A 60,965-nucleotide genomic window follows, 5' to 3' on the forward strand; every position below is an offset into this window, starting at 1 on the left:
TTCTTATTTTCATTCTTCTTCTTCTTCTTTTCATTCTTCTTCTTTTCATTCTTCTTCTTTTCATTCTTCTTTTCATTCTTCTTCTTCTTCTTTTCATTCTTCTTCTTCTTCTTTTCATTCTTCTTTTCATTCTTCTTCTTCTTCTTTTCATTCTTCTTCTTCTTTTCATTCTTCTTTTCATTCTTCTCATTCTTCTTTTAATTCTTCTTTTCATTCTTCTTCTCATTTTTCTTTTCATTCTTCTTCTTCTTCTTTTCATTCTTCTTCTTCTTTTCATTCTTCTTCTTCTTCTTTTCATTCTTCTTTTCATTCTTCTTCTTCTTTTCATTCTTCTTCTTTTCATTCTTCTTTTCATTCTTCTTCTTCTTCTTTTCATTCTTCTTCTTCTTTTCATTCTTCTTCTTCTTTTCATTCTTCTTTTCATTCTTCTTCTTCTTCTTCTTCTTTTCATTCTTCTTTTCATTCTTCTTCTACTTCTTTTCATTCTTCTTCTTCTTCTTTTCATTCTTCTTTTCATTCTTCTTCTTTTCATTCTTCTTCTTCTTTTTTTCATTCTTCTTTTCATTCTTCTTCTTCTTCTTTTCATTCTTCTTTTCATTCTTCTTCTTCTTCTTTTCATTCTTCTTCTTCTTCTTTTCATTCTTCTTTTCATTCTTTTCATTCTTCTTTTCATTCTTCTTCTTCTTCTTTTCATTCTTCTTCTTCTTTTCATTCTTCTTCTTCTTCTTTTCATTCTTCTTTTCATTCTTCTCGTTCTTCTTTTAATTCTTCTTTTCATTCTTCTTCTCATTCTTCTTTTCATTCTTCTTCTTCTTCTTTTCATTCTTCTTCTTCTTTTCATTCTTCTTCTTCTTCTTTTCATTCTTCTTTTCATTCTTCTTCTTCTTCTTCTTTTCATTCTTCTTTTTCTTCTTTTCATTCTTCTTTTCATTCTTCTTCTTCTTCTTTTCATTCTTCTTCCTCTTCTTTTCATTCTTCTCATTCTTCTTTTAATTCTTCTTTTCATTCTTCTTCTCATTCTTCTTTTCATTCTTCTTCTTCTTTTCATTCTTCTTCTTCTTCTTTTCATTCTTCTTCTTCTTTTCATTCTTCTTCTTCTTCTTTTCATTCTTCTTTTCATTCTTCTTCTTCTTTTTTTCATTCTTCTTCTTCTTCTTTTCATTCTTCTTTTCATTCTTCTCATTCTTCTTTTAATTCTTCTTTTCATTCTTCTTCTCATTCTTCTTTTCATTCTTCTTCTTTTCTTTTCATTCTTCTTCTTCTTCTTTTCATTCTTCTTCTTCTTTTCATTCTTCTTCTTTTCATTCTTCTTTTCATTCTTCTTCTTCTTCTTTTCATTCTTCTTTTCATTCTTCTTTTCATTCTTCTTCTTCTTCTTCTTTTCATTCTTCTTTTCATTCTTCTTCTTCTTCTTTTCATTCTTCTTTTCATTCTTCTTCTTCTTCTTCTTTTCATTCTTCTTCTTCTTTTCATTATTCTTTTCATTCTTCTTCTTCTTCTTTTCATTCTTCTTCTTTTCATTCTTCTTTTCATTCTTCTTCTTTTCATTCTTCTTCTTCTTCTTTTCATTCTTCTTTTCATTCTTCTTCTTCTTCTTTTCATTCTTCTTCTTCTTCTTTTCATTCTTCTCATTCTTCTTTTCATTCTTCTTTTCATTCTTCTTCTCATTCTTCTTTTCATTCTTCTTCTTCTTCTTTTCATTCTTCTTCTTTTCATTCTTCTTCTTCTTCTTTTCATTCTTCTTCTTCTTTTTTTCATTCTTCGTTTCATTCTTCTTCTTCTTCTTTTCATTCTTCTTCTTTTCATTCTTCTTTTCATTCTTCTTCTTCTTCTTTTCATTCTTCTTCTTCTTCTTTTCATTCTTCTTTTCATTCTTCTTCTTCTTCTTTTCATTCTTCTTCTTCTTCTTTTCATTCTTCTTTTCATTCTTCTCATTCTTCTTTTCATTCTTCTTTTCATTCTTCTTCTCATTCTTCTTTTCATTCTTCTTCTTCTTCTTTTCATTCTTCTTTTCATTCTTCTCATTCTTCTTTTCATTCTTCTTTTCATTCTTCTTTTCATTCTTCTTCTCATTCTTCTTTTCATTCTTCTTCTTTTCATTCTTCTTCTTCTTCTTCTTCTTTTCATTCTTCTTCTTCTTCTTTTCATTCTTCTTCATCTTCTTCTTCTTCTTCTTCGTCGTGCCCCGTGACTGCCCAAATGAGTGAAGTGTGCGGTGATTCTAAGATCGACGGCACTCATCTGCATGTCATACTGACTGACAGTATTATTTCTCTTCCCCAGCAGACTCCAAGGGCATTTAAATTAAAGGTACAGTGTTCTGCACTAATATAAAGGCTCTCTGAAGCCTAGAAACACTTTTAATAAGTTAAATTCGCGGCAAATAAATTTGCATCAAATCGAATTTCTCCCGCAAATTCGGCGAATCAGCCGAATCGAATTTTTGAATAATTCGCTCATCTCTAGATATTAGGAATGTTACAATTCGCAACCCTACATATCTGGTAACAGCAGACGTAGCAGAATTGTATAGTAACATGAAACACGCCGATGGCTATGCCGCGGTTGAATTCTATTTGGACACAGCTGACGACATTCCCGCGACACAAAAGCACTTTGTTCTCGATTTACTCGACTTTGCTATGAGCCACAATTATTTTTGGTTCGACAATAAGTATTATCTGCAAATGACCGGAGTCGCTATGGGTGCAAAGTTTGCACCGAGTCTAGCCAACTTATTTATGGCAAGGTGGGAGGAGGATTTAATTTATTCTCGAGACTGGCCCCAATTAATTTTTCACCGTCGATATATTGACGATATCTTGTTATTATGGGAGGGCGATGAGTTTACACTAAATAATTTATTTACCACCCTCAATTATAACTCATTAAACATCAAATTATCTTTCCAACATGATTACTTTTCTATTAACTTTTTAGATCTTGCTCTTTTTAATAATGGTGAGATAATTTCCACAAAAAGCTATTTTAAACCCACGGGCAGAAACAGTTTTATTCCTAAAGACAGTTGCCACCTACCCAGATAGTTTGACAACATACCTAGGGGACAGTTTTTACGCATACACAGAAATTGTGCAAATCGGGAAGACTTTATTATACAATCTAATATTCTCAAAAATAGATTCATTGAGAAGGGATACGATGCCACCTTGTTGGAAAGCGATATCAATAAGGTTAGCAAAATGGATAGGAATGACCTTCTCACTACCAAACCTAAAGTCCAAACCGAAAGATTTTGTCCTTTCGTCATCAATTTCTCGACACAGTACAAGGACATAGCTAAAATCATTAGAACGAATTGGATCATTCTCAAAAATGACCCGGTTCTAGGGAACTCTCTACCCAATTTTCCAGAAATCGCCTATCGCAAAGCACCAACACTTAGGAACAAACTGGCACCCAATATAATTTGCCCTCCCAAGCCACCGACCTTTTTCTTTAACCTCCCTGGTGGTATGATCATGTCAGGAATTTTGTGCTGAAAGCGGTACCATTTTTTTGCATGGAAATATGTAGTTTTTAATTGTAGGCTGTAATTTTTAGGAATAACTCACTGAAATCTATCCGAAAAAGAGTCTATTAAACATTCCGGGTATGATAAAACTTGAAACACAAAATCATAAATTATAATTTAATAAATAATCATAAAAAATAATAATATAATAATAATAAATTTAATTCAATAATATAATCAAACCAAAAACACTGAAATTTGAAATACAGAGGCAAATTCGCACATCGCTGAGCAAAGTCGCAAAATCGTTTTCAGTGTCTGATGACGAATTTCCCCACAAATCATTATCACTCAATTCTGCAAGTGGTTCTGATTTACTATCGCTGTTCTAAAACCGCTTTTGACGTAAAGGGACGCTTTTTGGCCGCCATGGACTTTTCTAAGTTTCCAGGCAGAAAGAACAGTCAAAATGCAGGCAGGGCGCTGGACAAAGCAGTGGGGACACAATGTATGTGAAATGCAGTGAAAAAGCAATGACAGCAAAAATGTCATTTTTTTAAAATTTCAAATTTCCCGCCGGTTCCGCCGCCCGAACGTTCCGACGTCACGGGGACCGGAACACGGAAGTCAGATGCCGGCATCCGCCGGAGGAGATGGACGGGGACGCTGCAGGGGACACATCGTGGGAGCGAAGGACAAGGTAAGTGCTGCAGGGACCCCCAGAGAACGCTGCATAGTAAGCCCGAGTGTAGCTCGGGGTTACCGCTCTTGGTATAGAAATTCTACCCCGAGCTACACTCGGGAATACCGCCAAGGAGGTTAATCACAAAGGCTTTTATCCCTGTAATAGGTGCATGTTACGTGTCCACAATGGCATACATAAAAATCCCGTAAAATCTTTTAGATCAAACACCACAGGTGAAATCTTTGACATCCAAACTACCATCACATGCAACTCAACACATGTTGTCTATCTCCTTGAGTGCTCCTGTGGTAGGCAATATGTAGGTAGAAAAAAAACGGAGACTAAGGGACAGATTACGCGAACATTTGAAGAATATCAAAGGTTTTAAGGAACATTCCTTATCAATGCACTTTAGACAATACCATGATAGAAACCCCCACTGTCTAAAATTTACAGGGATTGATGTAATCAAAAAACAATGGAGAGGCACACATAGGAAGAGAGCTGTATCCATGCTTGAAACAAAATGGTTTTATCTGTTACAAACGCTCTCGCCTCATGGCCTTAATATCGATTTAGACATTAACTGTTTCATCGATACTAGCTAAAAAAATTCTTCCTCCTCTCCTCCATCATGCCATTGGTTTTCACATTTAATTTTAACACACTTGTTCACATTGCCTGTTTTTATATTATATTTTACGTATGAAGATATTTGTCTCTAACAGTTTGAATTTTACCTAGAGATTATGATATTATTTGATACTATCCATCATTTACATTACCTTAGTATCTATTTATCCATTTATGGATTTACTTAGGATGTTTTTTGCTTGTTTTATAATTTTAGTAAGGGATATGGAATATTATGCCACATATGTTTTTAATTTTAATTTTCCTTATATATTTATCTTATTATTCCATTGGTTTACATTATGACGTTTACAATTGCATATATTATCAAGGTTCCCCCCTTGTTATCATTTTATTGTATCTTTTAGACATTTTTACGTCTAATCATTTTTAAAGTATAAAACATATTTACTTGGTTTTATATAGTGGCAAAGGATGTGTCCCTAATGCATATTAAAACGGAGTGTTGGTTTTAAGCCACCTATTTTACATCTGACCATTAGGAGGCAGTATAGTCACAGCCTCCACCATGCCTTCATATTAAGATTACCACAGTTTAATATTTCTTCACCAAGTTCCCAAAATCAAAGGATGCTTTTGAGCTACAGGCCTTATGGTTATATATTGTTAAATTATTATTATTATTATTATACAGTATTTATAAAGTGCCAATAGTTCGCTCAGCGCTGTACATTACAAAGGGGGACAGAACATGTGACAGAACAATACCAATACAATGCAAAACATGAGGGGATCGAGGGCCCTGCTCTTTCGAGCTTACAATCTAGGAGGGGGGGGATGGTGGCACAGGAGGAGATAGCTGTGGGGGATGGAGTGGTAGGAAGAGTGGAGGAGGTCGGCAAGTTAGCAGGGGGTGGGGTAGGCTTCCCTGAAGAGATGGGTTTTCAGGGTGCGCCTAAAGGAGAGGAGAGTAGGTGATAATCTGATGAGTTGAGGCAGGGAGTTCCAGAGGATTGGTGACACCCTGGAGAAGTCCTGGAGGCGGGCATGGGAGGAGGAGACCAGGGAACTAGAGAGAAGGAGGTCTTGTGAGGAGCGGAGTGTGCGTGTTGGGTGGTACTTGGATATTAGGTCAGTGATGTAGTTCAGGGCAGTATGGTGGACAGCTTTGTACGTCAGTGTTAGGATTTTGAATTTGATCCGTTGCGCAATCGGAAGCCAGTGGAGGGGGGTGGCGGAAACGGAGCGGTTGGAAAGGTGAATGAGTCTGGCAGCCGTATTCAGGATGGACTGAAGCGGGGATAGCCAGCGGCGAGGCAGGCCAGTGAGGAGGGAGTTGCAGTAGTCGAGTCGTGATATGATGAGGGAGTGGATGAGCTGTTTAGTGGTTTCTGGGGTTAGGAACGTGCGGATTTTGGCGATGTTGTGGAGGTGGAGTCTGCATGAGTTTGTTAAAGATTGGACTTGGGGCTGGAAGGATAGGTTGGAGTCCAAAATGACACCAAGTATTCTGGCCTGCGGGGCGGGTTTGATGGTGGCGTTGTTGGACATGATGGAGAAGTCAATGGGGGGTGGTGTCCGGGCTGGAGGGAAGACAAGAAACTCGGTTTTGGAGAGGTTCAGTTTAAGGAAGTGGAGCGACATCCAGTCTGATATGTCTAAATAAGTCTAAATAAGTTCCATTTGTTTAAATGGCATATATCGCTCCTCTTCTACACACGGGACATATCCTTCTGTACAGCACATGAATTTAATCCACAGTAAAATGGCCGACGCCGCGGCTTACAGCGCATGCACGACCTCGGATCGTGCTCTAGGCATCACAGCCAGCAATATGGCCGCCGCCATCACATAGTGCGCATGCGCGGGAAGCCCGGGGTGACGCGGGACCGCCGAACTGCGCATGCGCGCCTTATCGCCTTAGTATATATAAAGACCCACATTATACAGGGTTCTCTCCCTTTGAAAATGTGTTATTACACGAAACGCGTTAGGAAGATACCTATTATCATGGATCGTTAACCACATGACGTACTGTTATCCATTGATGTAAGTGCTGATCTCCTTTTACTTGAATTTTAAATGTTACTCAATTTTTGATTATTAAACTACTACACTATTGGAGTTTCTCTCTTCTGGGCTCAATTTTCTGGCACTCTGAGCCCCCTTCCCCTAAAGGTGCTTTATATATTGGATCCATACTTGAATGTTTGATCCCCCCGATGGCTGAAACCCGCACTGCAGGATGCAGATAACCTGATGTGTTCACACACTGCTGGAGAGAGGTAACCTGCCCTGGATGGATGACATCTGGTGACGCACCCCCACCTGACGACTTCATCCGCATGCAGAGTTCCTACCCCCAGAGCACCTAGGAGTAGGTCTTATATACTCCAACGCACAATAATCTGTGCTATCTGGTTAGTGCTCTGTACGCTCATTCTTTACAGCCACGGGAGTCACGAAGGATAATAGTTATTTATTGTCACGTTGCACCTTATGAACTATACCTAAGACTGTACTTCTGTTGTGGCTTTATATATTTGCTCATTATTTGCATGATATAGCGCCGCATTCGTACTGTTTCTATTGGCATATTTTGGAGGATTTGAGGTTTTTCCTCTTTCATGCTGGCTGCTTTCTCTGTCTATACTACCCAGCGCTCATATGTTATTATTTGTATTATTCCAGTATAGATATCCAGCATATTTTCCCCATTGAGATCTGATGTGTTTTCAAAGTCTTCCTTTCATTTTTTTGAGCAGTGTATATACATCTTTCTTACTCGGGTTAACATAGGTACTGGGGAGGGGGGGCATTTTAAATCCCTTGGTGTCAGCGCCTCCTAGCCCTTTAAAGGGTTTGTGGTGCCAGGAGGAGGTTAGGATCATGTGACCGCCGTGATTGATTATCACGGCGGTCACATGATCAGAAATCTCCTGATCGCAAGTAGCAATCGGGACCATTCTGTGAGGCACCGGTAAATTTGCTGGATGCACACATGGTGCTCACTCTCGGAGCATCTTTTGTTTACATTGGGTACACAAATATATGTCCCCTCAACACCAAGGCCCAGCCACCAAGAGGCCACATATTTGCGAGTTAAGATAAGTTAGGTTTAGGCTGAAATTCTACTCTAACAGTTCCTTGGGTGGGATTTACTAAAACTGGAGAGTGCAAAATCTGGTGCAACTCTGCATAGAAACCAATCAGCTTCCAGGTTTTTCAAAGCTTAATGGAACAAGCTGAAGTTAGAAGCTGATTGGCTCCCATGCACAGCTGCTCCAGATTCAGAGTGCTGAAGATTTAGTAAATCTCCCCCATAGTGATTTAGAAAATAGGATATAAAACAAGAGAGGGCCTACCCTTTTATTGGCAACACAGGACACCACAATGCATAGGAATGCAATATTGTGCATCGCCATGTGCTGCAGTGCAGGTCCTTTGCCTTAGCGTGTTAGAGCGCCATTCTGGAAAAACATGTGTAACCCAAAAGTGTGAAACTGAAAAGAACTCTTGTGACTTTTGTGCCTAAAGATTGTAAATATTGGGGGTTAATTGCTGACCAGTAGATGATATGTTATAATTGTATATTTATAATACAGTACATCCAGTTTCCCTGCATTTTACTGCAAGCCAGTGTGAGTTCAGTGTAGCACCCTATAGTGTACATTGTTGTTTAGAGTAGTTTGAGGCATGTTAGAAGCCTGGGATTAGTTAGAGGGTTACTTCAGGTCAGGTCTAAAGGGCTCTGCAGGTGAGTCCTCTGGTATCTCCCCCTGCTCGAAACTTGGAGACGTTTCTAGAATCCAGTAGGCAGAGGTGAGGAGGGGCCTATCTGCATATTTATGAGAGTCTGATCAATCCCAGGCAGGAGGCCTTGTAGTGTGGCAGACCACCCCATAAATATGAGAGAGCCATGCTTGCAGGAGAGTTGGGTGGAAGATGTATTGCTGAGAGGTGTTGCTGTGTAGCCTGGGAGGGAGCCCTATAGAAGGGGATTCTGCTTCCAGGCTGGAGGCTGAAGGAGAGGTTAAAGAGGGAGCTCCACTGCACTGCAGTCCACTGGGGAAGAACAGCCTCCATAGCCTGGAGAGGAACCATCCCAGCTACAGAGGCCTGAAAGCAATTCTATCCACAGCTGCAGGACAAGGACAATGTGAGCACATCTACACCCCCAGGGCCTAGAAGGGAGAAGTCTGCTGGATGCAAGTTCTTGACAAGTCTTGGCAGTCTAATGGTTAGTCAGTCCCTTGTTCTTGGATTGGATACTTAGCCAGATGAGCTGGGATGAAAGATTGGCTCTTAAGGGACTCAGGGAGACACCCAACCTAGTAATAAAACCTAGAGCTAAAGAGGGAAATGTGTTGTTGCTATCAGAAACAGCATATGAACTGGAAATTAAGCAACAATTAGGCGATACCACAACCTATGTTAAACTATCTAGCAACCCTTTTCTATCATTGGTCATGTCCCTTAATGAAAAACTGTCCTGGGCACATGGTGTGGGCTTGATAACCAAGAAGGATCCTGCAATATACATCATTCCCAAGGTACATAAACATGTAAATAATCCCCCTGGAAGGCCCATTATATCGGCCATTAAGGGCACCCTGGAGCGCATAGGAAGGATGTCTTAATCGATGGTGATAATCCTACCATCATATGTTCAGGACACTAGGGACGTTCTCATCAAATTAAACCATGTGGAAGTTCAAGTAGGTACTATACTTGTGGGTATTGATGTTGAGTCGCTTTATACTTCCATTCCCCATCAATGTGGACTGGGAGCAACGATTCGTTTCCTAGAGTCCAATTATCCCGAAATGGGAGCTCAAAATGAATTTATCTTGGAACTACTTGAATTTGCTCTCATCCACAACTGCTTTCAATTTTTAGGAACCAGTTATTGCCAGATAAGGGGGACCTCCATGGGAACCCCCATGGGCTCCTGCATACAGTTGCAAGAAAAAGTATGTGAACCCCTTGGGATTACGTGGAGTTTTGCATGAATTGGGCATAAAATGTGCTCTGAACGTCATCTAAGTCACAACAATAGAAGAACACAGTCTGCTGAACATAATACTACACAAACATTAGATGTTGCCATGGTTTAATTGCACATAACATGTAAACATTCACAGTGCAGGGAGGAAAAAGTATGTGAGACCCTAGCTTAATGGCTTCTCCCAGAGCTAATTGGAGCCAGGAGTGAGCCAACCTTGACTCCAATCAGTGTGATGATATTGGATGTGTTGCTGACAGCTGTCCTGCCCTTAAAAAACACACACCAGTTTTGGGTTTACTGGTTTCAAGAAGCACTGTCTGATGTGAACCATGCCTCGCAGAAAAGAGCTCTCAGAAGACCTACGATCAAGAATTGTTGACTTGCATGAAGCTGGAAAGGGTTACAAAAGTCTCTCCAAAAGCCTTGATGTTCATGTGTCCACAGTAAGACAGACTGTCTACAAATGGAGAAAGGTTAGCACTGTTGCTACTCTCCCTAGGCGTGGTCATCCTGTAAAAATGACTGCAAGAGCACAGCGCAGAATGCTGCATGAGGTAAAGAAGAATTCCAGAGTGTCAGCTAAAGACCTACAGAAATCTCTGTCACATGCTAACATTTTTGTTGACACATCTACAATAAGGAAAACATTAAACAAGAATGGAGTACATGGGAGGACACCACGGAGGAAGCCATTGCTGTCCAAAAAGAATATTGCAGCACGTTTGAAGTTTGCAGAAGAGCACCTGGATGTTCCACAGCACTACTGGCAAAATATACTGTGGACAGATGAAACCAAGATTGAGTTGTTTGGGAAGAACACACAACACTATGTATGGAGAAAAAAGGCACAGCACACCAACATCAAAACCTCATCCCCACTGTAAAACATGGCGGAGGAAGCATCATGGTTTGGGGCTGCTTTGCTGCCTCAGGGCCTGGACGGATTGTTGTCATTGATGGGAAAATGAATTCCAGAGTTTATCAAGACATTTTGCAGGAAAACGTACGACCATCTGTCCGCCAACTGAAGCTCCGCAGAGGATGGGTGATGCAACAGGACAATGACCCAAAGCATACAAGTAATTCAACAAAACAATGGCTGCAACAGCACAGAATACGCCTTATGGAGTGGCCCAGTCAGAGTCCTGACCTCAACCCGATTGAAATGCTGTGGCATGACCTTAAGAGAGCGATTCACACCAGACATCCCAAGAATATTGCTACACTGAAACAGTTTTGTGAAGAGGAGTGGTCCAAAATTACTCCAGATCATTGTGCAGGTCTGATCTGCAACTACAGGAAACGTTTGGTTGAGGTAATTGCTGCCAAAGGAGGGTCAACCAGTTATTAAGTCCAAAGGTTCACATACTTTTTCCTCCCTGCACTGTGAATGTTTACATGTTATGTGCAATTAAACCATGGCAACATCTAATGTTTGTGTAGTATTATGTTCAGCAGACTGTGTTCTTCTATTGTTGTGACTTAGATGACATTCAGAGCACATTTTATACCCAATTCATGCAAAACTCCACGTAATCCCAAGGGGTTCACATACTTTTTCTTGCAACTGTATGTGTGCCTTCATCTTGGGTGGTGTGAAGCAGAGGTCATCTACTGTTCACCGATGTACCTCGGCCACACTAGTCAAAAGGCCTGAAAGCAGTCAGCAACCCACCAAGCTGACAGGACAGAACAGTGTGAGTACTTCTACACCCCCTGGGCCAGATAAATGGAGAGGGCAGTCAGGTGAAAGACCCAACTAGTTCTCATCCAGGACTACTTCATTGTTAGATCTTGGATTTTCTTGCCCAGGGATACCCTCAGTGCAGCCAGGTGAAGAGGAAGGATTCATCTGGTGTCTGAGAAATGCTCCTTTAAAGAGACAGTGCTATTATTTGGACCCACATATTTGTACAGTGTACACGTTGCCAAGAAGTTATCCTCAAGTTTACAGTTCCTCGGGCATCCCATATACACCTGGACCCCATCCAAGTTGTTACCCCCATAATAAAAACAACTAAAAACCAGCTCAAGGGCTGTTTACTGACTCTGAATGTTCAAGTGGAAAAATGCATGTTGCCTGGCCATGCAGAGCTTAGTGGGACCCAAGACAAATTCAGTGGCCCCTGAGGGGGTAGCGCTATACTACTACAAAACATTTTTCTTTGTTTTTGCCTTTGTGTGATTTGCCCGCACATCATGTCTGGTAAAATCATAGTCACCAGACTATGACTCTAATCAGATAAATGAAATGAAAAGCGAACAATAAATAAAAACGAGCATGACATTTCCAGAACATAATAGAATATACTGATCAGGGCTGCCAACTATATATATATATATAGTTGTGTTCAAAATAATAGCAGTCAGACATCACTAACTGGATCAATCACTGTTTTTGGTGGAAATGATACTTCTACATGGCAAATAATTTCCTAGCAGGTGTAGTAGAGTAATAGAAATCCAACAGACCCAACAGTCATGACATGCATGCTGCTGATTCTGTGTCATTGAATCACTCATTGAAAGGGGCGTGTTCAAAATAATAGCAGTGTGGAGTTCTATTAGTGAGGTCATTCATTCTTTGAAAAACAGGTGGCAATTATTGCCCTTATTTAAGGAAGGAAGGCAGCAAATGTTGTACATGCTGGTTACAGTGCATTTCTCTCTGAAATTCTGAGGAAAATGGGTCGTTCCAGACATTGTTCAGAAGAACAGCGTACCTTGATTAAAAAGTTGATTGGAGGGGAAAACATATAAAGAAGTGCAGAAAATGATCGGATGCTCAGCTAAAATGATGGCAAATGCTTTAAAATGGCAACCAAAACCTGAAAGACGTGGAAGAAAGTGAAAAACTACCATTGGAATGGATAGAAGAATAGCCAAAATGGCTCGGACTCAGCCAACAATCAGCTCCAGGAAGATGAAAGAAGGTGTGATGTTCCCTGTGAGGACTGTTACAATTAGAAGACGCCTATGTGAAGCCAAGCTATCTGCAAGAAGTCCCCGCAAAGTCCCGCTGTTGGGAAAAAGACGTGTGCTGAAGAGGTTACAATCTGCCAAAGAGCACATTGACTGGCCTAAAGAGAAATGGGGCAACATTTTGTGGACGGATGAAAGTAAGATTGTTCTTTTTGGGTCTAGTGGGCGGAGACAGTTTGTCAGACGACCCCCAAACACTGAATTCAAGCCACAGTACACTGTGAAGACAGTGAAGCATGGTGGTGCAAGCATCATGATATGGGGATGTTTCTCATACTACGGTGTTGGGCCTATTTATCGCATACCAGGGATCATGGATCAGTTTGAATACATCAGAATACTTGAAGAGGTCATGCTGCCTTATGCTGAAGAGGAAATGTCCTTGAAATGGGTGTTCCAACAAGACAACGACCCCAAACACACCAGTAAACGTGCAACATCTTGGTTCCAGACCAACAAGATGGACGTTATGGAGTGGCCAGCCCAATCCCCGGATCTTCATCCAATAGAAAACGTGTGGGGTGACATCAAAAATGCCATTTCTGAGGCAAAACCAAGAAATAGAGAAGAACTGTGGAATGTGGTCCAATCATCCTGGGCTGGAATACCTGATCGCAGGGGCCAGAAGTTGGGTGACTCCATGCAACACAGATGTACAGCAGTTCTCAGAAACAGTGCGACTACAACCAAATATTCATGAAGTCATTCAAAGGAAAGCAAAATCTTCAAACATTTCTCAGTTTATATAGTGAATCTTTGAGTTTGTAAAGAAGAATACAAACACTGCCATTTTTTTGAACCGTCTAATATTCACTTTTCTTAAATTTTTTTAGAGGAACAACACAAATTTGATATATTTTTCATCATTTTTTGATTTGGAATAAAATGTGTCGTGTTCCCAATGCATTTGTGTGGATGGAAATAAAAGCTATTAGAAGGATTTTGAGCTTTATTCACTTTTTTCAACACACTGATATTATTTTGAACACAACTAAATATAGATACAGTGTATATATATATATATATATATATATGTATAAGTTCTGGAGCAACTGCACTTTCAGAGTCTGACTGCACTTTGCAAAGTGCACAGCCTATTTGTCTTTAATAAATCAACCCCACAGAGCGGGGCTTGACCTCACCCTCCTGCTCCCTGCTCACTGGCTGTGATTGGCAGCAGCGGGAGCCAATGGCTGCATCTGAGTCAATGAGGAGGGAGAGAGCTGAGAGAGCTCTTGTGCACATTGCTGGATCGAGATAAAGCTCAGGTAAGTATAAGAAGGGGGGTGTGGCTTGACCACAGCCAAGATGGCGGCTTAACACTGGAGCTATGGCACATGGTAGAGAGCAATAGCGGCTCACAGCTTACAGGGGCTTGGTTCACTCACCCCAACTTGGTGGTTTGTCTTCCTACATCCATGTAACATGCCCAGAAAGCGAAAAGATTGTCACAATCCCCAGAAACCTACGGCATACTTCTCCCAGCTACAGCTGTGGCATGGCCAAGATGGCGTCGACTCACATTCCTCTTCTCCTCCAGCAACTCCTCGTTCCGTACACAGGGATCAGAATGGCTTCTATGGTGACAACGTAGAGTCGGCCACAATATATCAAGCCTCTACCCCATCGGTCAGAAGTCCTGAAAAATCCAGGATTAGGATGGACGATTCAAACTTGCAGCAATATGAGGTGAGCTCAAACCCTGGTACACAGAAGTCTATTTGTCAGGAACAATCGCGACGCATGGGTCTACACATGCGTAGGTGTTTGCCGAGACGTATAGGTGGCGGGGCACTAGGACCCAGGCGCACCCGTCATCTGGACAGTACTAGGCAGGCACTGGGACCCAGGCTACGCCTGTCAGGTGCAGGGCGGGCTATTTAAACTAGCCCTGCACAGACACTTGTTGCCGAATGGTCTTTGTATCCTGTTACCTGTGTGTGAGTACTTCTGATCTGGATTGTTTGACCTTGTTGCCTTCTCCCGTCCTGACCCCTTGGCTTGCCTGACTCTGCTCCTGGATGTTCCTGTTTAGATCTGACCTCCTGGTATTGACCCTGCGTGTGACCCGACTATCCTTTGCCTACCGTTTTGTACCTTACCGATCCGCTTGTTACCGACCCAGCCTGCATGACTCTGATTTAGCTCATCCATCCACCCACCCCGCAGGGATCACTAGGCTCCCTTACATCAGACTCCTAGCTCTCTGGAGCCCCTGTCAGACTCCTCTACCCCTGTTGGAGATACCTGGTAGTTGCGACCTGGTACCGGAGCGCTCCAAGTCCATCCCCACCATCAGGGGCCCTGGTGAACAAGTGCTCCGGTGCTTAGACTCCGCACTCTGGGGAGGCTCTACCAGGGGACTGATAGAGGTGCTGTCAGGCAGTCCGTTACACCATTACATAATTTCCCACATCAAATCAACCTATTGTAGACACCACTCTAAAAGTTAATTTCTCTCAGAAGCACTTTACTTAGTGATATGATGCCTTGTATGCGGAAATTTAACAAAGAGCTTATAGCTGTGGGAGACAGAGTTAACCACATTGAAAATAAAATGGGGGAATACGCCTCCACAATCAACAAATTAATTGATGCAAATGAGTCTAATGAAGAAGAACAGGTGTGGTTGAAGGCAAAACTTGCAGACCTAGAGGACAGGTCTAGGAGGAACAATGTTAAAATCAGAGGGATCCCAGAAACAGTAGTACTGGCATTACTCCATTCCTATGCTACTACTATGTTTTCATCTCTAATGCCAGACTTGTTCCCTTTGGAGCTTACAATAGATAGCATATGTCATATTCCCAAACCTCCACACATCTCAGAACATGTACCCAGGGACTTATTACTCCACATCCACTTTTTTCACATAAAGGAGCAACTAATGTTTTTAACAGAAGAGGAACACCGCTCCACCACTTATACTGATCTTCAATGTTACACAGATCTATCACAGCATACACTACTACTGCATAAAGGCTTGAATAATATCACAAAGGCCCTCTGGAACCACAACATTGGGTACAAGTGGGGCTATCCTACGAAGCTTGTCATCACCAACAATAGTACCACCCACGTCATCACGTCGCGTAACAAAGGTTTGCAACTGCTGAAAACCTGGAATATTATTCCCAATGAAGCACCAAAAACACTGCCTCTCAGTAGCCCTAACAAAATAATACCAGATTGGAAGCGTGCACTAGGATTTTTTTAAAACCCCCAGTTTATACAAGAGTTTCTTATTTTCTATTGTTTTTTAGTTATTAGTGTTCTTGTTGTTCCGTGGACCAGGATATCGGACTGTACTGCCAGCTCCCCTCGCTGTACAAGATATGTACTCAGATACCATTACAAGGCCTTTATATATACCCAACTCCGCAACAATGACTGCCTGTTCCCAGAGGTCTCCATGCTTAACTCAGGGGAGTGTTAATGACAGGAAATTCAAAATTTACCAACATGCCAATCACCATTTTATCTGTTAATGCGCATGGCCTGAATCATCCCACCAAAAAGAGCTTCATTGTGGAATGAGGCGGACCAATCGCAGTGTGATATCTTGTGTGTTCAGGAAACACACTTTCATCAAGAGTCGGCACCTAGATGCACCCATACAAATTTTCAACATTATTATACTGCAAACATGCCTGCGAAGAAGAGAGGAGTGATGATCGCGATAAGGGATTCTGTCTCATTCCAGCTACACAAGGAACTGAAAGATCCAGCAGGGCATTTTCTGACCCTAATATGCAATATAAATAATGCTAGATTCACACTAGTAGCTATTTACGCACCAAATTCATTTTTTGAATGGCTTGATGAGGAAAATTAAGAAAATACAGCAAGGATCCATCCTTCTCTGTGGTGACTTTAATATGGTTCCAGATCCACATGTAGATTCCAGAATGACTTCTTCTGTTAGAACACCATCTCTGTTGCCTTTTATGTGTTCTCATGAGCTATATGATGCATGGCGATGTGTAAATGCGAATGAATGAGATTATACCTTTTTGTCTAATAGACATTGTACATACTCTAGAATTGATTTATTCTTGACAGACAGGTGGCTCCTGCCGAAAATCACTCAAGCTAAAATGAATGATATCACATGGTCGGACCAATCATCAGTACTTCTCACAGTGGCTGATGCATATTCACAAACATCGACCACGGTGTGGTGTGCTAACACATATCTTACACACAATCCTGCTACTCAAAAATTTCTTGAGAGCCACCTGGCTGACTAATTTGAAATTAATTCACCTTCCACAGATAACCCGTTTATCCTTTGGAATGCTCACAAAGCGTACATCTGAGGCATTTTCATATAACTGGGTACGAATGGAAAGAAACAAAGACAGCGCAGGTTGGATGATCTATTCTCAGATATACGCTCCATAGAGGATCAAAACAAAGTATCACCTTCTCAACAATTAACTGTTAAACTATCTCAAGTAAGGCATAATTTGCGGCTGGTACTTTTGTACATTTATGAAAAGCAGGCCAAAAGAGTTAAAATGCAATTCTACTCCTCCGGTAATAAAGCGGGTAGGGTACTAGCTCGTATGATACAATGAGAATACCATTTCTAATCAATCCTAAATCTCATAACAAAGTCTATGATCCTCAATATATTGCGGACCTATTTAGTGAGTTATTTATATAATTTGGGCCAAGATGCTCAAAGTCATCAGCCCTCCCTACTCGGTATAGAGAATTTTTTGACCAACATACAGATGCTGAAACTTTCTAGCTCACAACTTCAAAATTTGAATACTCCATTTTCCTTATCTGAAGTTCTCCAAACTATAGAAACTACACCCAGCAACAAATCTCCAGGTCCGGATGGACTAATTGGGGAATAGTATAAGAAATGTAAAAATACTTTATCTCCATATCTTATAAGGGTCTATGGTGAGGCAGCATTGAAGACATACTTCCCACCAGAGATGTTGGAGCTATGATAGTGACGTTACCTAAACCAGGAAAACCACCTGAAACTCCCCTTAATTTTAGGCCAATATCTCTCTTAAATAACGATATAAAAATATACACCAAATGTTGGTGTTATGACTGGTGGATATTCTGCCCGCCTTGATTCACCAAGATTGGTCAGGTTTCACCAAGAGAAGGCAGACTTCTGATGCTACTTGGAGAGTGATTAATTTAATTAATTTGGCTTGGAAGCATCGGACGCCCTCTCTGCTACTGGTGTTAGATGCAGAGAAGGCGTTTGACAGGGTGAATTGGTTATTTTTTCAAAGAGTACTTAATAAATTTGGATTTCAAGGACACATGCTTTTGGCAATTTTGGCCTTGTATCCCCTCCCATCAGCCAGGGTGTTCACGTCTGGTATGTTGTCTAAACCCTTCCAAATAACAAATGGCACTCGCCAGGGATACCCCTTATCTCCACTGATGTCTAACCTAATGATGGAGCCATTGGCCTCTGGTATTAGACAACACTCCAATATAACACCCCGATTTAACACCCCAATATAACACCCCGATTTAACACCCCAATATAACACCCCGATATAACACCCCAATACAACACCCCAATATAACACCCCGATATATAACACCCCGATATATAACACCCTGATATATAACACCCTGATATGACACCCCGATATAACACCCTGATATAACACCCCGATATAACACCCTGATATAACACCCCGATATAACACCCTGATATAACACCCCGATATAACAGGTTTACAATATAAAAGCAGTAAACATGTTATCAGCTTATTTGCATTACTTCTCCAATATGTATTATAAATTATCATATTATAAAGTTAATGAAGCTAAATCTCATATGCTTGACCTAGGAGTAACTCCGAAACATAAAGATAAATTACAGTCTGACGTCCCCTATACAGTTGCAAGAAAAAGTATGTGAACCCCTTGGGATTACGTGGAGTATGAGCATGAATTGGGCATAAAATGTGCTCTGAACGTCATCTAAGTCACAACAATAGAAGAACACAGTCTGCTGAACATAATACTACACAAACATTAGATGTTGCCATGGTTTAATTGCACATAACATGTAAACATTCACAGTGTAGGGAGGAAAAAGTATGTGAGGCCCTAGCTTAATGACTTCTCCCAGAGCTAATTGGAGCCAGGAGTGAGCCAACCTTGACTCCAATCAGTGTGATGATATTGGGTGTATTGTTGACAGCTGTCCTGCCCTTAAAAAACACACACCTGTTCTGGGTTTACTGGTTTCGAGAAGCACTGTCTGATGTGAACCGTGCCTCGCAGAAAAGAGCTCTCAGAAGACCTACGTCCAAGAATTGTCGACTTGAATGAAGCTGGAAAGGGTTACAAAAGTATCTCCAAAAGCCTTGATGTTCATGTGTCCATGGTAAGACAGACTGTCTACAAATGGAGAAAGTTTAGCACTGTTGCTACTCTCCCTAGGCGTGGTCGTCCTGTAAAAACGACTGCAAGAGCACAGCGCAGAATGCTGCATGAGGTAAAGAATAATCCCAGAGTGTCAGCTAAAGACCTACAGAAATCTCTGGCACATGCTAACATTTTTGTTGACACATCTACAATAAGGAAAACACGAAACAAGAATGGAGTACATGGGAGGACACCACGGAGGAAGCCATTGCTGTCCAAAAAGAATATTGCAGCACGTTTGAAGTTTGCAAAAGAGCACCTGGATGTTCCACAGCACTACTGGCAAAATATACTGTGGACAGATGAAACCAAGATTGAGTTGTTTGGGAAGAACACACAACACTATGTGTGGAGAAAAAAAGGCCCAGCACACCAACATCAAACCTCATCCCCACTGTAAAACATGGCGGAGGGAGCATCATGGTTTGGGGCTGCTTTGCTGCCTCAGGGCCTGGACGGATTGTTGTCATTGATAGGAAAATGAATTCCAGAGTTTATCAAGACATTTTGCAGGAAAACGTACGACCATCTGTCCGCCAACTGAAACTCCGCAGAGGATGGGTGATGCAACAGGACAATGACCCAAAGCATACAAGTAATTCAACAAAACAATGGCTGCAACAGCACAGAATACGCCTTCTGGAGTGGCCCAGTCAGAGTCCTGACCTCAACCCGATTGAAATGCTGTGGCATGACCTTAAGAGAGCGATTCACACCGGACATCCCAAGAATATTGCTACACTGAAACAGTTTTGTGAAGAGGAGTGGTCCAAAATTACTCCAGATCGTTGTGCAGGTCTGATCTGCAACTACAGGAAATGTTTGGTTGAGGTTATTGCTGCCAAAGGAGGGTCAACCAGTTAAGTCCAAAGGTTCACATACTTTTTCCTCCCTGCACTGTGAATGTTTACATGTTATGTGCAATTAAACCATGGCAACATCTAATGTTTGTGTAGTATTATGTTCAGCAGACTGTGTTCTTCTATTGTTGTGACTTAATTGACGTTCAGAGCACATTTTATGCCCAATTCATGCAAAACTCCACGTAATCCCAAGGGGTTCACATACTTTTTCTTGCAACTGTATATGGCAGGATTCAGGTATAACATATTTGGGAATTACACTTACCAATCGTCCCCAGAAACTATTTAAAGCTAACTATCTTTCTTTGGAAACTAGATTAAATAAAAGTCTTTTATCTTGAACTAAGCACACATTTTCATGGTCCGGAAGATTAACGGCGTTTAAAATGCAGATATTACCCCAAATTTTGTATGTATTTCGCTCTGTACCCATACCAGCTAATAAGAAATTATTTCATACTCTACAGTCTATCCTACACAGATTCCTCTGGGAAGGGAAAAAAGCAAGATGTACATTTACTAAACTGATTAAAATGAGATCCGCAGGAGGAATGGGACTAGCAGTCATCTCTGACTACCATATAGCTGCAATTTTGGCTCAGTTGTGGTATTGGTTCCCATACACACCTACCTCTTTATGGAAGGAGCTTCAACAAACACAAATTTCATGTGAGAATTTATACGTGTAATTATTAGCTTATCCCTACCTTAAAAATGAACCAAAAAATCTCTAACCAACAATCTTAGTGACTTTGAGAGCTTGGAAAACACTTACCCTCTCTATTAACAATCCACTTTCATCTCCTAGAATACATTTGCCTGTTCCAGTATCCATATTCACTAAAGTACACATTATCCACGACTATGCGCTAATCTGTGGGAGATAACTCATAAAATCATCTTAAGGTGGTATTTTACTCCGCACAGGCTACCTAAATTTCATTCTACACAATGTCCTTTATGCTGGAGAGAATGTCAACATACTGGAACTTTATACCATATTCTTTGGTCATGTAGTAAATCGGATAGCTTCTGGCCCTCAGTGTTTGATATCCTCAACCGAATTATTGGCTTGCCTATCCCACCCTCTCCATCATTAGCCATATTGAACCTAGGGATGGAGGATATTCCTCCTTCCTATAGACAATTCACAACACATTTATTCTTGGCTGCAAAACTGACACTCCTACGCATATGGAGATCCTCAATCTCCCCAAGTATAACTGAAACTGTACAGACACTTCATACTCACCTTACATATCAAAACATGCTTGCAGTTAATACCGGTAAATATTCCATCTTTAATACACTTTGGCAGATTTGGAATTAGTGGTACTCCTCTTATAGGAAATCACAAATGTAAAATATATTCTAGCATGTCTTGTATCATAGCTGGGGTGGCTGGGTGGGGGTCCAGTTTCTTGGTCATTGTGTCACGGAGCATTTCCATTATGTTATTTATATGTTTCATAATCTATCTTCGTGACAACTGTGACTTAAATAAATAATTATATCTGAAAGTACAGGATAAAGCATGCTCATAACATGCCAATATTTTTCTGAAAATGTTTCATGACCTCAAGATGATGTCTCAGTTGATTACTGTCACACCTTATTTGATTTTGATTTTGTTTCTGTTTATTTGAAATACACAATAAAGAATTATTGAAATGAAGAAATGAGTTGTAGTGTCCACTTGTCGGTGAGGAAAAAGTCTATCCTGGAGTATGAGAGTTGGGAGGGTGAGAAGTATGAGTAGTCCCTTTTGGAGCCGTGTTGGCATCTCCAGATATCATATAGGTCATTCTTTTGGAGAAATTGTTCAAGGCTACTTTTTGAGACACCTTTTCCAGAAGAGGTGTCCATTTGTATATTGTTTACTATGTTGAAGTCTCCCCCGATTAGTAGTTGACCTTGTTTCATTGATGATATTTTGGTAATGAGTTGTTTGTAGAATCGTAGTTGGTTTGAATTAGGGCCATATACATTTACCAATGTGAAGAGGTTATTTTCTATCAGTCCCACTAGAATGTGGAAGCGGCCGGAAGGGTCAGCATATTCTGAATGGAGTTGAAAGTGGAGTGAGTCTTTGTTTTTTTGTGGTGGGAAGCTAAGAATCGTGTTGTGAAAGTTTTGAGGTGGAAGGACGGTGTCTTAGATAAAGCAAAGTGGGTCTCCAGTACAAAGATGATGTCAGTATAAAGGGCGGCTAGTTCCTTGTTTAGGAAAGACCTTTTTAAAGGAGAGTTAAGTCCTCTGACATTCAGTGAGGCTATGTTAATCATCTTGTGATGGTGGTCTGGTTAGATGGGTCTGAGATGAATTATATCTGCACAAAGTAGTTGAGCAGGTTGGTGTAAGATTTACAGATGTTTGAACAGTGCTGCGTGAAGCTTGTGGTGGTATTGTGAACCGGTGTTGAGATTCTATGTGCGGAAAGTTGGTACTCGTATGCTGGTCTTGTGAAGCTATTTGTCAAGGAAGTTTAGGGTGGTGACGGAGTATTGAAGACTGGATAAGGGTAGTAAGAAGAACAAGAAAAACTGCAGGTTAAAAAAACTTGCCAACGGTGCAAGAAACATGGGTGGTCTGGAGTGACTACTGACATAGTGGGGCGTGAGGAAATATTCGAGAACAAGTAGTTGTCATTTAGAAATGTCCACAAAGAAGTAAACAGAGCTGTAGTTAGAGATAGGCCTAATCTCTACAGCAGCGGATTGGGATGAATTGCTTGGGACTCCGACTTGCTTGAAGATAGCGTTCAGGTCCAGTCACCCTCCATTTGGTGGGGCTGGTTACGGTCAATCCTACGGTCTTCGACTGGGACTATATTCCATTCATTGAGGAGATTTATGCTGTCATCTATATTTTTGATAGCGAATGATCTGCCTTGGTGTCTGACTATGAGTTTGGTTAGAAAGCCCCATTGGTAACTTATACCGTTGTTTCTGAGAGCTTTGATGATCGAGATTAATTTCTTCCTGTTAAGGAGGGTTTCTTTGGAGAGGTCCGCATATAGTTTAATTCCTTTATGAGATGCAAGGAGGGCTGCGGGGTTTCTGGCAGCCGCCATTATTTTTTATTTAATTTGGTAATATGGTAGAAGTGAACCCAGATTAGTACGTCTCTTGGGGTGGATGCTGGTAAAAATGAGGGTTTTGGTATTCTATGTGCTCTGTCAACTGCAATTTCAATCATGTTGATTGAAGGGATTAGATGCTTGATCAATTGTTGGTAGAAGGGCGTCGTTGGTGATTGATTCAGAGATTCTGTGTATTTTTATGTTGTTTCTTCTGGAGCGGTCTTCTAAGTCCGCTATTTTATTTTTCATTTGGAGGATTTCAGATTCATGATCTGTGTGTGTGTCAACTACTGTGTTATAGACTGTGAACATTGCAGCCATTTTGTTTTCAATGTGGTGTATACGTTTGGAGTGATCCGTTATGGCGTTTGAGATAGGAGATATTATATTTGAAATGTCGCTATGTAAGGTTTGCCTTAATGAGAACAACATATTTTTCATCGCCAGTTCTGACAAGGGTTGATCTGAAGCTGGAAATTCCTCAATTGCGGATTGTAATTGTAATGTAGGAATAGGAATGGCATCTGAGGAATTAGGATCTGGAATTACAGGGCCTTCTATTCTTGGTCTAGATTTGGCAGGACTTCTGTATGTGGGGGATAGAGGAGGAGAGGACTCAGCTGGATCTCCATCATACAGGGAAACCAGGAGCCTGGGGTCCGGAGTATAGCTGTGTGTGGCTGGATCAGTAATGGAGCCTCTGTGCTGTGAGGTGCTGGCATCATTTTGGCTCCTTGTATACAGGGCCAGGTAAACGTCTGTGAGCCGCTGAGGGTGACCAGAGGACTTTCTTCTTCTGGGCATGATGTTGGAGGGTGTCGGGGAGTTATACCTCTTAGCGATTTATGTTGGAGTCCTCTGGTCGCTCCTAAAACTCGCTGCTGTAGCAGTGAGGCAGTGGAGCTGTGCTAGCAAGCAGCCATCTTAGGTGCCGGATGCCCATGAGCCCCATAACATGCTTTAAAACTGCGCATGCCCCATGCAGTGGCAACAAACTGCATACATTTTTAATATCCATAGGCAACACTTTAAAAGCCTTTACAAGCTACCATTTTAAATTTACAGAGGAGGTCTAGTGCCAGAATTACTGCCCTTGATCTGACGTTCGCGGCAATACCTCACATGCATGGTGCAACCGCTGTTTACATACTGGCACAGGGTCAACGCTCGCACATACAGGTGCAAGCGTGCGCGGGGGGGCGAGGGTGCTTTTTTTTAAAGTTATTTTGATTTTTTTTTTACTATTTTTACACTGTACCTTTCATTTTTTTGATCACTTTTAATGCTATCACAGGGAATGCAAATATCCCCTATACCTTCAATGGGTATTGTCATATATTCTTTTTTTAGGATTCTGGGGTCTATCAGACTCTGGATATCTCCTTTGTCCTTACATTATCTAATCTCACCAATAACGGTGTAATCAGATGCTTTCCCAATTTACAAATGGCGCTGTTTAAATTGTAAAATTGAAGTGATGAAATGCTGGTAGCTTTCTTAGACTATAGAGATGATTGGCACCATTCCGGTCTCCAATCAGCTCTATGGTCAGCTGGCAGAAACACCGGCTGCATTCTCAGGTTCCCCTGATGGCACGGGACTGCCCGAAAAGGCTGTGGAAGGCAACGGGAGAGGGGGGGCATCATCTCTCACTGCTTGTAAAAGCAATCCTGTAGCTAATTAGCCACTAGGATTGCTTTTACATGAAATCCAATCGATGGCTGAAAAAAACAATACCAGGATGATGCTTGCAGCCTTAGGCATCATCCTGGTATAAGCAAGTCCAGTGATGTACCAGTATGTCGCTGGTCCTTGTTGGGTATATATACTATGTTCTTTTTTTTTTGCATGCAGCCTGTGGGCTGAATGAAAAAAAGAGAAGAAATCTCTGCCAGAAAAAGTGTGTAGTATGCCCTCCATTAGAATATACCGCCCTGCATCCACCCACTTCTAATAGTGGGCATTAGGTCACATGGTGCCACATGTGCCAATTCCAAGATTGTACAAATGTCTAAATAGTGGCACACTTGAAAAAAAATTGTCCACGTATAAGTGGTACCCCATATGGAAAAAGGATGATACCAAGTCCCAAACTATCTTGCCACTACTCCCCATGTAGTCTGGGCATCCGGGGGGGCTCTTTTCCCTTGTGAATCCAAAACTTATAGTATAGCCTGATGTCCTCTCACAGGTCTTATACATCTTGGCCCCATATCTGGCACGCTTGCTGGGGAGAAATTGTTTGAATGAAAGGCGACCAGAAAAATTAGTGAGGGGCTCATCAACGCAGATGTTTTGCTGGGGAGTATAGACATCTGCAAATTTTTGGTTAAGGTGATTTGCGAGGGGCTGAATTTTGTGGAGCCGGTCAAATTCAGGGTCACCCCGAGGATGACAGAGTGTATTGTTGTTAAAATGCATAAAACATATTATATACTCTCATATCTATGCCTGGCCATGGCAGCAGAGCAGACGGGCATGTGATGAATCGGGTCTGTGGACCAATACAAATGCAATTTATTTTTTTATGCACATGTCGAGGGTTAGGCCCCCCAAAAGTTTAATTCGGAAACCGTAATGGGTTTCCATGCGAATGGTCTGGCAAGGTTTGAATTTGGGTTGGCGGTGATAAATTGTTGTGCATATAAATTGCTTTGATCCACAATCAATGCATACAGATCTTCCGTGAAAAGCAGCTCCAAAAATCAAAGGGAGGAGGTAAATATGCTGTTTCCACCTGAATTCTAGGTTGGGCAGTGAATGGGGGAAGTACGGGTGCTGCAGAATTTGTGGGCTGCCAATCAGGATTTGCAAGCACATCCAGAAGGATAATAGGGGCTCTGCGGGCCTGTGTGCAAATTCTTGGTGGTTGCAGGACAATACTTGTGCTCGCCACCGCACCAGTTTGTACTGCACTTGTGGGAGTCACCAAGCCACCAAGTGATACTGCAGTGCTGGTATGCGAAATACCAGGATGTACTAGGCCGCTGGTGCTCGCAAGTTCACCAAAGGTAGCGTGGCACTAGTACTGGCACTCTGCTGCATATGAGAATCATCAAAATTTACCGGCAAATGCAAGCAGAGATCAGGCTACATTCTGCCAACACTGCGGTTTTGTGTGCAATGTATCAAGAAGTGACAGTGACCTACTGACACTGCATTTGCTGGGAGAGAAGAGGGGGGGTAAGCGTAGGGGCTAAACGCAGGTGTTGGCAGGTGCCGGGGCTGATCCCGCTAATGCTGCGTTTTTGGGGACACTATACTAATGTGAACGCTGGTATAGTGCTGATCTGATCAAAGATATTGATCTTGATCTGTTCAGACACTTTACTAGCAATGGAGTTTTATTGTGTATGAGAGTGTTCCTGGCAATCAAGGGGTTAAATGTGATGACTGATGTACTGACAGGCAATCTGACGCCATCTTGGAGGAGCGTGAAAACCATGGGAGCGCAAATCACATATATATACATGATTTTGAGAACCCGTGCCGCCCTGTAGCAGTATTTCTGCAATAGGGTGGTCAGGAAGCCGTTTCAGAAGCGGTTGTGTTAAGGAGTTGTGTTACTTTAACTGACAATTGCGCGGTCATGCAACGCTGTACCCAAATTAAATTTATGTCCTTTTTTCCCCATGAATTGGGCTTTCTTTTGGTGGTATTTGATCACCTGTGCATTTTTTATTTTATGCGGTATAAAAAAAAAGCCCGACAATTTTGAGAAAAAAACATTTTGGACTTTTTGCTATAAAACATGTCCAGTAAAAAAATTGAAAAAATCTAATTTCATAATAAATTTTCGGTCAAAATGTATTCTGCTCCGTGTCTTTACTAAAAAAATCCCAATACGTATAAATTAATTGGTTTATGTGAAAGTTAAAGCGTCTACAAATGGCGGTATAGATTCTGGATTTTGTTTTTTAAATACTAATAATAGTGGCGATCAGCGACTTATGAAGGGACTGCAGTGGATATTTTGACACTGGGGGGGAACTGACTTGGGATCACTGACATCCCCAGTGACATCAATACAGTGATCAGTGCTAAAGAAAAGCACTGACACTGTACTAATGGGACTGGGGAGGAAGGGGTTAACAATGAGAGGCAATCAAAGGGTTAATTGTGTGATGGGAGTGTTGGAGTGTTTTACTAGGGGGGGGGTGTGCTCAGCCATCCCGAGCAGTGTGCCAAACTGACAGGGAGGAGAGCTGCATTGTAAACAATGCAGTTGTCCTCCCTGTCGGTGTTTGTAGCAATCACTGGGCTCCGGCGGGCAATAACCCGTCGGGACCCGGTGATTGACTCCCGGGGCTGCAATCAGCTCGCGTGCGCCCTCTACCCGGAAATGCAGGATCACGTTTATATACGTGATCCTGCGCACAGGGGCCGCCTTGTCACATTATATGTACTGGGGGCAGTCCCCTATTGGTTAAATAGGAATCAAAATGAAATGAAACAAAACTAATTTTTTTATTCTGCACCTGAAAGGTCTTTTTATATACATGGAGAAATCCTGGTGGGACATCCTGGACCATGTACACTTACCTGTGGGGAAGTCTTATGAAACTTGAATAATAAACCGATTTTTCTACATCTGCCAAGAGAATGGATTTGTTGAATTGAGAGTAGCAATGTGGGGAATCCTACCTAAAGAGTACCCAGATAAATCTAGGAGAAGAGGCCGACATGAGTATCTGTTTAATCAAACCCTATGGTGAAAAAGCATTGTTTGACCCACTTACTGTAATTATAGGGGTCAGTACATTCTGGGGATCCTTTATTTTTTTCCCAAAGCCCACAGAGCACACTGGTGGAATATTTTCTGAGAGTTGAAGACTTTGGTGAATATAAAGGATAATTTGTTGATCACAGACTTCACTATTGAGATCTTTGAATGTCATCATATCATATATGTTATATTCATCTAAGTATTACACTACATTGTATGTGAAGGGAATTGGATATAATCACTTTGATATTTGAGAGGTTTCACTAACTAGTGCTGATATTTTTGTGTTCACTTTGTGAATACCAGGGTGTGTATTCCTTTTGGCTGCTGGCTAATAGGTTAGACCTGTTAGAGGATATGTGCTTTTTATAGCGCATTTCTCATATATATGACAATTTATAAAAATGTATATAAAGTTACTGTAAACTTCCGTATTTATTTTAATGCAAAATGTTCAGTTTTGGTATTCAGTCCCTTTAGAGACCATTGTGTCTAAAGGGTTTTCTTTTCAAAGAATGGGTGCAGGTACCCCCCACTTCTGAGTCACTTCTTGTTTTCACCCCCCCTACCCACCTCCAAGCACCGTCCCTTGGTTCTACCCCCCTACCCACCTCCAAGCACAGTCCCTTGGTTCTACCCCTCTACCCACCTCCAAGCACCATCACTTGGTTCTCCCCCCTACTCACCTCTAAGCACCATCCCCTGATTCTACCCCCTATCCACCTCCATGCACTGTCCCTTGATCCACCCCAGTAACAATAGAACCCAGCCAAGGACAATGAATCTCCTAGCAGCCAGCAACAATAGACCCTCCAGAAGCCATCAACAACAGATCCCTGCCAACAGCAATTGACCCCACCAGCCACATAAGACCCCCCCCCAGCAACAAAAGATACCCCACCAGCAAAATTAAACCAGAAACAATAGCCTCCCTCACACAATAATAGATTCCCCCCAGCAACAATAGCCCCTCCAGCACACCCCACCATCCCTTGTCATTACATACTTTCAGTGGGGGAGGCACTTGAACTATGTTCCCCCTTGTTCCCACTGAAAAAAATGCTCTGGTGTCCAACTCTTATAGCCACTTGAATTCTTGTTTTGACTTTCTATGCACATAATTACCACCTCTCCAGCCTGGTCTTATGACCTTAATCCCTCAGAACTTGCCTACTGATATTATGTTTGTAGCACCCTCCTAGTTAGCTAGGAAGAGCTAGAGTTTAATTTCTTGTTAGAGGCTGAGTAGTGGCCTGGTGTGATAGTTAGCAGGGTCAAATTTGGGTCAGGGCTGAGAGGCTCTGCAGAGCAGCTCACTTATACCTCTGACTGATCTAGAGACTTGGAGGAGTCTCTAGAGCTCTGTGGACAGGGGTGAGGAGAAGACAGTCTGCACTCTCAAGGGATCCTGGCCAATACTAAACAGGAGTCTTGGCATGGGGTCAGAACAGCACTTAAGAGTGTCTGAGTCTGTTGAGCAGCAGGAAAGTTTGAGGGAAGATGGAGTGAGAAGGATGAGGTGCAGAAGCCTGGGAGGGGGCCCAGTTGGGAAAGGGCTCACCTCCAGGAAGTGGTGCCGGAGAGGAGGAAAGCTCAGACCTCATCAGCCCCCAGAGAGAAGTCCACCTGTGCAGCAGGGAAGTAGCTGGCCCAGTGGAAGGCCTGGAAGCAGCTATCAACCCACCAGCTCATAGACATAGGTGAGTAATCCTACACCCCCCAGGCCAGTTGAGGGGAAAGAAGCACTCTGGTGGGAAACTGGATTAGCTCCTTGCCCAGGACTGTTTCACATCAAAGTGGCAGGCACAGGATCCCATGTCCAGGGATTCCTTCAGACAGATGGATAGAGGAGGTTTATGTGGGGTCTGGGGTGGTACACCAGGAGACACTGGAGAGCTCTCCAAGAAGAGGATTGTTTGTCTAAAAGACTTGTACATAGTTCCAGGAAGTTGTCCTCAATTGCAGTTCCATTAGCCATCCCATACACCACTTATCTCATCCACGTTAAATTCCCTTAATAGACCCTAACCCCCCCCCCCCCAAGCTCAAGGACTGTTTACTGTCTCTGGAATTGAAGTCTGTGGAAGATGCATGCTGTGTTAGCAACAAACAATCAGATTTCAGTCTGTTGAATCCTATATATTGTTGTTTCGGCAGATACCATTGCTTTTGGCAGTCACATGACAAACCAAACAGACAGAATATACAAACAAATAGACAGTGCTTTCTTTATTTAGTACAGACTTAGACATGAAAGAATCTCCTTGGACCAATTGGATAGGGGTTTCAACAACGTAGTCTGGAAGAAGTTCCTCCATGTAGATCTCTCCAGAGGGATATGACTTCCCAGTTGCAGGACTGTTAGGCTTGTACCTGAAAGACTAAACAGTCTACCCTCTGGACACACGTTAGGAGGTCGCCTCTTAGGGGCAGGTTAGGTATCCACAAGCCATATTAATATAGCACTCCACACCATTGCATTTTCTGAAAAGAAAGCTCTTTATGCAGCAAACCCAGGGACACGTTCTTCTTGATGCTTACAGTACTACATAGCATTTCAAGGCAAGAAAGCAGAACTTGTCTCCTTTTCATCAGCTTACTGCATCTCTCCTTTGACAGCACACAATGTGCACATATGTAAAGGCCCACTCCCGAGACCCACAGCCTAGGTTCCCAGGCCAACCCTGAACTTCAGTGGGCTCCAGGATGTGTGGTGGAGGACAATAAATACATAAGTCCCCGAGTACCATCCGGGATGTCAAAACCTGCCCCAGTCATCCAGCTCCTGTCTGTCTGGCTGCTATATTTTACCATTGTTCCCGACTCAGAAGGATGTATGTGTTGTATCAGACACACTTAGTATGCTCTAACCCAGAGGGCTAAATGACATTGACTCTGAGTACAGGTAGTCCACGAGTTACGAACATTCTACTTATGTACAACTCATACTTACGAATGGAGGCAGCGTGACATACCTTACAACTGATTCTACTCCACACTGGTCCTGGAAACTGGTAGGCGACCATCTTGCTGCTCCCCACATGCTGCCACCTACTGTCCGTTGAACCTGTCAGCAATCCCACATCACTGCATGGCCAGAAGCATCCGGAACTCGTGTAACTGGTGAGATACGGTTTATTATAACAATCCCGACTACGTCTGTTCTCCCTCGGGCTGGAAGAACTTGTGCATTGTAGGCACTGTGTGTGGCCATTACTCCGTGCCCACTACAATTGGGAGTATGCCCTAGTTTCCACCTGTAACTTACTGTACTGTATATAGTTGGTTAGTAAAACATTTTATGTACTTTATGTTGCTTGTTCCTGAATGTAAAAACACTCACACTTGGGATGCCGGCACCGGGAAGCGAGGACAGCCAGTAAGGACTGCTCCAGTGAGGACATTGCTGGATCGAGGGACAGATGAGTGGCTGTTTTTTACAGTTTTTAGTTTGACTGGAGCTCCGCCTTAAGCTTTGACATTAAAACCTGGAAGCTGATTGGTTTATATGCAGAGCTGCACCAGATCTCGCACTCTCCAGTTTTAGTAAATCACCCCCAATGTTCACTTTGAGAGGATTTTTTACTTAGCTTAGTGAGTGAGGTGACGTTATACTAACTTCCATCATTCAGGTATTTATAAATGTTACATCTCACACCAATGGCTTGCAATTTCTCTGGGACTCCAAAAGATGTGGTCCAAATTTTCATGCAATGTACAATAGTGTATTGACTAATTCTGTGAACGTGAAAAAATAAAAAAAGTGGTTTATTGGCACACAGTAAGGTAAAAATCAAAACCTATGATTAAAAAAAAAATAATAATAAAAAATGGAGAGTTCCTTGTAAAAAAAAAATCATTCTCCATTCTGGAGTGTTTTTTTCATTGCCTGTGACAAGAGAAATAGCTGATGTTTAAACTGACTAGGAGTTTGCTGGACAGCAAGTCTGATAGAACAAAGTCCTTGGTTTGCGTTATTATTATTGTTGTTGTTTCTGTTGTGATATTATTTTTACTAATATTATTTTTGTTGGTAAAATATTGTTGTTAAATATATTGCGAATAATAATAATCATTATTTTTTTCTTTTGCTGTTATTGTTATTAATTTTGTTGTTACAAATATTACTGTAAATTATATTTTAAATAATAATTTTATTATTATTATTTTTTTGTTGTTGTTGTTGTTACTATTATTAGTAATATTTTCATGGTGGATTTTGGTAGTCAGCTTACTGTGTGTCAATATGCCTTTTTCTTTAGTTCCCATGTTCACAGAATTATGTGCACGGTGACGGATTATTATTTGTAATTGTACGCACAGATTTGGGTAGACAAAGGAAAATGTGTACTTCCCATAAAAGTAATGACTAATTTCATCTATACCCCTAACAGCAGACAGCATACATTTGGATACCCGCCCTATATTATGGGATCCAATGCTTTATATTATACGTTTTTAACAAAAGGAAATAGCTGTAGGCAGCGGTCAGGATGAGAGGTCATTTAATGAACAGTTATTTATAATTACAGAGATTCTACAACCTTTCACATATCACAGGAAGTGAGTTTGGCTCATGGCTGATAAAAAGGTGGATCAACAGCAGACAGTAAGATATTGTAGTAGCACCATAAACCATGGCCGGATCTAGGGGGGTGCTGGGGTGGGTGATACCCCCCAGATATCAGTTGTGCCCACCCAGGCAAGCTGTGGATGATGTCCATCAGATGAAGCTGTGTGCAGCGGTTGGCTGCATCTATCAAGTCCAGTGTCTGTGCCGGAGCCCAACCAGCACACTCCCCTCCCCTTCTCTGCATGGACGGGATAGGAGAGATCAATGTGCACTTCCTCCTCCTCCCACTCCTCTCCTTGTGACTGCCCCACCCCTCTCCTCATGTATGCCCCACCCCTCTCCTTGTGTCTGTCCCACCCCTGTCCTTGTATCTACCCCGCCCCTTTCCTCATGGATGCCCCGCCCACACTGCAATTCTCAACCAGTGCTGTACTTGAGAAGATGTGTGGGCGGGAAACTTGAAGCTCTATAGCTGGCAACTACATGGTGGCTGCAAGACTGAAGACTGCCTGAGCCACCTGAAAAGCCTGGGGTGAGAGAGCTGAGCCCATCTCCCTCCCTTCTCTCCCCCATCTTTCTCCCTCCCCCCTCCTTCTCTCCCCCATCTTTCTCCCTCCCCCTCCTTCTCTTTCCCATCTTTCTCCCTCCTCTGACTCTGATGTAAGAAGGGGATTATACCAGAATCTGATGTAAGGGGACACTCTGCCAGACTCTGATGTAAGAATGGACTATACCAGAATCTGATGTAAGGGGACACTATGCCAGACTCTGGTGTAAGAAGGGGACTATACCAGAATCCGATGTAAGGGGGCACTCTGCAAGACTCTGATGTAAGAAGGGGACTATACCAGAATCTGATGTAAGGGGACACTATGCCAGACTCTGATGTAAGAAGGGGACTATACCAGAATCCGATGTAAGGGGGCACTCTGCAAGACTCTGATGTAAGAAGGGGACTATACCAGAATCTGATGTAAGGGGACACTATGCCAGACTCTGGTGTAAGAAGGGGACTATACCAGAATCTGATGTAAGGGGGCACTCTGCAAGACTCTGATGTAAGAAGGGGACTATACCAGAATCTGATGTAAGGGGACACTATGCCAGACTCTGGTGTAAGAAGGGGACTATACCAGAATCTGATGTAAGGGGGCACTCTGCAAGACTCTGATGTAAGAAGGGGACTATACCAGAATCTGATGTAAGGGGACACTCTGCAAGACTCTGGTGTAAAGTGGTGGCACTCTGGGGACACTGAGTGACACTCAGTAAGGCCGTCTATACATCAGTCATTTTTTGTTCAACATCGGGGCTCCCACGTGGATGCGGAAATCACTCCCGCTGAGGTATTGTGTTCTGACATCGGAGATACTTATCACTTAGTACTGATCAGTGCTGCCGGCTATAACTGGCGGTGCTGATCGGGTGGAAATGTTCCTAGAAGCTGGTTGTACAGAAGTCCATCGGTACCCCACCCTCCAAACTGCTGATTCCTGCCCTCTGCTCTGCTAACCCCGTCCTCTGACCTGTACACTCCGCTATTCATTCCTGTTTGTGTACACTGCCCTGCAGACCTCATACCCTCTGCCCCCCTGACATTTATTACTGCACCTCCATATCATACTGGCTAGATCCGGCCCTGCCATAAACAGAATGTTTAGAGGAGATGAGGAAAGGCTCCCATATTTTTAGGGAAGAAATGGAAGCGTTATGGCAGCATTACTGAAGATTACTTCCACTGGAAACCCTTAAAGTCCTTCCCTCTGACCGTTACCCAATCCAAATTAATTTTTTTTTCTTTTAAGGCTTTCAAATCAGATCACTTGCTTGAGTCTCCCACCCACCGCTGGGCTTCGCCAGCAATCCAGCATTTCCATTCACGCCGGCCGCAGCCCGGCTTGCTGTCTTTTGAGCCCCCCTTGCTGGACAGCCAATAGGAAGCATCATCATCACCCAGTGAGAGACCACCTGAATGAGGACCCTCCCACTATTTTTCAGTCTTGATGACAACAGACTCAGTGCTCAGTACATCACATGACCATGGATTTAGGTGAGTAAAAGGGATATTTAGATTAGCTGGGTTTTTTTTTATTTTTTTTATTAATGTAGCAATTACTCAGAGGAGGATGGGATGTGTTTGTGAAATCAGTGGTCATATGATGGAATACCTAGGCTTTTTGTGTAAGTGTAGCGCCCCCTTAGGTAGGTTTGTAGTATGTATATAGTTTAGTTTAGTATAGCGTGGTCTCCTGCTTAACCCCTCCCCCTCCAGAGTATCCCCTCCCCTTCCTGACCAGGCCATTTTTGGCGTTATGGCGCTGCATTACTTTAACTAAATTTATGTCCTTTTTTCCTACAATTGAGCTTTCTTTCAGTGGTATTTGATCACCTGTGTATTTTTTTTTGCGCTATAAAAAAAAGGCCGACAATTTTGAGAAACATTTTTTTTTACTTTTTGCTATTAAACATGTTCAGTAAAAAAATTTTAAAAAATCAAATTCTGTCATAAATTCATGCTAAAATGTATTCTGTGACATGTCTTTGCTTAAAAAAATTCCAATACGTGGAAATTAATTGGTCTATGTGAATGTTTTAGCGTTTTCAAATAGCGGTATGGATATTGGGATTTTCTTTTTTTTTTACTAGTAATGGTGGCGATCAGCGACTTCCCCAGTGACACCAATACAGTGATCACTACTAAAAAAAGCACTGACAGTGTGCTAATGGCACTGGGCATGCAGGGGTTAATGTGAGGGGCGATCAAAGGGTTAACTGTGTGTAGGGAGTGTTTTACTATGGGGGCGGGGTGCTTTGCTCCATGTTTGTACAGTTGGCTACACAGATTCACTAAGGAAAGCCCACAGATAAGCTGTCCTCAATTGTCATAGTTTGATTCGGAGAATCCTATTATATCCCTTCCCTTTCCCAGTTCCAAAAATGAAATAAAGACAACAGAGAAGCTAGAACCCCCAGACTGATGATTGGAGTAATGAGTGAACGTTGTGTGCACCTGGTATAAGAAATGTGGTGTGCTTGGCTGTGGGAGAAGATCTAGGGGAAGGCTGGACAAGATACAAGCAGCCCCTGCGGGGGGAGCTCTACATAAGAAGCACTGGTGGGAACTAGTAGTAACTTTTATTATGTATTTAGCTGTTTCTGGAAGACAGTTAGCAAAGCTTTATGTCAGCATTGGGGAAGGTCCAATTTGATAACTTTGATCACCTCCTACTTTTCTTTTTTTTTTTTTTCTGCAGTGGTCTTCATACACGAGAACCATAAAAGTGTGTTTTAGTTATCATACGGAAACCTTTTAAACAATCTTTTATCTGCCAGAGCTTTCAGCCTCTCATATTCCTGTTTTTTAGCTTCTGCTTTTGTCTCGGTAACTATAAATTCATATACAAATTTCAGAAGGAACTTCTTGTGCTGTATACGTTCTTTCATTGGATCCCTTGGCTGTGTCAGGCGGAATCTTACTTCTTGCAAAGCTTCCACGATCACTTTCTGTATATCATTGCACCGTCCTGGAGTCTTCCTGTGGTCCGTAGGGGTGTAATTCTCAATGGCCAGCACCATTTCTGCTCCCCTACGTCTAAACTTAGATTCTAAGTCTTTGTAGTCGTTCTTAAACTTGTATGTAAGGACAAGAATAGGAAAAATCCCTGTCATTATGATAAAAAATAGGAATTGTCAGTTGAAAATGTAAACTTCCAAGAGTTCACTACCTTTAACAAGTTTATTTTTCTGGTCATATTAAGAATGGCCTTTCCTTTTCAGTGTGCAGCAAGAAATGTTCTTCTTTACATCCATGTCAATGGGAACCTGCATATGGCTCCTGACAACTCTCATAATTCAGTGCAGAACCTGAGATCACATTACAGGCGCTGAGTCACATTCAAAATGGCATCTCTATGGAATAATTGTATCTTTAGGTTTTTGAAATATTGTTTTTTTAAGGTTCAGTTGTAAATTTTCTTTGTTTTTCTGTATGACACTTTTTTTTCTTTTTTTCTTAAATGAAAGTGAAGTATAAAAATGGCAACCCTGGCACTGATTCTAGATTTACTACATTCAAGGACAGGTGCATTACTGGCCATTTGTGTATTTATACAAAATATATGTAGAAGGAGAAAATGCTGTACAATTGTATATGATCTCAAAAACGAATTAATGAAAGTGTATGTGAACACAAGAACACAAATGTAATATATTGCAGCTTTCCAGTCCTCAGATGGTGAGGAGTGTCAAGGTGTTGTGTCAATTGCAATTTAAATTGCAAAGCTTTTTTGGCCCTGTTTCTCCTATGGATCACAGGAGTGCAGTTCATTCTGCATGACTGTGGCCCACTTTCAGCCAACAGACGTAACTCAGCTAGTCCAGGCGCTGGATCGATCCCGACTCTACTGTCAGGATTTACTCAGCAGCCCGAACCGGCAGCAAGTTACTGAGAGCCTGAGGCAGCCCTTCTTGCCCCCTCCACAGCTCAGCGTTACAGTGAGTGGTGAGGGGCAGAGCAAAGAGCTGGTGACTGACAGTCCCGGTTTTCTTCTCAGAATGGAGGGGGGAATTCAGTGATCAGGGGTGTCTGATCGCTCAGTTCTCAGTGCAGAATCGTCAGGGAACAGATGCAGCATCAGAGTGATGCTGCATTCACCTAGGTGAGTATATATTTTACATAAAGAAGAGTGACATAAAGAAGAGTGACATGAGTGAGTGCCCTGGATTTTGTTTTCTTGGATTGCTACTTGAAAATGTGCTGTTTTGGTTCATAGCAAGTGGAATCCCTAACTGCTTGTGCCCTCTCCATTCTGACAGAGAGCTTGCATGGGTTCCAAACAAATTCACACCTTCTTGTTGAATGTCTCTGAATAATGGTCATAGCATCCTGGGCCTCTTCCTCCATCATAGATACCACCACTATGTGATTCAAAAACTTATGGAAGGGGAGGTGAAGGTGTGAGGGATACATTTCTTTAGGAAGACTTTGAGGAACACCCCCTTGACCAGACCTGTGTATATACTTTCAGTCATGGTAAGTGAGCTATTAATTACATTTTTTTCTTTTACAATCATCTTGGCTGATAGAAGAGTCACCTCACTCTATTCTTTTTTGAATCCCTTAAGTCAACAAAGATGTTCTTCAGGTAGTCTTAGCAGTGAAACATCTGAGAAGTGAAATTACCTGTCATATCTCTGCAGTTCGTGAAAAAGCTGTGCAATTCATCAAGTTGCTCCTTTGGAAGTTTGTGCCTCGCACTAGAAGAAAACCAAAGTTTAGTGTCCTTATATACCAACTTTCTTCAAAGATATTTCATTTTTTTAGATAGGAAAGTTGTTTCACCTCCTGACATCTTGTATGTCTATAAATGATTGGGAAGACTAGCTGAGAAAGACAGACCTCTTGAATATGGACTTGTGGGTAGAGGATGGGACACAAACTGCTGCAGGACAGTCCCACATGAAATGACATTCAAAGAAAATTGACAGCTCAACTTATAACTGCTTGCCTACAATGTAACTCATATACTCTCACCGGCCACTTTATTAGGTCCACCTTGCTAGTACCGGGTTGGACCCCCTTTTGCCTTCATTCTTCATGGCATAGATTCAACAAGGTGTTGGAAACACTTCTCAGAGTTTCTGGTCCATATAGACATGATAGCAACACGCAGTTGTTGCAGATTTGTTGGCTGCACATCCATGAACCGTTGATACAAGGCAGGATGGATCCATGCTTTCATGTTGTTTATGCCAAATTCTGACCCTACCATCTGAATGTTGCAGCTGAAATTGAGACTCAGCATACCAGGCAACATTTCTCCAATCTTCTATTGTCCAATTTCGGTGAGCCTGTGTGAATTGCAGCCTCTGTTTCCTGTTCTTAGCTGACAAGAGTGGCACCCGATGTGGTCTTCTGCTGCTGTAGCCCATCTGCTTCAAGGCTGGATATATAGTGCATTCAGAGATGGTATTCTGCATACCTCGGTTGTAACAAGTGGTTATTGGAGTTACTGTTGCCTTTCTAGCATCTGGAACCAGTCTGTCCATTCTCCTCTGATCTTTGACCTCAACGAGGCATTTTCCTCCAAACAACTGCCACTCACTGGATATTTTCTCTTTTTCGTTCAAAGTCACTTAAATCCCCTTTCTTCCCCATTCTGATGCTTGGTTTGAACTTCAGCAAGTCGTCTTCACCACATCTAGATGCCTAAATGCATTGAGTTGCTGCCATGTGATTGGCTAATTAGCACCAATTAGTTACCAAGCAATTGAACTGGTGTTTCTAATAACATGGCCGGTGAGTGTGTAGGGCAGCAAGAAAATAACATTAAAGTCGTTGTAAACATTTATTTTAATAACAAACATGTCTACACTTACCTGCTCTATGTAATAGAATTGCACAGAGTGGCCCCCGATCCTCCTCTTCTCAGGTGCCTTGCCTGCACTCCTCGCTCCTGAGTCCTGCTGCTGCATCCAGTGACACAGACAGCGGGACTTGGCCCTGCCCCCCACTCCCTTATCAATGGAGTTGATTGACAGGAGCAGGAGCCAATGGCTGCTATCAATCTGCCCAATGAGGAGGGACAAAGCCAGGAGAGCCCCAGCTCTCATTCACAGCTTTGCATCACGATGAGGCTCAGGTAAGCATGGGGGGGGAGGGGTAAGGGGGCGGGTCTGTGACGTAGAAGGTTTTTTTACCCTTTCTTAAGATAGAAACCTTGAGGCTTTAGAACCACTTTAATGCCGACCCCCCGCACACACGTGTTCATGCTGGTTGTGTGCAGTGAGAACGCTCTCTGAGCACTCCCACCACACTGACTAAGCTGTTACCAATCAGAGAGCCAGCAGGATAGACACCCAATCATGTAAGAGTCCTGAGAGCCAATGACAGCGGTCACATGATACAGTTAGATAATTAGCACAACTACTGGAACCATTCCTGTCAGCGGGACTGCGATAGTACAATGGAAAAACAGAATGGTTGGCGGCACAAACAGCAATGTGGTGGATGAAATCCTCTATTGGAATCCTTAACATGCAATATGATAAGAACATGACAGATCCAAGACAGGACAGAGGAGCAGTCGACGCGTTTCACATGAACACGTGCTCATTTCTAAGTCATTTGCAAATTTGAATAAACAACTGAGATGCCTAACAAGGAAAAATTCAATTTAATAGTATTGAAAATAGAGTCCCAAAGTTGGGTAACTCAAAAGTTACATGTAAGTAGACATGGCTGACTCACTACATGTGATACAAAAAGTGGTGTCCTCAGAACCAATTATATCATAAGAAAAACAAAGAAAACCAGGGGAAGGGATCCACTGGCATAGAGGTTCCAATGAGAACAAACCTCGGCTAAACAAAAACCAAAGTATATTCCTAAGTCAAAATCAAAAAATTTGCAAACAAAATTATATGTCCGACACCTCCACCACACACAGACAGATAAAAGACAACGTGGTCATGCAAAAGAACAGCCCACGTTCCGAGGTCCTGGCACCTCCGACATGCACCTGTAACGCTGAACAATTAACGTCAATATTATTATTATTATACAGTATTTATATAGCGCTAAAAGTTTGCTCAGCACTGTACATTATAGTGGGGACAGAACATGAGACAATACAGTAACAAACAATACACGAGGGGTTCGAGGGCCCTGCTCTTTCCAGCTTACAATCTAGGAGGGAGGGGATAGAGGTACAGGTGGAAGTGGCTGTGGGGGATGGAGTGGTAGGAAGAGTGGAGGAGATTGGCTGTTAGGTGAGGGTGGGGTAGGCTTCCTTGAAGAGATGGGTGTTCAGGGTGTGCCTAAAGGTGAGGAGTGTAGGTGACAGTCTGATGGATTGGGTAGTGAGTTCCAGAGGATGGAGGAAGTCCTGGAGAAGTCCTGCAGTCGGGCGTGGGAGGAGGAGACCAGGGAGCTAGAAAGTAGGAGGTCTTGTGAGGAGCGGAGGGCACGGGTAGGGTGGTATTTGGGTATCAGGTCGGTGAGGTAGTTTGGGGCAGTATGGTGGACGGCTTTGTACGTCAGTGTTAGTAGTTTGAATTTAATGCGTTGGGCAACTGGGAGCCAGTGGAGGGAATGACAGAGGGGGGTGGAGGACACTGAGTGGAGGCCAGTGGAGGGAATGACAGAGGGGGGTGGAGGACACTGAGTGGAGGCCAGTGGAGGGAATGACAGAGGGGGGTGGCAGAAGCGGAGCGGTTGGTAAGGTGGATGAGTCTGGCCGCTGAGTTCAGGATAGACTGGAGCGGGGATAGCCTGCGTTGGGGTAGGCCGGTGAGGAGGGAGTTGCAGTAGTCCAGACGTGATATAATAAGGGAGTGAATGAGTTGTTTAGTAGTGTCTGGGGTTAGGAACGAACGTATTTTGGAGATGTTGCGGAGGTGGAGCCTGCATGAGTTTGTCAGCGATTGGACAGGAGGTTGGAAGGACAGGTTTGAGTCAAGAGTGACACCTAGGATTTTGGCTTGCAGGGTGGGACTGATGGTGGTGTTGTTGGTCGTGATGGAGAGGGTGGGGTGGGGGGCGTGGGCTGGGGGGAAGATTAGGAGCTCGGTTTTGGAAAGGTTCAGTTTGAGGAAATGGAGCGACATCCAGTCTGATATGTCGTTCAGTATGTCGCTGTACATTATAGTGGGAGACAGAACATGAGACAATACAGTAACAGTAACTGTGCTCTTGCCACGAAACGCGTTAGAGATAAGGATACCTCTCATACCACTTGCTACCTACATGGTCCATGCATGTGACTGTCGGCCATCTTTTTGGATTCTGTGAATCAGCTTCTTTGGATTTTACTATGTAAGTGTGCTACCTGTTTTTACCAATCTCTTGAATAAAAATACTACACTATCAAGATTTTTCTCTTATGGGTCTTATTGCTGAGTCCCTGAGGTGATCTCCTGATATGAAAGCACACCACCCCTGGCGATAGAGGATATAAGGCAAATTCGTGTTACTGTAAAGAGGCGCACTCCCCCTGGTGGTAGGAGACGGCAAGAGCGGTGCACAGTTGTTCCTGAGGGCTCTACGCTGAGGACCATTGGGCTGTGACCAGGAGTAGGTCATTATACTCCAATGCGCTTTGGCTTGCGCTATCTGGTTAGTGCATTTTACAGCTATTCTCCTATCACAGAAGTCACAGATTTGATTGATACTCGGATGTACTCCTAGATCTAATGACTCTAACTTCCCTATCACTATATGCACTTTGATTGGTCGGATGAATCTGTACCACTTACCCGACCACTGTTTACATTAATTGATGTACGCTATACCTGTTGCATGTCGCACTTTTAATGCATTTCCTTCTATTACTGCTGTACATATGTAAATTTTCCTACTATACACTCAAGCGCTGCATTTTTTGCTTTATTTTATTCTCTATGAAGAGGTTACACGAGGTTTACCTTTATGCTAGCGGCTTGAATTTTTCAGACCCAGCGCTCGTTTTTATTCTATTTTATCATTCAGGTAAATGCTTGCTTATAGCAAAGTAATTCTTTGCTATAAGCAAATTGTGTAAAAAAAACAAAAATACTGATCACTTCCCCAAAGTAGTACAATGTTACTATGGTAACAGTGTACTACTTTGGTCATAGTAAAATCTGAAAAAAAAAATCTTAAAAAAAAAAAAAAAAAAAGTAATAAAAAATTAAAAATAATAAAAAAATAAAACATATATTTTTTTTTCATACTGTCACCAGTCAGTGTCCCTGTTCACTGCCATGCCAGTTATATGATGACGCTGTACTGCACTGGTGACAGTATGTAAAAAAAAAAAATAGTGAAAATAATTTTTTCATTTTCCGAAAAATTCTGACAAAACAAAATACAACTTCAAAAAACTCGCCATTCCTCTTATGAAGTACATCGGACTGTCTACTCTTCAAAAAGGGGTCCTTTGGGGATATCTGTACTGTCCTGACATTTGGGGGGATATCTGTACTGTCCTGACATTTGGGGGATATCTGTACTGTCCTGACATTTGGGGGATATCTGTACCGTCCTGACATTTGGGGGATATCTGTACTGTCCTGACATTTGGGGGATATCTGTACTGTTCTGACATTTGGGGGATATCTGTACTGTTCTGGCATTTGGGGGATATCTGTACCGTCCTGACATTTGGGGGATATCTGTACTGTCCTGACATTTGGGAGATATCTGTACTGTTCTGACATTTGGGGGATATCTGAACTGTTCTGACATTTGGGGGATATCTGTACTGTCCTGACATTTGGGGGATATCTCTACTGTCCTGACATTTGGGGGATATCTGTACTGTTCTGACATTTGGGGGATATCTGTACTGTCCTGACATTTGGGGGATATCTGTACTGTTCTGACATTTGGGGGATATCTGAACCGTCCTGACATTTGGGGGATATCTGTACTGTCCTGACATTTGGGGGATATCTGTACTGTTCTGACATTTGGGGGATATCTGAACTGTTCTGACATTTGGGGGATATCTGTACTGTTCTGACATTTGGGGGATATCTGTACTGTCCTGACATTTGGGGGATATCTGTACTGTCCTGACATTTGGGGGATATCTGTACTGTTCTGACATTTGGGGGATATCTGTACTGTCCTGACATTTGGGGGATATCTGTACTGTTCTGACATTTGGGGGATATCTGTACCGTTCTGACATTTGGGGGATATCTGTACCGTCCTGACATTTGGGGGATATCTGTACCGTCCTGACATTTGGGGGATATCTGTACTGTCCTGACATTTTTGGGATATCTGTACTGTCCTGTCATTTGGGGGATATCTGTACTGTCCTGACATTTGGGGGGATATCTGTACTGTTCTGACATTTGGGGGATATCTGTACCGTCCTGACATTTGGGGGATATCTGTACCGTTCTGACATTTGGGGGATATCTGTACCGTCCTGACATTTGGGGGATATCTGTACTGTTCTGACATTTGGGGGATATCTGTACTGTTCTGACATTTGGGGGATATCTGTACTGTTCTGACATTTGGGGGATATCTGTACTTTTCTGACATTTGGGGGATATCTGTACTGTCCTGACATTTGGGGATATCTATACTATTCTGACATTTGGGGGATATCTGTACTGTTCTGACATTTGGGGGATATCTGTACTGTTCTGACATTTGGGGGATATCTGTACTGTTCTGACATTTGGGGATATCTGTACTGTCCTGACATTTGGGGATATCTGTACTGTTCTGACATTCTTGGACCTCAAGAAATTAGATTGGCTGTCAGTACTTCAGGATTGGTCAATATTCAGATCTATACCATAGTTTGTGAACTCTATAACTTTCCTACAGACTAAATAATACATCCTAATTTGGGTTCTTTTCACCAAAGACATGTAGCAGAATACATCTCGGCCTAAATTTATGAAGAACAATTATTTATTTGTAAACTTTTATAACAGAAACAAAGAAAAATGTGTTTTTTTTTTCAAAATTTTTGGTCTTTTTTTGTTAATTTAGCAAAAAATAAAAACCCCAGCGGTGATTAAATACCACCAAAAGAAAGCTCTAGCTGTGTGAAGAAAATGATAAAATTTTAGTTTGGGTACAATGTTGTATGACCGCGCAATTGTCATTCAAAGTGTGAGAGCGCTGAAACCTGAAAAATGGCCTGGGCAAGAAGGTGTAAAATTGCCCGGTATGGAAAGGTTAAGACATTCCACCAATTTATTTGTCCAATTTATTGGTTTCTATGCAGAAATGATCCTGATTTTGAACTCTACCGGCGTTAGTAAATAAACCCCTAATTGACACTGGGGTGGGAACTGACTGACACTGACATCGCCAGTGATACTAATACAGTTTTCAGTGATAATGCTGTACACTGTCACTGTACTAAAGACACTGGCTGGGAAGGGGTTAACATCTAGGGGCAATCAAAGGGTTAACTGTGTGCCTACCAATCTGTAAAGTGTGTGATGTATGCAATATGTGCTGCTTTTACTAATAGATGTGGCTGTCTCTTCTCCCTGATTTGCAGGGAGAAAAAACAGGCACATTGCTGCTCTATGTACAGAGCCCTGTGTTTTTAGTAAACACAGGGCTCTGTACTATGATTTGCTAAGCTGATCAGCAGGTCCTGGTCATAAGTCATTGGCCGGAACCTGCTGACCAACTTGTGCTGTACTGTATGACAGTACAGATGGGCATTGCGCCCCCATGCGCTCCCCATACCTGGAAATGCTGGATCGCATACATGTATGTTCCCAGCGCAGAGCGGCTGACCTGCCGCAGTAACAGTACATGGGACGGCCCACAAGTGGTTATACTTTATAGCTAATTACAGTCATGCAAAGCAGCACAAAACATACATCAAATATTATAATTTTGTCATAACAATGTATGCAAAGCTTTCTCTAGATCCATACCTGTAAATAAATATGGGGGCAATAAAATCGGTGTAGTTTGGTGTCAGGTCAGAATCCTCCACCTGGGACATTATCTGATCAAAGTTCTTAGTCAGCACCACTTCCTCATCCAAGGGGAGAAAATGACCTGCGAGTGACAACAGACAGACATAAAAAGATACCAGAGTTATAGGAGCTACATGACTGGTGTCCACCATAACGTCACACATCGGGGCCAATTTACTAAAGATTAGAGCATGACCACTTTGCAGAGTCAGTTTTCTCACTTACAGTAGCTTAGTACATGAGGAGAAAATGAAAGCACAATTCTTTTGTTCAGGATATCTTACCATCTGTATGGAAAATGAAAGAAAAAATAAAGATGTTGGGTAGCCCATGATAGGAGGACTGAAGTCAGCCAGATTCAGCGCATCCTCTAAGTGCAAATTCACTTATTTAATGTGGAACTTTAACTAAAAATATAAAAACTGTCAGACAGGCAGGAATTGTAATGCAGCAGACTCATGCTTTGCCTCTTCTGCACTAAAGTTACTTACCTGCCTGTCCACCCCTGTAGAGTGAGCCGCTCACTGTACAAATTTGGTGATGCCGATCCTCACGGAACTCCTGCATGTGTGGCCAATGACGACGGGCAATGACAGCCGCCGCTTGCTATGGTGGCACACCTGTGGATCCGCTCCTGAGTCCATAGACACGCATAGTGCAGCTCGGTCCTGCCTCACATTCCTTTCCTACAGCATTTGATTGACAGCAACAGAAACCAATGATTCCCACTGCTGCCTTTGTGTCCTGTGGATTCTTGGAGAGAGAAAAGAGCCACCACAGACAGGCACAGTGCTGGATGGAGTGAGGACTCAAGTAGTTGGGGAAGGGGAGGGGGGGTCAAATAATGGGACATTTACTACCTTAAAGTGGTTGTAAAGGTTCAAGGTTTTTCACCTTCATGCATTGTATGCATGAAGGTAAAAAACTTTCTGTGTACAGCCTCCCCCCAATACTTACCTAAGTCCCATTCCAATCTATCGATGTGCATAACAGCTTCAGCTGTCCCGGGTCTCTTCCTCCTCATTGGCTCTCACTGCTGTCAATCACAGCCAGTCAGCCAATGAGGAGAGAGAGGGGGCAAGGCGAAGCCACAGCTCTGTGTGTGAACAGATACACACAGCAGCAGCTTGGCAACATGCCTACTCGGGTACCCCCGTAGCAAGCTGCTTGTTATGGGGGCGTCCGACAGAAAGGAGGAGCCAGGAGTGCTGGAAGGGGACCCAAGAAGTGGAGGATCCGGGCTGCTCTGTGCAAAACCACTGCACAGAGCAGGTAAGTATATCATGTTTGTTATTTTACAGAAAAAAAAATAACCTTTAGTATCACTTTAAAATGATCGGGATCTTTTTTTTCTTATCATTTTAAGCAGGTTCTACTTACAATGGTTCTGCACACAACAGCCCCCAACCTCCTCCTCTGTGGTCACCCACCAGTCCTCCTGACTCCTTTCCCCTTCCAAGTGCCCCTATAACAAGCCACTTACTATGGAGATACTAGTGCTGGCTTACTCCCAAGCTGCGCTGTGTGTGTCCATTGACACACATATTTCAGCTCAGCAACACCACTGCTCCTCCCTCACAGGCTGTGCCTAACAGTAGCAAGAGCCAATGTCCAGTGAGGAGGAAGAGAGAGGAGGGAGCCACTGCTCTTGGTATTGAGATTGGGCTCAGGTAAGTATTTGGTGGGGGGGGGGGGCATCTGAACACAGAAGGCTTTTTACCTTAATGCAGATAATGTAAACAACTTTCTGCCTTTGCAACCATTTTAATGCAGGGAATGTATTAAGGTAAAACATGTCTAGGTTTTATCATCATTTTAAGGACATGAAGTAGGGAGAAAGGAGAAGGTGGCAGGTGTCTCCAAGCTGGCCCCTAGGGGACTATTACTCCCCCTGACACCAGAAATGAGGAATTAATTTTCCCACTGACACCAATCATGGAGTACTATTCCTTCAACTGACACCAAAGACAAGATACTATATCTCCCCTTGAGACCAGAGATGGGGAACTAAATCTCCTACTGACACTAATTATAGGGCACAATTCCTCCCACTGGAACCAATGGTGTCATTTTTTTTACTCCCACTGACCACCAAGCAGGGCTTTATTTCAGTGGGAACGTAGGGGAATGCAGTTCCAGCACCTCCATTACTAAATGTATGTTATGGCTAGGGCTACTGGGGTGTGTTGGAGTATCTATTGATGCTGGCTTGTAGAGGATCAGTTGTCACTTGGAGGATCTATTGTTGATGGGGGTCTATGGTTGTTGATGGGGGCTCTATTGTGGCTTGTGGGAGAACTATTGCTGCTGGAGGGGGTGTTACAGTTGTGGCCAAAATTATTCAACCCCCACTGAAATTGAGTGTTTTGGCCAGTTTGACATTGCTTTTGATCATTCAGTCATCTTGCTTACATTTACATTAAAGAGGCACTTGTAGGTCAGACAAATATAACATAACAGTTATAATGAAATAACCACAAATGTCTTTTCTGTGCTCACAGCATTATCAGTTTTATTCAACCCCCAAGTGACATTCAATCTTAGTACTTAGTACAGCATCCTTTTACAGTTATAACAGCTTTTAAACGTGAAGCATAGCTTGACACAAGTGTCTTGCAGCGATCTACGGGTATCTTCGCCCATTCTTCATGGGCAAAGGCCTCCAGTTCAGTCACATTCTTAGGCTTGCGCACTGCAACTGCTTTCTTTAAGTCCCACCAGAGGTTCTCAATCGGATTTAAGTCTGGTGACTGCGATGGCCACTCCAAAATGTTCCAGCCTTTCCTCTGCAACCATGCTCTAGTGGACTTGGAGGTATGCTTGGGATCATTGTCCTGTTGAAAGGTCCAACGTCTCCCAAGCCTCAGGTGTGTGACGGACTGCATCACGTTTCCATCCAATATCTCCTGGTACTGAAGAGAATTCATGGTACCTTGCACACGCTGAAGCTTCCCTGTACCTGCAGAAGCAAAACAGCCCCAAAGCATGATTGACCCTCCACCATGCTTCACAGTAGGCAAGGTGTTCTTTTCATCATAGGCCTTGTTCTTCCTCCTCCAAACATAGCGTTGATCCATGGGCCCAAACAGTTCTAATTTTGTTTCATCAGTCCACAGAACACTATCCCACAACTTTTGTGGTTTGTCCACATGGCTTTTGGCATACTGCAGTCGACTCTTCTTATTCTTTGGAGACAGCAAGGGGGTACGCCTGGGAGTTCTGGCACGGAGGCCTTCATTACGCAGTGTGCGTCTTATTGTCTGGGCTGAAACTTCTGTACCCACATCTGACAAATCTTTTCTCAGTTCCTCAGCAGTCACACGGGGACTTCTCTCCACTCTACGCTTCAGGTAGCGCACAGCAGTCGAAGTCAGCATCTTCTTTCTGCCACGACCAGGTAGCGTTTCAACAGTGCCCTTTGCCTTGAATTTGCGAATGATGCTTCCTAAGGTGTCTCTTGGTATGTTTAACATCTTTGCAATCTTCTTATAGCCATTGCCCTTCCTGTGAAGAGAAATCACCTCTTCTCTTGTCTTCCTGGACCATTCTCTTGCCTTCACCATGTTTGTAACCACACCAGTAAATGTCTAGAAGGAGCTGAGTATCACAGTCATTTTAAAGCTGCCTAATTGGTGCTTATTATGCTTGATTGCTGCTCGGTGACATCCACAGGTGTTTTCAATACCTGATGGAAAGCACCTGTATGAACCTCTGTTCTTCAGAGTGGTAGTCTTTAAGGGGTTGAATAATTGTGGCAATGAAGAAACCACATAAGAACCATTTACTACTGTATTACATAAACAATTGATGTCATTTTAGTTGCATTTGGGTAGTTACAACGTCCTTGTAGGATTTGATTCTGAATACAATTCCAAATGTACACTATAGTCCCTAAACCCCTTTACAGCATTGGGGGTTGAATAATTTTGGCCACAACTGTATGTTGCTGGGAGGGATCTACTGATGCTGACTGCTGGGAGAAATATTGTCTCTTGAAGGATCTTTTATTACTGGGGTATATTGTTGTGAGGTGGTCTATTTCTTTCTTTCTTGGAGGTGATCTATTGTTGATGGCTGCAGGGGGTCTATTCTACTGCTTTTTTTGTTATCGTTAACACGTTCCATACAAGTTACCCAGCACCACAGAATTATATTTGGTTCTGTATTCTCTAAAAGGACTGTACTGAGAGGTGGGACCAAGGGACAGTGCTCAAAGGTGGGTAGGGGATGGAGACAAGGGGTGACTCGGAAGGGGGGAGTACCTGCACCTATTCTCTGAGAAACAAAAGCCCTGCCACCAAGCCTATGACATTGTGATGGCGGAGCATTTTCTACTCCCACTGGCCACAGTCCGACCCCCAATAAAGTAAACTGGCCCTTTGTTTTGAAAATTTGGAGACCCCTGATGTAGAGAAACCTCGAGGGAAGAGGCAGCAAGATGAGCAATTTGGCCTACAAGGCGCGTTCTAGGAGGACGTCTATAGACACCGTCCCAGACTCAGAGAACCGCTCTGTAGTCATCTTTTGGCTATATTGCGGCAATGAGGTGGTTAATAATTGACAATTGAACATTTGCTTTAGTAAATCTCTCTCACCATGACACCATCTGTTGCTGTTTTCTCTATAGGATTATAGTCTATTTTATTTTCCATCTGTCTTTTTTTACACCATACTACCAACCAAAAACGCTGACATATGACATAAAAGACCTCCTTCATTGTCAGAGGTTTGTGGCAACATTTTTCCAGTCTTTGCAACTTTCTATTCAAATGTGAAAAATGGCAACAGATTCATTAGATTTGGGGCAGCTGAATGCAATATAAACATATTTTATGAGACATTTCATTACCATTGTATGAACTTTCCTCCCAAGCATAATAGGTTGACAAAGAAAATATTTTATAGATTACCTAGTTGTGCATAAGCCACCGCTTCCTCAGCTCCGTCCTTTGTTCTGAATCCTCTGTTGTCCACGATGGAGATGGTATCAGTAAGTTCATACATGTTTCTCCTCGTTGTGATAACGGAGGATTCAGTTGATCCAGTTGTGGCACGGGTCTGGAATTCGTCTTCTCCAAGGGCATAGATGCAGGAGTTGACAAAAGCCGATTTGCCATGACCGGTATAACCAAACAGCTGCAGGAGCAGCCTGGTGTATGTCTGGTCCTCTGAGGAACCTCCTGGAAGATGAAAATCACGGATGAATTGTTTGTATTGTGTGGGGTCAATTGCTGGAAACATTGCCCAGTGTCTTGTTTCTGTGATATTCTGTTTCTGGTAAAATTTGCTTCCACGTTTGCTGCGTACAAAGGTGACGGGAGTGTGCTGAAATGTTTCTTATACAGATTACATTCCTTTGCACACAGGTATAACAACATGCCACAAACTGAACCGGGTCCTGCCCTTGTATCTTACACACAACTATAGGCAAAATGTTTATTTATTTTTTCCATTTTTGGATACAGTAAGGGAGGGTTATGTTTGTTTCTGTTTTTGTTTTGTTTTTTTCCATCTGTGTCCTATTGGGGAGATTTCTCTTCACTTCCTGTCCCATAGCCACAACAGGAAGTGGGAGGAATCCCTCCAAATTGAGAGAAGTAATGGTTGTCACCAGAACCAGGGCTCTTTTTCTCAGAGAATAGGTGCAGGAACTCTCTCTATCCAAGTCCCCCTTGTCCCCGCCCCTTACCCACCTCCAACCACTGTTCCTTGGTTCCACCCCCTAAACCCCTCCCCCCTGTGCCGCTTTTTTTTTAGAGAATACAGAAGTATCATTTTGTTGTGTTAAGTATTTTGTATGGAATTTGTTAACAACAAGAAAAGCAGTAAAATAGATCCTCTGCAGCCAGCAACAAAATCCCCCCCAGCAACACTAGACTCCAAGCAGAAACAATGGATCTCCCCTCAGCCCTTATGTTGCTGGGGGGGGTCAGTTGTTGATGGGTGGGATCTACTTTTGAGGGAAGGGTCTATTGTTACTGACCCTCCAGCAGCCAGGAATAATAGACTCTTCACTCAACAGTAGATCCCACACATCAATAAATATAAGAACAATTCCCAGCAACAATAGAAATCTCCAGCACAAGAGACCCCCCCCCCCGCAAAAGTGGATCCTCTCCAGAAACAATAGATCCTCAGCAGCCAGCATTAATAGACCCTCCAGGACACCCCAGCGCCCCTTTGCCTCTACATACAATCAGTGCTGGAGGTGCTGGAATGTGTTCCCATGCGTTCCTGATGAAAGAAGCCCTGACCAGAACTAGTGTCCCCAATGGGAGATTTCCCTTTCTATTCCTGTGTCGGTAACAACAAAAATGTTGTTTTTTTTTTATTTCACTCTGTACAGTAATGGTAAATAGGATGAATAGAGAGGATGAATCTCCCCCATGGGGGCACAACCGGCAATAGACACCTGGCAGGGGTTCTAATCCATCTCCACTCTATCCAAAAATGGTAGAATTACAGGCTAAATAAAACTTAAAAATGCCCCCCCCCCTCCTAGCACCTATGTTGGCTAACAAACACAAATGCTCCTGCGCTTGGGGATGGACTCGATGCTACAACCACATAAGGAATGTTCTGGAACATGCACATTTTGCTGCCCTCAAATAGACCGGGGGAATCCAAATATACTGAATGAGGAAAGACAAAACAGAGGGCACACAGGCCGAGTGCATTACCATAAAAAATGTTTAACAAAAAATAAAGTATGTGTTGTACTCACAAACGACAATATAGTCAAGGCACATCATAAAGAACAGCTGGGTCAACACCGCGCTGAGTAACAGCCAGCTCTGAGGAAAAGGCAAGTCCTCGAAACGCGTCAGCTTTTGGATGTCTACACTCCCTATTGCGGACTGTTACTCAGCGCGGTGCTGACCCAGCTGTTCCTTATGATGTGCCTTGACTATATTGTCGTTTGTGAGTACAACACATACTTTATTTTTTATTAAACATTTTTTATGGTAATGCACTAGGCCTGTGCGCCCTCTGTTTGTTCTTTCCTCATGTTGGCTAACCTGTATAAGAAAGATGTATATACAGCACTTACCCTTCTTCATCTCGCTCCAGTTGGGTCATGTGATCCGGCTCCCTTGTGTCAGCCAGCAGTGGGTGCAAGGTAAAGGAGGGAGTGACAACAATGGCTGTGACATGGGGGCCTATAAGGGACATCACCGCTCTAGGCTTTCCCAGTCATTGTTCAGCGCTCCCTCCTCTCCCCTGCAGCTGCCACTGGCTGACACAAGGGAGATCATGTAACCAGACCAGAGAGGGCTGAAAATAGGTAATAGGCATAAGTGTTTAAGTACACGGCTCAAACAAATTAAAGGAATACTTTTATCTTAGTCTAGCATCGAGTCAGTGACACTGCTGGGATATGGATCTGGTCAGGTAAGTAGCAGAGGGGGTTGTTAATCAGTTTCAGCTGCTTTGGTCTTGAAATTAACAACAGGTGAACTAGATGGGCAACAATGAGACAACCCCCAAAACAGGAATGGTTTTACAGGTGGAGGCCACTGACATTTTTTGTTTTGTATTTGGCTAGGATCAGTGTCACTACTGGTAGCATGAGGCCATACCTGGACTCTACAGAGGTTGCACAGGCAGTCCAACTAATCCAGCATGGCACATCAATACGTGCCATTGCCAGAAGGTTTGCTGTGTTTCCCAGCACAGTCTCAAGAGCATGGAGGAGATTCCAGGAGACAGGCAGTTACTCTAGGAGAGCTGGATGAGATCGTAGAAGGTCCTTATCCCATCAGCAGGACCGGTATCTGCTCCTTTATGCAAGGAGGAACAGGATGAGCCCTGCCAGAGCCCTACAAAATGACCTCCAGCAGGACACTGGTGTGAATGTCTTTGACCAATCAGAAACAGACTTCATGAGTGTGGCCTGACAGTCAGACATCCCCTAGTGGGCTCTGTGCTCACTGCCTGTCACCATAGAGCTGGATTGGTATCTTCCATTGAACACCAGAAATGGCAGGTCCACCATCGGCACCCTGTGCTTTTCACCCTGAGCACATGTGACAGACATGAAAGGGTCTGGAGAAGCTGTGGAGAACGTTCTGCTACCTGTAACATCATTCAGCATGACCATTTTGGTAGTGGGTCAGTGATGGTGTGAGGAGGCATATCCATGAAAGGATGCAAAGACCCCTACAGGCTAGATAATTGGACCCTGACTGCCATTAGGTATCATGATGAAATCCTTGGACCCATTGTCAGACCCTACGCTGATGCAGTGGGTCCTGGGTTCCTCCTGGTGCAGTGGGTTCTGGGTTTCTCCTGGTGCACGACAATGCCTGGCCTCATGTGGCAAGAGTATGCGGGTAGTTCCTGGAGGATGAATGAATTGATACCATTGAATGGCTCTCACGCTCGCCTGACCTACAGTCAGGTCCATAAATATTGGGACATTGACACAATTCTAACATTTTTGGCTCTATACACCACGATGGATTTGAAATGAAATGAACAAGATGTGCTTTAACTGCAGACTGTCAGCTTTAATTTGAGGATATTTACATCCAAATCAGGTGAACGGTGTAGGAATTACAACAGTTTGCATATGTGTCTCCCACTTGTTAAGGGACCAAAAGTAATGAGACAATTGGCTTCTCAGCTGTTCCATGGCCAGGTGTATGTTATTCCCTCATTATCCCAATTACAATGAGCAGATAAAAGGTCCAGAGTTCATTTCAAGTGTGCTATTTGCATTTGGAATCTGTTGCTGTCAACTCTCAAGATGAGATCCAAAGAGCTGTCACTATCAGTGAAGCCATCATTAGGCTGAAAAAACAAAACAAACCCATCAGAGAGATAGCAAAAACATTAAGCGTGCCCAAAACAACTGTTTGGAGCATTTTTAAAAAGAAGGAACGCACCGGTGAGCTCAGCAACACCAAAAGACCCGGAAGACCACGGAAAACAACTGTGGTGGATGAGCGAAGAATTCTTTCCCTTGTGAAGAAAACACCCTTCACACCAGTTGGCCAGATCAAGAACACTCTCCAGGAGGTAGGTGTATGTGTGTCAAAGTCAACAATCAAGAGAAGACTTCACCAGAGTGAATACAGAGGGTTCACCACAAGATGGAAACCATTGGTGAGCCTCAAAAACAGGAAGGCCAGATTAGAGTTTGCCAAACGACATCTAAAAAAGCCTTCACAGTTCTGGAACAACATCCTATGGACAGATGAGACCGACATCAACTTGTACCAGAGTGATGGGAAGAGAAGAGTATGGAGAAGGAACTGCTCATGATCCTAAGCATACCACCTCATCAGTGAAGCATGGTGGTGGTAGTGTCATGGCGTAGGCATGTATGGCTGCCAATGGAACTGCTTCTCTTGTATTTATTGATGATGTGACGGCTGACAGAAGCAGCCGGATGAATTGTGAAGTGTTTCGGGAATATTATCGGCTCATATTCAGCCAAATGCTTCACAACTCATTGGACGCTTCACAGTGCAGATGGACAATGACCCAAAGCAGACTGCAAAAGCAACCAAAGAAGTGGAATGTTCTGCAATGGCCAAGTCAATCACCTGACCTGAATCCGATTGAGCATGCATTTCACTTGCTGAAGACAAAACCGAAGGGAAAATGCCCCAAGAACAAGCAGGAACTGAAGACAGTTGCAGTAGAGGCCTGGCAGAGCATCACCAGGGATGAAACCCAACGTCTGGTGATGTCTATGCGTTCCACACTTCAGGCTGTCATTGACTGCAAAGGATTTGCAACCAAGTATTAAAAAGTGAAAGTTTTATTTATGATTATTGTTCTGTCCCATTACTTCTGGTCCCTTAACAAGTGGGAGGCACATATGCAAAGTGTTGTAATTCCTACACAGTTCACCTGATTTGGATGTAAATACCATCAAATTAAAGCTGACAGTCTGCAGTTAAAGCACATCTTGTTTGTTTCATTTCAAATCCATTGTGGTGGTGTATAGAGCCAAAAATGTTAGAGGCAGACAAGGAGGAACCAGGTACAACAGCCAAAAAAAGAAGGATAAAACCTCTACAGGGATCTAAAACCTCAGTGACAAAACCCTTACTGAAGATGAATTAAACCTTCTCAATAAAGGTTTGAAATATGTTCCACCAGTCAAACTTAATAAATTTGAAACTTTCATAGACATTCACAAGTTTACGAGAAAGTTAGCTTTGAAGAGGCTTTTTTTTAAATAATCCTGTTACTAGGGATATTACTAACACTTTTCCTGGTACCACTAAGAACTCCAATTTAAAGAATGCCTCACTCTTTAATCCTCCCGCACATTCTCACATTACCATCTTTAAAAGTATGGTTCTTAAAGATTTGCACAAAATAAAAATAAAAAAGCCAATTAATAGATATTATCACCAAATACGCATAGTCTCATTGACTAAACAACTATTAGAAGAGAAAGAATTGGTGGTCCGGCCTGCGGACAAGGGAGGTGGCGTAGTTGTCATGAACAAAAAGGATTACCGTATGTTTCGCTCCATAAGACGCACCTGACCATAAGACGCACCTAGGTTTTAGAGGCAGAAAACAGGAAAAAAAAAATTCTGAACTAATGGACTGCAGACATAGTATAGGGGATGACCAGAGACTGCGGACACAGTACAGGAGATGACCAGAGACTGCGGACATAGTACAGGGATGACCAGAGACTGCAGACATAGTACAGGAGATGACCAGAGACTGCAGACACAGTACAGGAGATGACCAGAGACTGCGGACATAGTACAGGAGATGACCAGAGACTGCAGACACAGTACAGGAGATGACCAGAGACTGCGGACACAGTACAGGAGATGACCAGAGACTGCGGACAGCACAGAGATGACCAGAGACTGCGGACAGCACAGAGATGACCAGAGACTGCGGACAGCACAGGGATGACCAGAGACTGCGGACAGTACAGGAGATGACCAGAGACTTTGGATAGTACAGGGGATGACTGCTGACCTTTGGGGAGGGGGGGGGAGCGGGTACCTGAATTTGACAGATACCCGCTCCCACTTCCGCGGAGTTGTTCTTTCATCTTACCTGTTCCTCTATCCAGCCGCGCGCTGTCTTCCCGGCTTCTGTAATGGCGCTCGGCATGACAGCCAGATGCCCAGTGCGCATGAGCGAGAAGCACTTGCGCTTTGTGATTGGTCCTGCGGCTTCTGGGATCTGTCATGTGTCCCAGGTGTCGCCTTACCATTCACAAAAAGCACCGCTTCTTGCGCATGCGCACTTGGCACCCGGCTGTCATGCCCACACTACAGAAGCAGGGAAGACCGCGCCGCTGGATAGAGGAACGGGTAAGATGAAAGAACAACTCCACGGAAGTGGGAGCGGGTACCTGTCAAATTCAGGTACCCGCTCCCCCTCCCTCCCCAAAGGTCAGCAGTCATCTCTAAGGTCCCGCTGTAGAGCTGAGCGGCCGGCCCGGTATTCTGACACGGCGGCAGTGGAAATACCGGACCGGCCGCTCCATATTCGCTCCATAAGACGCACTGACATTTTCCCCCCTTTTTTTGGGGGAAAAAAGTGCGTCTTATGGAGCGAAAAATACGGTATATATCCCAAGTACAAGATATTCTTAATGACAAAGACAGCTATAGAGAATTATCTAACAACCCACTTGTTCCCTATAAAAGACTATTAAAGGCACTCATAAAAAAGGGTTATGAGGATGGTATCTTAAATAAAAAAGAGAGGGATTATTTATGCCCCACAGTCCCCAAGCTCCCAGTCTTGTATTGTCTACCAAAAATGCATAAAGATCCAGTTAATCCCCCGGGACACCCAATAGTCAGCGGCATTGGTTCCCTCTGTTCCCGGGTGGGGGAGTATATAGATAACTACCTCCAACCCCTAGTTAGTAATACACCATCCTTCCTGAAAGACACAAAGCAAGTCCTAATGGATATTAGGAATGTTACAATTCGCAACCCTACATATCTGGTAACAGCAGACGTAGCAGAATTGTATAGTAACATGAAACACGCCGATGGCTATGCCGCGGTTGAATCCTATTTGGACACAGCTGACGACATTCCCGCGACACAAAAGCACTTTGTTCTCGATTTACTCGACTTTGCTTTGAGCCACAATTATTTTTGGTTCGACAATAAGTATTATCTGCAAATGACCGGAGTCGCTATGGGTGCAACGTTTGCACCGAGTCTAGCCAACTTATTTATGGCAAGGTGGGAGGAGGATTTAATTTATTCTCGAGACTGGCCCCAATTAATTTTTTACCGTCGATATATTGACGATATCTTGTTATTATGGGAGGGCGATGAGTTTACACTAAATAATTTCTTTACCACCCTCAATTATAACTCATTAAACATCAAATTATCTTTCCAACATGATTACTTTTCTATTAACTTTTTAGATCTTGCTCTTTTTAATAATGGTGAGATAATTTCCACAAAAAGCTATTTTAAACCCTCGGGCAGAAACAGTTTTATTCCTAAAGACAGTTGCCACCTACCCAGATAGTTTGACAACATACCTAGGAGACAGTTTTTACGCATACACAGAAATTGTGCAAATCGGGAAGACTTTATTATACAATCTGATATTCTCAAAAATAGATTCATTGAGAAGGGATACGATGCCACCTTGTTGGAAAGCTATATCAATAAGGTTAGCAAAATGGATAGGAATGACCTTCTCACTACCAAACCTAAAGTCCAAACCGAAAGATTTTGTCCTTTCGTCATCAATTTCTCGACACAGTACAAGGACATAGCTAAAATCATTAGAACGAATTGGATCATTCTCAAAAATGACCCGGTTCTAGGGAACTCTCTACCCAATTTTCCAGAAATCGCCTATCGCAAAGCACCAACACTTAGGAACAAACTGGCACCCAATATAATTTGCCCTCCCAAGCAACCGACCTTTTTCTTTAACCTCCCTGGTGGTATGATCATGTCAGGAATTTTGTGCTGAAAGCGGTACCATTTTTTTGCATGGAAATATGTAGTTTTTAATTGTAGGCTGTAATTTTTAGGAATAACTCACTGAAATCTATCCGAAAAAGAGTCTATTAAACATTCCGGGTATGATAAAACTTGAAACACAAAATCATAAATTATAATTTAATAAATAATCATAAAAAATAATAATATAATAATAATAAATTTAATTCAATAATATAATCAAACCAAAAACACTGAAATTTGAAATACAGAGGCAAATTCGCACATCGCTGAGCAAAGTCGCAAAATCGTTTTCAGTGTCTGATGACGAATTTCCCCACAAATCATTATCACTCAATTCTGCAAGTGGTTCTGATTTACTATCGCTGTTCTAAAACCGCTTTTGACGTAAAGGGACGCTTTTTGGCCGCCATGGACTTTTCTAAGTTTCCAGGCAGAAAGAACAGTCAAAATGCAGGCAGGGCGCTGGACAAAGCAGTGGGGACACAATGTATGTGAAATGCAGTGAAAAAGCAATGACAGCAAAAATGTCATTTTTTTAAAATTTCAAATTTCCCGCCGGTTCCGCCGCCCGAACGTTCCGACGTCACGGGGACCGGAACACGGAAGTCAGATGCCGGCATCCGCCGGAGGAGATGGACGGGGACGCTGCAGGGGACACATCGTGGGAGCGAAGGACAAGGTAAGTGCTGCAGGGACCCCCAGAGAACGCTGCATAGTAAGCCCGAGTGTAGCTCGGGGTTACCGCTCTTGGTATAGAAATTCTACCCCGAGCTACACTCGGGAATACCGCCAAGGAGGTTAATCACAAAGGCTTTTATCCCTGTAATAGGTGCATGTTACGTGTCCACAATGGCATACATAAAAATCCCGTAAAATCTTTTAGATCAAACACCACAGGTGAAATCTTTGACATCCAAACTACCATCACATGCAACTCAACACATGTTGTCTATCTCCTTGAGTGCTCCTGTGGTAGGCAATATGTAGGTAGAAAAAAAACGGAGACTAAGGGACAGATTACGCGAACATTTGAAGAATATCAAAGGTTTTAAGGAACATTCCTTATCAATGCACTTTAGACAATACCATGATAGAAACCCCCACTGTCTAAAATTTACAGGGATTGATGTAATCAAAAAACAATGGAGAGGCACACATAGGAAGAGAGCTGTATCCATGCTTGAAACAAAATGGTTTTATCTGTTACAAACGCTCTCGCCTCATGGCCTTAATATCGATTTAGACATTAACTGTTTCATCGATACTAGCTAAAAAAATTCTTCCTCCTCTCCTCCATCATGCCATTGGTTTTCACATTTAATTTTAACACACTTGTTCACATTGCCTGTTTTTATATTATATTTTACGTATGAAGATATTTGTCTCTAACAGTTTGAATTTTACCTAGAGATTATGATATTATTTGATACTATCCATCATTTACATTACCTTAGTATCTATTTATCCATTTATGGATTTACTTAGGATGTTTTTTGCTTGTTTTATAATTTTAGTAAGGGATATGGAATATTATGCCACATATGTTTTTAATTTTAATTTTCCTTATATATTTATCTTATTATTCCATTGGTTTACATTATGACGTTTACAATTGCATATATTATCAAGGTTCCCCCCTTGTTATCATTTTATTGTATCTTTTAGACATTTTTACGTCTAATCATTTTTAAAGTATAAAACATATTTACTTGGTTTTATATAGTGGCAAAGGATGTGTCCCTAATGCATATTAAAACGGAGTGTTGGTTTTAAGCCACCTATTTTACATCTGACCATTAGGAGGCAGTATACTCACAGCCTCCACCATGCCTTCATATTAAGATTACCACAGTTTAATATTTCTTCACCAAGTTCCCAAAATCAAAGGATGCTTTTGAGCTACAGGCCTTATGGTTATATATTGTTAAATTATTATTATTATTATTATACAGTATTTATAAAGTGCCAATAGTTCGCTCAGCGCTGTACATTACAAAGGGGGACAGAACATGTGACAGAACAATACCAATACAATGCAAAACATAAGGGGATCGAGGGCCCTGCTCTTTCGAGCTTACAATCTAGGAGGGGGGGGATGGTGGCACAGGAGGAGATAGCTGTGGGGGATGGAGTGGTAGGAAGAGTGGAGGAGGTCGGCAAGTTAGCAGGGGGTGGGGTAGGCTTCCCTGAAGAGATGGGTTTTCAGGGTGCGCCTAAAGGAGAGGAGAGTAGGTGATAATCTGATGAGTTGAGGCAGGGAGTTCCAGAGGATTGGTGACACCCTGGAGAAGTCCTGGAGGCGGGCATGGGAGGAGGAGACCAGGGAACTAGAGAGAAGGAGGTCTTGTGAGGAGCGGAGTGTGCGTGTTGGGTGGTACTTGGATATTAGGTCAGTGATGTAGTTCAGGGCAGTATGGTGGACAGCTTTGTACGTCAGTGTTAGGATTTTGAATTTGATCCGTTGCGCAATCGGAAGCCAGTGGAGGGGGGTGGCGGAAACGGAGCGGTTGGAAAGGTGAATGAGTCTGGCAGCCGTATTCAGGATGGACTGAAGCGGGGATAGCCAGCGGCGAGGCAGGCCAGTGAGGAGGGAGTTGCAGTAGTCGAGTCGTGATATGATGAGGGAGTGGATGAGCTGTTTAGTGGTTTCTGGGGTTAGGAACGTGCGGATTTTGGCGATGTTGTGGAGGTGGAGTCTGCATGAGTTTGTTAAAGATTGGACTTGGGGCTGGAAGGATAGGTTGGAGTCCAAAATGACACCAAGTATTCTGGCCTGCGGGGCGGGTTTGATGGTGGCGTTGTTGGACATGATGGAGAAGTCAATGGGGGGTGGTGTCCGGGCTGGAGGGAAGACAAGAAACTCGGTTTTGGAGAGGTTCAGTTTAAGGAAGTGGAGCGACATCCAGTCTGATATGTCTAAATAAGTCTAAATAAGTTCCATTTGTTTAAATGGCATATATCGCTCCTCTTCTACACACGGGACATATCCTTCTGTACAGCACATGAATTTAATCCACAGTAAAATGGCCGACGCCGCGGCTTACAGCGCATGCACGACCTCGGATCGTGCTCTAGGCATCACAGCCAGCAATATGGCCGCCGCCATCACATAGTGCGCATGCGCGGGAAGCCCGGGGTGACGCGGGACCGCCGAACTGCGCAT

The 60,965-nt window shown here is 42.8% G+C and overlaps 1 protein-coding gene across 1 annotated transcript; it reads right to left on the bottom strand.

The window, feature by feature from the left end:
* Positions 1–34,840: 34,840 nt before the first annotated feature.
* On the bottom strand, positions 34,841–50,167 carry LOC149457601 (uncharacterized). The gene is made up of 4 exons (XM_089683456.1): positions 49,772–50,167; positions 44,817–44,943; positions 37,594–37,667; positions 34,841–36,073 (listed from the first exon to the last, which is right to left on the bottom strand). The coding sequence occupies exons 1-4, from the start codon at positions 50,100–50,102 to the stop codon at positions 35,700–35,702; spliced, it is 906 nt and encodes a 301-aa protein (XP_089539582.1). The 5' UTR covers positions 50,103–50,167; the 3' UTR covers positions 34,841–35,699.
* Positions 50,168–60,965: the final 10,798 nt, after the last annotated feature.

Source organism: Staurois parvus, unplaced genomic scaffold (genome assembly GCF_062004578.1).
Source record: "Staurois parvus isolate SC_StPar_1 unplaced genomic scaffold, SC_StPar_1.0 ptg000311l, whole genome shotgun sequence".
NCBI classification, from domain to species: domain Eukaryota; kingdom Metazoa; phylum Chordata; class Amphibia; order Anura; family Ranidae; genus Staurois; species Staurois parvus.

Coding starts and splice junctions, on each gene's coding strand:
- LOC149457601 (XM_089683456.1), bottom strand. CDS start 50,102: ATGTTTCCAGCAATTGACCCCACACAATACAAACAATTCATCCGTGAT. Junction 44,944..49,771: donor GGTGGCTTATGCACAACTAG/GTAATCTATAAA, acceptor TGTCACTCGCAG/GTCATTTTCTCCCCTTGGAT. Junction 36,074..37,593: donor GAACTGCAGAGATATGACAG/GTAATTTCACTT, acceptor TCATAATGACAG/GGATTTTTCCTATTCTTGTC.